Source organism: Chanos chanos, chromosome 1 (assembly GCF_902362185.1).
Source record: "Chanos chanos chromosome 1, fChaCha1.1, whole genome shotgun sequence".
In the NCBI taxonomy this organism is placed as follows: domain Eukaryota; kingdom Metazoa; phylum Chordata; class Actinopteri; order Gonorynchiformes; family Chanidae; genus Chanos; species Chanos chanos.
In genome coordinates this window covers 25647297-25719385 of record NC_044495.1, presented here as the reverse complement: position 1 = coordinate 25719385, position 72089 = coordinate 25647297, and the positions used below count along the sequence as shown (strand labels likewise).

The window sequence follows — 72089 nt, the reverse complement described above, 5'->3', positions numbered from 1 at the left end:
AGCATCATATGGAGTATACTGTAAAATAAATAATCTAAAACGTTTATTCACCTGTTACCATGGATATACCGACTATGAATCAGCATAATTTACAATAAAAGAAAAACACAGAGTGGACTGGGCTCACTGTACACAAGAAAAAGACAAAGAGGGCTAAACAAATGCCTTACTGAGAGCACCATCATCACACTTCACAACAGAGAGAGAGAGAGAGAGAGAGAGAGAGAGAGAGAAAGAGAGATATTAATCTCATCTCCAGTTCAAAAGAGGTTCATGAAAATCTACAATACTCTTTTTGCTGAATAGCTCACACTTCAGAAGCAGATAAAATAATATGCAGTCTGCTCGAACGGTTTTCTTCGATCATGCAGCTTTACGTTTTATGAGATATCTGAATCCTCCATGGTAAAGTTATGGTATGGACGAGAATGTTAAAAAGAATTAATCAAATTTGAACATGCAACAAGGCACTCTCTCTCCCTTTCTCTCTCTCTCTCTCTCACACACACACACACACACATACTCATATCCCATTGAGACTCACAAATGATTTGAAGGTAAGTGCTTTCCTCCCATTAGGACAGTATTGCTCCCCATGCTGTGACATCTCAATGAGTCAGGCTCTCGTTAACACGACAATATGAATCACCAACTGAGGCAGCTGACCCGCCGGACGACCCCACGACCAATCACATGCCCACCCATCCTGTCACAACCCACATTCACCCTTACCAAGCTCTTTACAGCTCCCTAGTAAAAAACCATCAAGACTTTGAATCCTGAATCAATAACTCACTATAAAATTTGTGATCTGTTGGCTGTGCATGTTTTTTTGAGCTCCAAGGGAAGCATAATAACTCAACTGAGCTTTAGTTGGTTAAGATCGATAAGATTATTTTTGGAGCTGAAGGACCGGAGCTATGCTCTAACTACACCTTGCACTGCAGGAACCTGACATGTTTTTATAAACCCGCAAATGTTCCGACACGCAGATACAGAAAAAGTCTTCAAATTGGTCTTTCGATAGCTAAGACACTTCCGTGATGCGGTAAAATAGTTTCGCCAGAGGCTACGTTCTGCAATAAACATCATTTTGTTGGTTTTACTGGAGTGGCACTGCACTCAGAGGTGGACGCCCAGTTGGTATCTGGCAGTATCAGGGTTATAAAAGTATTGGTGCATGCCACGACAGTTCTGAGGGACACCACCCATTACCACAGTACACAAACTCACTGACAAGCACTCTCTGACTGACTGTAGGCCTCTCTGCCTGTCTCAAAGGGCCTGTCATGTATTCAAACACTGGACACTGCTGGCCGGTCTCTCCGCTTAGGGTCATGTCACTAAAGTAGAGGTAGATCACACACAGACACAGAAACACGAACACATGTACACGCACACAGACACACAAACGCACAAACACACGTGCACACACACACACGCATCTGCATGCACATGCACGCGTGTGCACACACACGTGCACAAACACACACACACACACACACACACACACACACGCGCGCATGAACGCACACACACACATATGCACACGCACAAACGCACACATACACACACAGACATGCGCATGAATAGACACACTTACACAACTTGATTACCTCCACTAATGATGCCATTTTGATGACCTATCTAAAAATACATTTAAAAATTTCTTAATATTTGAAAAAAGGATTTCCAAGCTTGATGTGTATCCAGAGTTGTCCTAATGCAGTATTGCCGTTTTATGTATAAATAAAAAGGAGCGCCAGGGTAATGAGAACAGAAATAAGTTCAAATGCGACTTTCATGAGAGACTGGAGCTCACGCACAGAAGGACTGGCAGCTTTCTATTCATCACGCTAAACCCAAAGACAGGGATCATACTGCCACACAGTGGCCACAGCCAATACTGCATGTTAGGAAAAACATTCCCATCTCCTGCTGAAAGGACCGAATCGATGTGCTCAGTCTAGAGCAGGAGAAAATTTACCTTGGCTTTGAGCATAGTGTTACCCAGAACAGGATCAAGTGCAGTTATTAAACTTTGACCAGGGGAGGTGCCAGTCACACAAATGATCATGAAAAAGAAGTACTGAGAGTTGCTTGGGCAAAGGGACTGCTTCACAAAGGCGCTGTTGACATTTTTTTGCCAAGGCATTGGTGATCCTTGTTTATTGTCACAGTACCTCTCAGAACACCGAACTGTTCATTCTGTTCCTGCACACTTTTTTTTTACAACCATGTGCACTGCCAAAGAATGCGCTTTCTGGCATCTTCTTCACCACTTCCTTACAAAGGTTCCAGCTTTTTATCTCTCCATCACTCTCTCCATCCCTCTCCAGCTCTTTCTGTTTCACCCTCCTCTCCACATCCCTCTACAGCTGTCCTTCATTAAACTTTCTTTCACTGAAACATCTTTCATTTTTCATTCACATCCTGCAAACAAGGTTTTTTTTCTTTGAACTTTTTAAAAACTTTTAAGATCTAAAAACGTTTAAGATCTAAAAACGTTTTAGATCTAAAAAAAAAAAACTTTTCTGTATGCGAAGCGGTGACAAATCTAGAGCTTTCATGTGAGAGCCTGAGGTAAACTGGATATTCATTTGTGGCTTCTGCAATGAGAGGTTTCCTTAGCCAAAAGTGTCAACACAGTAACTTTGAAAATCACACTCATTTGTTTCACATGATCACAAAAGGGGCAGAAGCGCCAGAAATCCCCAGATAGCAGCCCTATCAACTGCAGACAACACATCATTTTCCTCAGAAAGGTGAAGTCCCGCAGGAGGTTTGGCATGAAGCCAGGAAGACATCATCCAACCACAAGCTAGCTCTGTTGGACTGACAAGTCATTCAGCCAATCACCGTCCAGTCATTTCTGAATAAGCCTATGGAAACGGAGTCATATCAGAAGTGCTCTCGTAACCAGGCGAGATCCCACCCTTCCTGTTCTGATTTGAATGTGCGTGTTCCCCTCACCACATACACTGGTGGAGCAGTTTTTCAGAATTGCAACTTTTCTAGAAAGTACTCACCGCAAACAAAGAATAAGCCTCACTTCCCATCACATAGAACAGGGTCCCTTCAGTCTGTAACAATCAATAAATAAGTGATGTCTCTTTTAACTCTGTCTAAGACACAGGAACTTTAGTCATCTTAATCAAAAGGAAAGATAAGCAAAACTACCTAATGTTGTTAATCCTTAATTCATCTTAAGCAAGACAAAACCAAACTGGTAAGCTATTACAAGACTAGAAGGAAAAGACAATTAACGTACACTGAATCCTAGCCATACACTCATTACCACAACACTACCAGAGAAACTCCTCAGAATAGCTATCTTCAACTGACATCCAATTGATACTACAGTTGTTTTCGTAACACAGAGCAGAATCTCCCTGAGGGAACATAAGAGCCTTGACCTCTGTGTGTGTGTGTGTGTGTGTGTGTGTGTGTGTGTGTGCGTGCTGAGGCTGTGGTGTGAAAAGCTCACAGAAAACACTGGAGTGAAGACAGTGTGTACTTACCTCTCTATCCTCTGTGTAATCACACCGGGGGAACAGGTGCACAAGCAAAAGAAGAGTTGAACAGACATGCGTGGCTCTTTCTACTTCTTATGAAATCTGTTTCATCTCTCTCTCTCTCTCTCTCTCTCTCTCTCTCTCTCTCTCTCCCCTTGTATCTGTTTCTGAATCTCCAATGAACAAAACTAAAGCATGACTCATGACTCATATTAACACATGCGTGCACACACACACACACACACACACACACACACACACACACACACACGCATGCACACGCACGCACAGTATCCATGGTAAAGATTTGTTCCTTTCCTAACTTCAAACTCCTATATTGTCTGCATTTGAAGGGCTACATTTTATCACCTGTGTGACCTGATGATTCATTCTGCTTGCACAATAGCCAGGCAAAGAAAATACACTGAAATGCGCGCATGCACGCTCTCTCTCACACACACACACACACACACACATACACACACACACACGCACACACACACACAGAACTGACACTGAGAAGGACAATGGGGCATCTTACTCCTACGCAGAGAGAGAGAGAAAAAGAAAGAGACAGAGACAGAGAGAGAGGACTGTGGAAGGAGGAGAGGAAAAAGGGGAGGGGGGAGGAGAAGGAGGAGCTGAATAAAAAGAGAGAAGTGTGAGAACATGAAAGATAGACAGGCCAGTAAAGAAATGGGGAGAGACAGAGACAGAAAGACAGAGATGATCTCTACAGCCAACTTTGTCTCTTTGAGTTTAGTGAATAAATCTGCCTGCTCATTACGGCTGTCAATCAACAAGAAATCACAAGCAGCCAACAGCAAACGAAACTCTGCATGCTATCCTTACAAACAGCTCCACACACGCAGACACATACACACACACACACGCATGCATGTATGCGTGCACACACACACGTACACACACATGTACACACACACACGCACACACAATTCAGTCACCCTGGAGAATGTACACGCTCTAATCAGCCAGGGGCCACACAGAGCACTGGCTTTCACCACACAGAAATCCAAGAATTTATATGTGCCCAGTTACGACAGCCTCCTCATCTCTGTCAAACTAACCCTCGCCACTTGGCATCATCATGATTATGACTGGTTAATCTGATCCTTTATGTTTATTAGCCAATAAGTTGCGCATGAAAGATGGTGCAACCTTAAATCTCATTTGGCAAAAACAACAACAACAGTAAGATGATCGACTCATAGGAAGGTCAAGCCTGAAACCACATATTAACAGAGTACCACAGTTACAAAGAGGCATAGCTGACCTTTCTAGAAATTTCTGCCCTTATACTTCTTCTCCCCATAGCAACACATCAGCATTGGTTTCTGATGTGTGTGTATACATGTATCATATATATAACATGTATGTGTACACTGTCTGTGTGTGTCTGTGTTTTGTGCACGCTTCTGATCTCTTTAACAATTATGAGAGGTTTACTGCACGTCAAATTCAACACATACCAAAAAGAGTCAATCCACCACAGTGTCTCATCTCTCACAATTCTCTCTCTCTCTCTCTCTCTCTCTCCCTCTTTCTTTCCACCTCCTCTGCTCCCTCTCCCACATCTTCTGTACATACATATGGTCCTCCTCCTACATTGCTCCTAAACTGTGGAACAATCTTCCAACCAGTGTCCTGGATTCTGACACACTCTCTCAGTTAAAGTCTACACTAAAGACCTACCTGTTCAGCCTGGCATATAGCTAATGATCTTAGCCAAAGGGGTTGGGGTGGTGGACCGTGGTCATGTTTTGGTGAACTGAGATGTCCATGCTGTCTCCTGTCTATTCACATATGATCAGATAAGTTTGTTGATGATGGAGTGGAGAGTCGTTGATGTCTCGAGGACCCCATATGTCCGTGCAGTCTGCTGCTTCCCGCCTCTTTTTTGGTTCTTTTTGGGTCAACGCTGCATTAATTAGGACACTAGAGCTGCACTTGAATCAGAATCAATGCCATTCCAAAACATTTCAAAACACTACAGCATGCCTCAGTTTGCATAAACTTTCTTTTTCCCTCTCTTAAATGCACTTCCCTGCCCCAACACTGGGATATCCATTCTGAGGTCTGCAAGTTTCCAGTCCCAAGCGTCTGCTCCCAGAATGAGGCCTATATACTTCCGCCCTTCCTGCCCGGACCTCCTGCAGGCCCCTGTTCTGAGCCAGCGGCCCACCTGTCATGCTACTCAACCTGACTATGAACCAAGAACAACCCATCCTTTATAGCCACGCCAAAATCTCAGTTTTAACTGTGGCAAAGCTAATCGCTCTCAGCCACTATACGGTTGGTCTTAAAGACAGACTTACTGATATGAACACTGCATGGTTATCAAACTAACCTATATCTGTTACCACCTAGAGCTCCTAGAGCCTTGTATATGAACTTTTTCATCCCATAAACAAATCACTGTACAAGCTTTATACTGTATACTGCAAATCATTTTATAGACCACTGAATCTGTCTACCATAGACTCATTCTACACTGTGAATCTATATTTTATGTGCTGGCCAGAGGAGGATAGGCTCCCCCTGTTGAGTCTTGGTGCTTCCCAAGGTTTCTTCCTCCTATTCGTTCTGTTAGGGAGTTTTTCCTTGCCACTGTTGCCTTGGGCTTGCTCACTGGGGATTTAGGCACTGATCGCTGTGGGTTTAGGCACTGATTGAACATGAACTTGAACATATCCTCAGAGCTCCTCCACCAAACAGTAAGCACACAGTCATCACATGCTTCAGTCACCACAAACTCAACAAATTCTACACTTCTGCACATTTATAGAACATCACACAGTAGCGCATGTAACACCTCAGCTTTAAAAACAAACAGGCTTGAGAGGCACTCTTCCACTGTATCCTATACCCTAATAATAACAGCAATAACGAGAAATAAGGGCTTAAGCTTTTGTGCCATTTGTTTTTAGCTCTGCTGGCCTGCTTGGTTTTGCACATAAACGTGTATTTCAAGAGAAGCTCAGGAGGAGCTCCGTATCATATAAAATCATAATCCTTTACTTTAAAAAAGGGTGTTTCCCACGAAGTTTTGGTTTTAGTCAAGATTATACATCTATAGACTTACACAACACATATAACCATCTGTAACACGTGAACACATTTGAAAACAGAATTCACAAATACATTAATATTAAAGAACTGAGGGTGTACAATTATAAGGTGAGAGAGAACTCTCTTTATTCATTAAATCGTTCATGCCATTAAAAACAGAAACAGCCTTTTTGCTCGCAGACTGCACACGGACCTCACATCTGTTTTAGCCTAACAAAAGTGACCAGAGGGAGAGAAGAAAATAAAAATAGGTAGAGGCCATTACAAAAAAAAAAAATCTTCACATTGTGTGTGTTATCTGACCGACTATGTGACATACTTCAGTGACCATTTAAGGGAAACAACCTCAGTTTCCTTCACGGAAAGAGCTGGTCAGCAGCCACACTTCACGTAACTGTGAGAGGGGAGTGTTTCTTCAGCCTAAAATAATAGAAAACTGTTGCACAGCCACATCCACTCTGTGTTTGATTATCATTCTGGTGTGTGATGACTACGCTGTTCGTGATCTAAGTTTCTGATTGAGTCGGCTGACTGGTTGCGGAGATGCTGTGAATGTAAATCGATGCTTCACTGCGGTGACCAGACATAACTGCAGCATTCACAAACTGTCACCATTACTTAACGTTCTTCTTAGCTTGTTTATAACAGCCTAACTATAAACCACAAACAGTCTGAAAGGATAGTATGTTAAATTTAAAAGAGCGATGGAGCAAATGTTGTCTCTGAATGACCTGAGATCGTTTAAAGTTAACACTTTTCGCCAAAAATGAAACAGAGTCATTCCGTACTTACAAAGACACGAGCTGTTTAACAGATACACAACAAAGAAATTGTTCAATTAAAAAAAATAATAATAAAAACATAAATTGATTTTTACGAATATATGGTCTATTAATTCCACAGGTTATTTCAGTTACTTTCAGCTTGAAAACTGTTCAAATGGTGAAGTGTCTTAGTCAAATCGCCTTTGATAAAACATAGCACTTTAGTACTTAGAATTAGTGAGACGCAATAAAAACAGTTTTCTTGACAAACTTGAATAATAAGTTCTAAATAATGTTTTAAGTCATTTGAATGACGTTTCCCCTTAAATTAAATTAATGGAAACCTACGTTTATACAAAGACACAGGAGGTCTTAACGAGATATAGCCTACAGTTGCAAGTACATTATTTGGCAAGCACTTTTTATTTGTCTAAAATGAAAATAAATAAATAAATAAAAAAGACAAAATGGCCGTGGGTGGGGTAGGGGAGCAGACAGGCAATAACTATATCTACTGTGAACATATAAATGTAATTCTACATCTATAAATTTAAACCCAAAATATATAAGTATAAAACTTATAACCTATAACCTATAGATATGGTTAACCTGTACTCAGGTGGCTGTGTTATAAAGGGGAAACTAATGAGTGTTCCTTGTGATAAATAGAAAATAAACTACATTTTGACTCAGGAAGATCTCTGAACCACATGACCAACTGTCAGACCAACTGACATTTTATTTGAGATCCTCCCATTTGAAAAGAAATGACCAAAATGGTAGATATGCCGAATTATTTTTTAAGAATTACATGATTTCCTTAGCAATTTTAGGCATAGGCAACATCTTCATGGCCTTTATTATAGCTGTGATTAGTCTTCCAAATGTAGGTCTAAATGTAATATCTCTGTTAGCACAGCTTTGTTCACCACTAAATGACCTTTTTAATTCTGTTGCTGATTGTCGACAACAATTAGGAAGGAAATGTACCACAACATTATCCTGGTTTAAGCAGGGTAGCCACACCATCCCAGTAGACCAAGATATGCAGTTAATTTATGTGAAAACTTTTCATTCAGAAAATTCCATTATGGTCAAGGAACACAACCAGCACTACAGTAGACAAGTACTGTTTAAAGTTAAACATGAGAGGCCAGTTAGAGAGTTTTCATTTTTTTTGTACATAGGCTGTACCTTTGTGTCAACAAGTTAACTGGTCAATTCATAAACCCTGGGATTCTGTTGGACCACTTTGTCAAACATTTTATGTGTTTATGTTAGAAGCATGTACTACAATAAAATGCAGTAAAGTCTTTGAGACTATGATGGATATAACTCCTCTGACTGACACTCAGCTTAAATGGCACATGGCAAATGCACTGTCCTCTATCCCTCATTCTGGAGAAACATATATACAAGCAAGTTTAAGAGGCCGTGGAGTTAGTGTTCAAACATGGAGGGTTCGTAAAGGAAAAGACTTGCACATATTCATGCAGTGCAGAGGGCCTCAAGAGAATGTGGAGCAATACAAAGAGGAGTTTACCACTTTAATGCACCTAATGAACTAAGCACTACAGAGCCATGTGGACATGTACTTCTGTCCTGTCACGCAGCTACTAGATCGCCTACGAAGTCGCTGTTGTTTGTCTACACACTGCTGACAGTTTCCCTAGCTCTATTAGCTATAATGATATTCAGCAGTTCTTTTTTTTAATATGTGTATTTTGTCCCTCATTAAAACAGTCTCTGGCCACAAAAGAAGGACTTCCAACAAATGTTGTATTCAGATGTGAGATATAACAGACCATATAATTTCATGTAGCTTCAATAAGATATTTGTAATGTAGTTAAAAACTTAAATGTTTTTTTTTAAGCATTGATCACTGTATACAATGTGGGCAGTGGTTGATACACTAACCGTGAACTAGTGCTGGGCGGTATGACCAAAAATTTGCATCACTGGAATTTTTAAGATTCTGGCAGTTTTATGGTATATCACTTTTTTTAATGCATAACTGCGCCTTTATATAGGTTTGTAGTGGCTTATTCTACTATCAGGGGTACATAGAATATAAAAACATTTTAATTTCTTCATGTATATAATGAAGGCCTTGATTACAATTGGGTTTGCTTGGCCACACAAAATAATACAATATATGAAGGAGTCAGTATCCATGAAACAGTTGTAGAATGTAAACAATTCTCATTGTGCAAACTGCAACGTAGTAAAAACAGAACTTAAAAATAAGTAGATATTTAGATTTTAAAACAATTTATTTTAAGTTGTGTAAACACTGTCATCTGACCTAAAATACTCAGTGTTTAAGTATTCAACGAGATATTTCTCAGACGTTCTACTGCACAAGAAACAAGCTTAATATTAATTCACAGTATGTTATCCTTCTAGCCAAGGCATTCGAGTATTAAAATGGCTGTTGATCAGTCACAATTCCCTTGTTTCTCCATGTAACATATAAAACATTCCAAATTTTAATGTGCATTAATATTATCCTTCAAGGTACAGTATTCAGGTATTCAAAAGGGCTATATTGCTCAGCCAATAGCATCACGCAGTGTGCCGTTTGGCAGTGTAATTTTGTAAACGTACGATTATTAGTGTTGCAAATTGTTTATGTGCCACAAATTGTTGTGTACCACGGTGTTTTGCCCTGTTAAAATGAGTAAGTTGTGGGCAATTAATTGGGGATGGGTCAGGATTTTCGAATAGTCATTAAATTATAAAAAATTGAATAGTTTGCATGGCTATCGTCTCATCTTAAAAAATGTATTTTCCCTTGTTTTTACCAATGCCTGGTAGTATGTGTTACTTACCAACAAACAAACGAAAACAAATATCCCCATCTGGCAAAATTAGCAAGGGCATACTTGTGTATGGCCACAGCGTCTGTGCCATTAGAGAGGGTGTTTTCCACAGCAGGACTTATATTGTTAACAGACTGCGCTCCTGTCTTCATCCCAACCATGTGGACATGCTCATTTTTCTAAGTAAAGATATGGAATAGGCTATAGGCCTGAACAGTTGCTCAGATTAGCCTTTATGAAGACAGACGTGTTAAAAATGAATGTGCATGTCAGCATTGCCATCACTCAGGTATATTCAGAATTTAGACATGTTCGAAATCATTATCAGTATCATTATAGCTTAAGGGAGGCCAGTGCACATTTTCCCCCGATGTATTAAACAGTCTGTTGTGATACTGACTGAAACGATAAACTCGCAAAAGCACCTTTTGAACTGTATTAACACTGACAGTCACTTTATGAGAAATACAGAAATAAGTCTATCATTTTCCTTTATTGCAGGCAATCTTCGAATAATGGTTGAATAGTTCCCAGTGAATATCGAATAGTATTTTTGATTGACATGCCCATCGCTGTAATTAATTGTTGTGTTCTATAGTTATAACCGTTAGTAAGAAGGGTACGCGCAGTTAATAGGGATCCCCTCTCAACACATTCGACATAGCACTCCATATCGCTTGTAGCAGCGAGTGAGATTATGTAACTTTTATTGTCTATTGAAACATGACAGCTGTTATTTCAGCTACGGCGCGGTATGGAGTTTTCTGAACAATTCGTACCGTACAAGAAATTAAAACCAATATGCCGGATGAACCGGTATACAGCCCAGCACCACCATGAAATGACTTCATCTAATGGAATCATTCATGTTACTGTGTATCACTGCTGTTACAGACCAGCAGATCAATGAGATTGATGGATAAATTCTAATACTTCAAATGTTTATCTGTTAAACATCTCCTGCTATATTACTAGTTATGATTAACATTCATTAGAATTCACATTTCATCCTGCTTTACATGTTAAAAAGCATCATATTTTATAATTTACATTATTAAGTTACATGAAGTATTATAAGAATAAAAACCTTTCTTGTGACTTCCTAAAACCTATGCCGCTCTTGAGACAGCTGTAAAAAAATATTAAATTGAAAAAATACATTTAGCTTTAATCAAGAACTTTAAAATGAATTAATCTTTTGCTAGTTTTGGTCCAGGAATCAACAAATATATCATCAGTGGTCTTTGCATGACTAATAACTGCCATAAATCAGAACTGACTTAGTCATGACTCCTATTATTTGCACAATTTTCCAAAACAAAACAAAACAAAACCAAAAACAAAACAGCCCTTACTTTTTTTCCCACTGAAAATCGTTTTCCAAACATACCACTTTCTGTAAACATTACAGGTCTGTTCTGAAAAGAGGAATCCAGATAAAGATATATTCAGTCAGATGCACTATTTTCTTTAAAGTATCTTATCTGTCTCTGCCATATCTTATAGTCTGACATATTTAGCTTGGGTTACTGCACTGGTAAGTTACAGCATAATAAGTGGATTTTGATTTGTTCTTTTAAAAAATATAATAGGCTAGTTGTAATTAGCTCTAAAATAAAATTCATTTTCTACTACATCTCATCACATTTTTATATCTGCTTTTTTGATAACATACTAATGTATGCCTAATCACAACTAATATGAACTTTTTGCACATTGTGAATGTATTTTCAGTTTGCTAAGTAACACTATTTTGGCAACCCTTAAAATATACCTAAAATGTATCATTATATGCTACCAAATCCATTTTAAAGTCATTTCACAGTTTGAGTTTATTTGTCCTGTTTATGTAACTTAACAGTATAAAATTAACCTACTCAGTCATGTACTTCAAGCATATTTGGAATATATTTGTAGTCTCTTATAAATTTACTTATTCACATCCACCCACTCAGTTTGTACAATCTTAGTGAAGTTTTCCTTTATCAGTAACAGAATTGCCTTCTCTGAGCCAAACGTATTTCTTTAATGGCTTTAAAATGTGGAATTTTACAGCTCTGAAGACCAGACCCACCTGATCTCTATAACTGGTGATAATTTAGCCTTCATCTGTGAGACCAATAGATGGCCCATAGATCTGTTCTGCTAAACCACACGGATGCAAGAGACATCAGTTCACAAAACATGGACACTGTTGTTACACCCGGTGGTGCACAGTAGTGAAGTAGAAATACTTTGCCACTTTACTTACTTTACATACTTAAATATGTTTTGGAATGCTGTTACTTTATTCAAGTATAAATGTTTCTGTCAACTTTCATTTTTACTTCACCACATTTTAAAATGCAAATGGATACTTTTACTTCCATATATTTCCCCGGAAATCTTTTCTGCAATATTAAATCAGCAGAAAACATTCTCAAATATGCAAATGCACATATGGACACATAGGCTAGATTAGTGTCCTCAAGGTTACCCTGGTTATGACCAGCGTACGCTGCACGGATGAGTGCAGTGTGTATGAGTGAGTTCCAGCCTCATTCTGACCCTGTCTATATTCTGTGCATACTTAGATAACTATATTAGCCATAATTTTATACAATTTTCCTGTAAAATCATCCAAGCATTAAAAAAAAGGAAATCGAACACTAGGATCTATTCTGTGTTCAACACAAAGAAGATGGCAGACTTTTAAAACTATAAGGAAAGGTCCACTTGCTGTTTCATTATTTATATCATTTACTTTCGATACTTCAGCACATGTAATATCAAATACTTTAAAACTTCTAATTCAGCAGTTTTCTCAGTTTTCTCATGGGTTACTTTAACTTTTACTTGAGTCATTTTCCAGAAAGGTATTTGTATTTTTACTCAAGTATGGCAGTCGGGTACTTCATACCACACTGGCCACACCCTAGGAACCTACATAGTCTTAGCAGTCATTGACCAATAAGAATACAGACAGGAATTTACTATGTTAAAGGAAGTATAGAGCATCAAGGTAAATAACCACAGTGCTGACAATAGTGAAGACAGCTAACAGTAGAGGTGGCTTGATAGCTAATCATTAACATTCATATATATGTGTAATGTTTGTGAGGTATGTATCCTCAATATACATTCAAGCACAGTTTAATGAGGTATAATTTTAATACAAAATATAAATTACTCAAGTTTTGTGAAAGCTTTACTTTGTGAAATTAAATCTGTATGTGTGTGTGTGTGTGTGTGTCTGAAATTTAAATTGAAACACAACTCATACAAATTCACAAAATGTCTCCTAGAATTTTACTCTAACCATGACCTCTTTGTTACCAACTGCATCATTTCCTGACCAAACAATAACAGGGCTTATGAAAACATCACTGGCCAAGGCAGTGGCAAAGAAATCTCATCTCACCAAACAAAAGGGCAAACCATGCCTGCATGTCAGGATGACACAACATACCTAATCCCTGCCTGATGAAAAAGTTTATAAAAAAGAAAAAAAGGGTTGTCTAGTATGCCCCTTTGCAGAATACAAATAGTATTCGCCACCCTGTCAGAAGAACTTTAATATACTCAATGCAATCTGGAGCAAAGTGCAACAAACTGCTAGATGCTGTTCTAATGAGTGTTTTTTTTCTCAGCAAAGCAAAGAAATTCAGAATGTAGCAGCAGCAGCTGGCATCGCAGAAAAGTATGATATCATCAGTTCACAACAAGGTAGAGCTCTCAAATTCATCAACAGCGATCACCAACAGAGACAAACAAATGGAGAGATGTGTTGATCACTGTGCAGAACAAACACTGTTGCCAATGATTTGATCAAATGCTTGGCAACAACAGACAAACCACCCACTGAGATGACTCTTGTGGAGCTCAGCAAAGCCATTGACTGTATGACTTTAGGAAAAGCAGCTGGCAGTGATGGGAATCCCCAAGAACTGATCAAATGTAGCATGAAAGCTCTCCTCCAACTCCTATATAGAAGGAATAAGTTGTTCCACATGTCATAAGGGATGCCAAAAGTGTCACACTGTACAAAAATAACAGGGGACAGGAGTCACTGGAACAACTCCCTCCACAGCGTCATTGGCAAACTCTGTGCATGCGTCATTCTGACCAGACTCTAGAAACTAATCAAATGTGTCCAGCGAGGGTCACGTTATGAAGTCTGGAAAAATTCTGGATTTACAGAAGGTTCATCATCCTGATCATACAGCCAGTCACAGGTTCATGTCATGGATAGTGCGAGTGTCTCATTTAATGGGAAGGAATACAGTACAGCACAATGACCTCTGTGAAAGACACTCTGCATTGTCAGCTGAAGGCTACAGAGCATTAGCCTTAATGAGCAATACAGAATTCAATTAATGGTTTCATCGAATCAGAGCAGCTAGAGTATGGTGTATCTGATTATAAAAACAAGTTATTTCATTAGAATCATCAGTATCTCAATAAGAGTAGCCTATTGCACACACGCACACACACGCACACAAACACACACATAGCTCTTGGTTAATCTAAAAGACATTCAATAAGCCCTTACACATTTGTAACATTGCCATGACAACTGGTGTTGGAGTGCAGACATAAGAAAAAAGAAAAAAAGAACAAGAAAATAAAGTCAAAGCTCATAGTCCACAAGTATGCTTATAAAATTTCATGGACAAATGACTTTATGTGTACAACGCCATTACACACATTTAATATTGACTAAAACAAAACAGCTGTCCTACCTTACAGATGCCTCTCTCAGAGGGCATGAATTATATTACATTTCAGAAGTTTAGTTAATGATTTCTGATAGATCTCTCCTGTAGGAAATCCCCAGCTAGGCAATTAAACATGTGACGCTTTTTTTTCCAGGAATGGAAGTATTGACTTTGGCTACCCATTGGTCAAACTGAAACATCTCAGATAGGAGCAAGGGGCTGTGATAAAAGGACAGGGAGGGGGAGAGAGAGAGAGAGAAAGAGAGAGAGAGAGATGAAAATGTCAGTGTGTCAAAGGTATTTGTTAATTGTAGATGTGTGAGATAATGTAGGGGGCCTTTAAAATTTTATGGCATTTTAAGTTAATAATAGGTACATCTCACACTGGGTTAAAAGGTTCCACAGTGCAGCAGGTCAACGACACAGCAAAGTAAGCTGGAGAGTCCTGGCTGTACGAAAGTGAAAACCTGACTACACAACGGCATTAAAAGAGTGTGTGAATACCTCCCAATTCAAAGGTTCACCTTTCATTGTCTCCGGAGGGTCCTGTCCTCTCTTCTGAATTCACATTAGTTTTGGACATGTTTAGAGTTGCCCTGTGAGAACGAGGAAAAAAAATACACTAAAGAAAGTTTATTACAAAGTGACTCATTTATGCTTTACCAGTAACTGGCCTCCTTTTCGTTACTATGGTGACAGTGTCTGAGCAGCGCCATCCCTCCCATTTAGCCTCGGTTGGACTGATTCATGATGACCCGGAGCCATCAGCCAATCAAGGGCTGCCATCAAACAAGTGTGGGCCCAAGGTTTCTGCAATTCAGGACAAGGCAGCCAATCACTACCCATTCACTATCTCTGAAACTTACACACAGCAAAATGTAGTGCACTTCGCCCACACAATTGATAAATGACTTTGCAAACAGCTTGAGTTCTCTGAGCAAATCGGCTCGAGGGTAAGTGCTTCTCTTCACCAGCAGCGTAGTTCTGGATGGGGAAAAGATGATAGTTTACTTAGGGGTACTCTCTCTCGCCAAGAACCTTTGTCAAAGTGCTACCACAGGATATGAAACAATGCTAAAGATCCTGAGTCAGCATGACTAAGGCTTCTTCTGTCCTTTCTTACTTCCTCCAACTACATGCAAACAGTCAGAGAGACTCATATAAGGAGACTAGTGTAACTAGCGCACATTGTTGGTCTAGCATGAGGAGAGCGCGGCTAAACAGGCTCATGTGCGCTATTAGGAAGTAGGAAGTGTGAAATGAATGTGAGAGAATGAGTGTGGAAAAGATGTGCAACACCAGTGTGTGCGCCCTGTTCATAGAGCAGAAGAGAGGAGGCGGGGTGGGGTGGGGGGGGGGGTGAGGGGGGGGTATGAGATCGCCAAGGGAGCAGTGTCGAATCATAAAGATAAGATGAGCACAGTCCCAATTTACAACGCTGAATATCTAAGTAAGGACCAGGAGAAGGAGGAGGGATTGGTAATAATGTGGAACAGTAACGCCAATAAAGCTTTTTGAATTCAAAAGAAAGAGAGAAGAAAGAGAAGCGAAGAGAAGAGAAAGGGAGAAAACCACAAAACAATAACTCAACAATATAATACCAGCTATCAGGCATTTGTGTTTCGTATACTCTGGGACAAAGAGTTGATTTGTAGGAGTACGCTCAGAGTACTGAACACTAGTTCACTTTGAGGAATGCAAACAGCACTCATGACACACTTGAGTACACATGAACATGCACACCTCGACATACGCAAACACTCTCTCTCTTTCTCCCTGTCTCACCGTCTCTCTCTCGTACTGAACTCACAACATCAAAAATTCTATCATTGTTCAAACATTACATCACTTTAAAGATCTTTTTGGTTTTCTTTTGTTTTTTCATCTCAAAGTCCTGGTTTTTTATTACAGAGTAGCAGCACTGGGTCTTTGGCAGTCCCTCATATAGACCCCCTCACACGGGAACCTGAAGTCTCAACAGGACCTGAGGATGGGAGAAACTGAAGCTTTTGCACTGAGAGCCTAGACATTAGCAGTCTCACGCACACACACACAGATATGCTCATATGTGTGTGGAAGGGTATGTGTTAAGGGCATGTGACCAAAAAGGCATTTATTGTTCCTTTAGTTTATTTATAAATTACATGTGACCAGACAGGATTAGATGGTTGTGGCCATGTAGAGAGGGGTGTGGGGGAGTTTATGAAAAACATAAACGTTTGTACTTGCGTGTTTGTGTCTATGTTGGATTTTGAGTGTGAGTTTATGATTTTGTCTCTGAGTATATGCACTTAAGGGTGTGCTACTTTATGTATACATAGGTGTGTGTGTGTGTGTGTCCCCACACTGGATTATATGACCACAGACATGCGCCCACAGCGTGACATAAGGCCATCAACATGAGGCCAAACCGCAAAGCAACAAGTAATGAGTTGCTAGTATGACCAATCATAGCTCGTTTCTGTTGTTGTTTCTCAGGCTGTTGCTTAGCCAACTGTGGCAATGCAACTAGATCCCTCTGAACATTACCAACAACAGACTCTTCATGAAAGCAAAACAACACTACCAAATGAAAAACAAACAAAACACTAGCACAACCTAGTGGTGGGAAAGAGTAATACAATTGCGATCTTTGAAAGCAAAAACAACGAAATGTGAAGAGATGATTTCAGCAGAGGTGTACCACTAATAAACAGCTCTGATTGAAATAATAGGTTAGTCTTGTGAAGTAATCTGCAAACTAATTATCTTGTGTTTAGTTCCCAGCTCTACACGCTGACTCCATCTTAAACTCATTCTACCAGAGTTAAAAAAAATAAACCTACATCACACATGACGATAAAACCATGAGACAGCTGGTTACATAACGCACACACAGCATATCTAGCAGTTCAAAACAGTCAGTGAGTGAGACAGAGAGACAGAGAGAGAGAGAGAGAGAGAGAGAGAGAGAGACAGACAGACAGAGAGAGGCAGAGAGAGAGACAGAGAGACAGAGAGAGACAGAGAGAGAGAGAGAGGGAGAGAGAAGGTAGGGCGCTGAGATTAAGAGTCAAAACTAATGTTCACTGTATTATTTGTCTCTCCATGGGGGTATTCCAAGTACGTGGTTTAGTGACTAACCCGGATAAGTTAACTCAGAATAAGTAGTAAACCTCTTAATAGAAGAGCCCTACGGCTTTGTTTTGCTAGGAAAATGAAGCCACCTTCTATTAAGAGGTTTACGGGTTAGTCACTAAACCACGTACTTGGAATACCCCCATGGAGAGACAAATAATACAGTGAACATTAGTTTTGACTCTTAATCTCAGTGCCCTACCTTCCCTATGTGTTACCCACTGTCTCTACCACCCCTGTCCCACCTCCATCCTATCTTTAAGTTGTAACCTCTGTTCTATTTGGTCCCCTGAAATTTCAATATTATTTCTCTGCCCCATATTCCCCACACTACACTCTCTTCCACCTACTTTCTCCACACCATCCTCTGTGTCTCTGCTCCTTCTCTGGCCTCAGGGTCCAGCAAAGGCAACTGAGGCGTGGCAACACCAGGAACAAAGTCACAAATAACTTCCTCCACCCACACAACATTAGCCCTGAGCACATCACATAATGTTCAGTACTGCCCAACCGAAACGAAAGATAGCACGAAAAAGCTGGAGGAAAATATTAACTCACAGATTCACGCCGAGATAGATATGAGGACAAAGTGGCTACAAACAGACATATCCACACAGATAGACCGACAGATAGCCAAAGAGACAGACAGACAGACTGAGACAGATAGATAGATAGATAGATAGATAGATAGATAGATAGATAGATAGATAGATAGATAGATAGATAGACAGACAGGTAGATAGAGAAAAGAAAATGAGAGGGCCCCTGTGACTGATTCTGAGCACAGACCTGGTCCTCTTAATCAGATGACATTAGAGGGTGTTTGTTCTTGATAGCTTAGTCTGTAGGCAAAGGTGTGTATGTATGTATGTATATGTGTGTGTGTGTGTGTTTGCGTGTGTGTGGGCAGGTGTCTGTGTGTTTTCTGTGGCTAGGTATATTTGTGCTTACATATGTGGCTGTGTTAAGGATGCGTACGTGAGCATACAACTGGTGTGGCAACTACTATGGCTTTATTAGAGTGTGTGTGTGTGTGTGTGTGTGTCTGTGTTTGTGCATCGCAGCAAGTCCCTAAGATGTATCAGCGCAATCAGTCCCAATTCCCACAGTGAGTGTGCCAGCCAGCTGCCTACGTGTCTGGCTCCGGGATCGACCGAGTCAAAGGCCTTTATGCCCGTGCTAAAGAAAGATCTGGAAGCCTGGCAGCAGTGTTCAGTCTCTACTTCAAAGAACAGGCCCAGGATCAGTACTCCTTAAGTCCTAGACAATCATACTCTTCATGAAGGAAACATCCACACAGACCAGAGATCAGTTCTTACTGTTTTTTTTCACTGTCGTGGCTAGCACCACAAGGTGAAGATAGGTACATCCACTCACCAAACTAATGAACGGTCATCATGACCGCGTTGCTAGGTCACTGCAGTCTCAGTAAGAAATGGATGTTGGGAGCTGATTTAAAACGTTGAAATAACACGTGAAGCCTTATGGGAAAATTTTTGTCTGAGTCATGCTTTTTACAGCTGTACAGTAAAAAGTCAATCTTCCTAGCTATTGTGCCGAGACAGTCTCTTATAAATTATCTGTAAAACTGTACCATGATTAGGGGGAAGAAAACAGTAACTTTATAACTTTACTGAAACATATATCCTATTGCTCAAAATAACCTCTTGATAAACAGCACACTGGATTAATCACAATGTTTACATTCTTACAATAATAATAATAATAATAATAATAATAATTATAATAATAATAATAATGTTATAAAATGGAGTACTGATATGTGTTATCACTTTGTAAAGGCACAGTGACGTATCATCAATGCCATTTATGCAAACCATATTTGAACAGCCCATAAGACAGGAGCAGCACAGTCTAAATCTGGCTGCCATACTGAGTCCATTTATATCAGATGTAGGCCAACCAGGCACACAGGAAGTGTGTGTGTGTGCGTGTGTGAGTGAATGTGTCTGTGTCTATGTGATGGAGAGAGAGAGACAGAGAGAGAGAGAGACAGAGAGAGAGAGACAGAGAGAGAGAGAAATGCAACATGTTTGCATTGACGCTTTCTTATCACATATTTATTTATCATAGTCTGAATTCACAATAAGTGTAGTCTAAAACTATTTTGCAACTCACCTAAAAATCAGAAAATTCTCTATAATCCAAAACGTGATTGGATAAGTGCCAGGCAACACCAGTACAATCGTAACTGAGGTGCATTTGCTAATTAGGAGCAAGAATGCTCATTAGTCATCCAACTAACTCCAAATAAGGGCAGGCTTGTTCACAATAAACTGACCTTTCAACTGGTAGAGCTATTTGTGACTGTATGGCAACCCGGCACTCTCTGTCCGATCACAGTCAGAGTGGCCAGATGAAAATCAACGCGACTGAGCCGTGCTTTTTACTGTGAACCCAACTGGTTTGCAGAAAGGTAACATGAGCACAGTTTTATAGTTGTAACTACAGTGAAAATGACCAAATGAAAATCTCTGATTTAAGAGAGGGACATATGAAGTAACAGTAGATTTGTTGACCATAACAAGGATAAATCTGTCAAAGTTAGGAGACAAAGCCATCTTGTCCAAGGCAAAGCCCTGAAAATGGTCTCCATTGATCTGTTAGTCTGTTTGTTTGCTTGCTGTCTCTGTAGTTGTTTATTCTCTCTTAGCAGCATCTATATCCACATTACTTGCTTTTCAAAGAGAGACAGAGAGAAAGAAAATGGAGGAGTTAAATTTGGGATGAGGCAAGGCTAGCTTTTTCCTGCAGAATGAAGTGACCCTGTGGAATTGACCTGATTTCCAGTGCCCCATAAGGCCTCATATTCCTACAAAACAACCGCCCAGGCCGCTGTTGCTTTGTCTGACAAAGTGAAAAAAAAAACAAGTGTATTCTAAGCTCACTAAAACTTTGTGTTCCAGAGATCTTAATCCAATTCTAAGTTCTGTTAAAGTAAAAAAGACACTAATTATAATTAGTCCCAGTCCTTTGGGAGGACACATTGAAGTTTGGCTAACCCACATGGGCACAACCATTACGTTTTTCTCCAGCAGAGAAAATGCTAAGGGAGAAGGCTGAACAGTGTTTATTTTCAGAAAACTTACCAAAGAGAGGTGACATAACTAGTCACACTGGCTAAACACCAGAACAAACCCTGTTTATTGCTCCCATTGCAAGAGCAGCACATTTGATGACTATGAAAAGATCAGGGGAATTTCTCTGACATGATCAGTTATTATAGTGTTAATGAGGAAGTTCCAACTCTGTTACTCTATTTGACTGTAGCACTTTGCACTTCCCTTCGAACTTTGCTTCACTGTATAGACTGAGCCACTCCCCCCCCCCCCCCCCCCCCCCCCCCCCCCCAGAGCGTCTGGAACGGACCGTGAATAGGGAACATCTTGTTCTCTCTGGGTGGAATCGAAGCATCCACACCAGAAACAGCCAAGTCAAGCTTGGGTCACTACTCTTTGAAAATACATCCTTCCAGCACCAAAAATTTTGGCTAATCTTTGGCTAATCTTAATCTCTCTCTCTCTCTCTCTCTCAAACACACACACACACACACACACATATCAATGTACATGATGGGGCTCTTTGTAAATGGGGGATTGAGTAGGTGGAAAACTCTGCCCTGGAGAGCTCCCCTTTGTCAGTGGCATCCTGAGATGGGATTTTACATTCAGTGCAGGAGTTCATGCCAACTCTGCTTGCCCAGGCACATTCCTCTCTCATTTGGCCTGTTGGGAACAAGGAGCCCAATGCAAGAGGGGTACACAAACATTGCCCCTGCTCAAACTGTACACGCACTTGTCCAGAGGCAAGAGCTGAACATATCCGGTCTCTTGTTTTGATAGACCAGGGCATTTTCATTTGCACCATTTCTGTTAATTCTAGAGGGGGGGGGGGCTATTGTTGGTGGGGCTACCAATTCCTGGGGAGATATTATTTTGGTCTGCAGTTGTTGGGGGGGGGGGGGGGGGGGGGCTTTTGAAAACCAAACCAGCAGAATTGTTCTAAGCAGCCAAGACAAGAGTAGAAAATAATGATTTGTCAACTATTGCCTAATGAAGGACTGCAAGATTGGGCTAATACGCTCAACAACTATCCTCCGACTCACATTTCAGAGTGTCTGCTCCTCTCTCTCTGTCTCTCTATCTCTCTGTTTCTTTTTGTCTTTCTCTGTTTCTCTCTTGTTCTCTCTCTCTCTCTCTCTGTTTCTCTCTCTGTCTCCCTCGCATTATTTAATCTATTCTTTGCTTATCTTTCTTTTTTTTTACTATTTTACATAACCTCTGTCGTACATTCGCTCACGATCTCCCTCTTTCCCTCTGTTTTCTACACCTCTGTTTCATGCCTGCCTCCTCCCCCACCCACTTCTGCAGCAGGGTAATGACAGCAGCTCTTGCTCCACTAAAGCTTCCTGCGTCATCGCTCACTTCCCCTCCCGTCCACAGTCAGATGTAAACACATGGGAGCAGCACATCATGACCACACGCACCCTACAGCGGAAACACAGGTTTCACAGCTGAGCTGAAGACCAGTTCTCTCTTACAGACACTTACAAGCTGACGTATCTATTAACACCATACTCAGACATGGACAAAGCCTCATTCACACATTCTCTTTCTCTCTCTCTCTCTCTCTCTCTGGCTCTCTCGTACACACACGCACACACCCACCCACCCACACAAACAGCTTACATATCATAAACATAATAAAAAAGGATGCGTATGTAAACCCGACCAAACACAACTTTGGTTACATATGCAAATGGCCGCTCTTATGCAGACAACAACTCTGAACATACTCAGCATTTCTAAGAAAAACACAAACTGACGTGACATGTAAATTATGATGTCCTCACCAGGAAATGACACGTATACACGAACTAAAAACACTGCTGTCTGTCAGGACTGCTTTCTTTAAGAGGCTGAATGCCCAATCTGAATTTTCTTGTCCCACATTTGCATTTGTTGCTCCACCGCAATCGACTCAGCTTGCAGCGGGAGATCAGGAAATGGAGAGCATTTTCAAGATCTGACATCTAAAACAAATCAGTCTTTGAGCAGACTGTCTAAATGTCCTTACAAACTGTAGCTGTACTATTTTCAAAGGGAAACACAGCTTACAGGACTGGGATGCAGCTGTTTATGCAGTTTCAGAAAATAACAAGTTTATTCAGTGAACTGAAATAAAGGAGACACAGTATGGTCTCTGGGGATTCTACTCTACAAATCTGTCATTGTTACTGATATAAGTAAGTAACAGTAATAAGGATGCGAGCACTCTAAAAAAGATTTAGTGGATCATTAGATGATACTTAAAATAAACATGTAATTTCAACCTGAAAAAAAAAGTCCCTAGCCTTACTAGTATTTAATGAGAAAGCCACTTTGTTCAACATGTTCATTCTGAAATCTGAGATACAATCTAAAAATAATGTTGTACGTAGTCTAATTTTTAGACAAAACGGAACTATTTTATAACAATGGGAAAAATTTGTTGGTGTAAGGTATCTTTTTACTTTGACATTCGTTGCTTATATCAGGAAAAGCCCTAGTTATTTTGATTTGAGTGATTGCTGAGATCTAATTGGGGAGGAACAGAATGTTAAATAATCTCAAAAAAGCCCCATTCAAACTGTTGCCATACAGACGTAATTTCAGCTCCTCATTTTAGTATTTTTATTTTGTACCTTCAAACACACACAGGCTCGTACACATACAAGCATGCACGCACACAGTTTCACAATAGTCATACTAACATACCACGAGCCATTTCTAATCCAACATTAAGCTCATTGTTCCCTAGAAGGCAAAGCAGTGGGCAAACATGATTGCTAATTCACTGAAGTGAGGAAATAAGGGAATAACTTCTAAGAGCATATTTATCTCCTTAATAAGAACCAAAACTATGGCAATTCTGTGGACTTGCTCCTATTCAAGATCTGAGCTGGCCAAACCAGCTAAAATTTTCCAGATTCCACAGGGTCTTGAATTACAGCTGCCCAGTGCGTGTTAACAAAGTGCAAATTAAATAGATACATGGGAGCCCTTTCGTGAGAAACTCAGTCAAAAAACAAAATGAAGTTTTGAAAAGGAAAATGAAGCGTATACTCTGCATTTTGGACTACACTGTCTGAGCATTTAATTCTAGAGAAAGCTGACACAGGCACGTTATTGGAATGTTTTTTGAGTAATTCAGATATCTGAAACAGCTAAGGCTTTCTCGTTGTGATCTCTGCTATAAGAGTCTGTGCTTCCCCGTCTGTTGTGGAATGCGACTGTAGTCATGTCCATCTGTACTCTCTGGGAACAGCCACACACTAGCACACAAATGATGCATTAACATAAACTCTTCCTTAACATGACTGAAATCCGCTACATCCCTTGACGATTAGGGGTCAGGTCCCCCGCTTTTTCTTAATCATAATTATGCCAAGACAAAGAAAATGCAGATTTTTGCTCTCCTCTAGTCTTTCAGTTCATATTTTATACTAAATGTGGAAATGTTATGATAAGGTTTATCATAAAATCAACCGCCCGTATCCACACTAGTTTGCTGTTAATTAACAGGGCATTCTTTCGCCGTAAATATGTTGGGATCCATTTTACCTGCAGCCTCGAAACACTAGTCCATAGATATTTATATACCTGACATTACGTTTGATTTTTGTTACTGTATTTTACGCGTTCATTTCCTTCAAACTTTTGCTTTCGCGGTGTCCTGGCGCACGCCGCATCGTCCATACTGCGCGTTCTCGCGAGGTTTTCGTGACTGAGCTGTCAGGTGCTCCGTTGTTTTCGTCCAACATTATCCAGCAACGACAACAAGGTAGTTGCGTCGCATATTGGGCCTGTTACCAAAGTACCCTACGGTAAATTGTGTCAGGAACAATAATACATTACACAACAATGAGAATAACTACAGTGCACCATTGATGGTCACGACTGCTTCTATTGCTATTGTATCATCTGTTTATTTTACAGGCTACGTCTAAGTAGTCTGTAGTCTAATTTATCTATTTTAAGATAGGCACAGACGTAGTTCAAACCCAAGTATTACAGCGACTGAAAACATTCAGACAGCAGACAGTATAACGTTATAGACTTTTAAAGATGCGTATAACTTTTCTTGTCATTGTTTTACAATAAACAAACTTTTATCAAGTAGCCTAGTCTGTGCAGACTACTAGCCTAAACATTTTGACTGAAAGTCCGTCTTTTATCCCACAGCGTAAGATACTGCATAGCTTTTCTTTAATACCATTTCCAAATTATAGAAAGGAGAAAATGGAAAATAAAATTTCTTACATCTCTTGGTGATCACATGGGCGTCAACACCACTCCATTTCATCTTCTGTAGACGCTCAAGGTAATGCTTACTCGAGCGGCGCTTCTGTTCCGCTTTATCTTGTGTAATGATGACGATGGTATTGAAATAACAGCGCAACTTATGAAAATGCGTCCCTCCTCTTTATGCTCGAAGTTGTCAACCCTTTTTAATCCGATAAAAAGATGGTTAATGTGCTCGATGGTTATGCAGCAGTACATCAATTTATGAGTAATCAAAGACAACTCTAGATTTATCTGGTTTTGTAGTTATTTGGTCATGGTCTACACTCATTCGTTGCGGTGACATTCTTAGGCAACAAACGCATTTAGGGGGCGTGATGTTCCGAAAGTAAAGTATACTGTATTAGCTCCCGGTTCAATTTAGCCATCCTCACAAACAACACAGGCTTCATCGAATGGGTTTGACGGAATAACGGCTAACTTGTCAGAGCCTACCGTGCAGTGTGCCTCAACTTTGAATTTTAATCTGCGCAACAGAGCTTGGAATGCGGACATTGGCAGGGGCAGAGTGCATGAGCCATGTGGCATATTATCAAATATCTTCTCATAGCAACAGGAGCACAGTGCATTTTCTCCTCACGCATATCAGTAGAGCTCGTTCAGAAAATTACACTCCGCATCAGATCAATTATATAGACTGCCCGTATCCTGAATGTTGCGTCTGAACACGGAAACATCAACGATAAACATCTTAAATGCCACTTGAGTTTGCTTATACGTCTCACTCTCCAGCCGCATACAAACCATACGAAACATTGTAAATAACTTAACTCACAATCACGACAAACACGCATCCGACTTCTGGACTGGAGATGAGTACAGGCGCAACTCAACGTAAACCAAGACTATTTAAAATGTCTTTTATAAGGGAGGCAGGTGCAGTTCCGTAAATCAGATGGCGTGCCCCTTGTTAAAGTGCGCGCTGATGTGGAGTTCACCCGCAGTTCCAGTCCTCGTCCGATCTGCGGTCCCGACCCTGATATGAAGAATGTTAGTAAAGCTATTGCGTAGTTCCACGATCTTACGTCGTAGCCTAGCTTCGGACACACTTCAGTTTTCTGTTCTTGCTGTTTCATTATATCATGTCCATCATGTGACACAGCACTGCCTTCCTCTGTGGAAACTTAAAGGGACCTTCCAGGTGACAGAATCCTTGCACAGTCACGGCTGGACCCCAAGGGCTGAACCCGGCACCTGGCATCTTATCGTTCACTTATTGGATCGGCTTTATTAACTAGACCACACAAACTACATAGGAACAACGGATATCTATCAAAACTGAAGGTTTCTAAATGTAAAGTTTTCGGCCAAAATAATTGTTGCTCTTGTGTCAGGAAAAAAAATAAAATAGACTGGTTTAAATAGACTGGTTATGTCAACAACAACAGAGAAATATTGCCCCGTTGAGCTGCACAGCTCTCATTGAAGGAGAAAATAAAAGTTTGTTTTATTCCTCAGAATGACGTCGATTAATACACCATGACTCAACATTTTGATCTTAGGTAAATTTCTTGTTGGGGCTGAGTCATAATTCGTAAAAACAACAACAACAACAACGACAAAAGCAACAAAAACAAGTTTATCATGTATACAGATCAGAATCCCAGTATAATTAGAAATCATTGTTTATTTTAATATTGTAACATGTAGTGGCTATGTTGCAATATTTATATAGCACTTATTTGTATATCCATCGTTTATGATACAACAAAATTAATTAACATAGCCTATATATGAACTCAATAAAGGGAATAATTTTTGGAAAAAAATACAAGTAAATGAACCGCAAAGTAAATATTTGGTGGAATAAACAAATCATAAGTACATGAATAAAACTGGGGTAAAACAAAAGCCGTTCGGCTCATAGAATTTAGCATATTTTGGGGACATGGCATCAAATGCGAAACTTTTCTGATGCGTAAAATGAAATTTGTAAGAAAGAATACGTTGTGTGATTCGTTCTTGGCTTGCGTAGTGAAATAACTCTCTCTATCAAACACTATAGTTTCCTCGCATAATGTAGAAGCAAATTAAATCTTATTGCCCAACGGGTGCTCTGTCATTTACGGTAAATTAAACGAGAGTAGTGCGAAGATGAGAACACGCACTTAGCAGAAATAGCAGTAACGTCCACCTCTTACATCAGCTTGATTCCGGAAAGAGACAACCTCATTGTACAGTGATTCACAGGCGGGAAAGTGTCCTACTGGATGGCTAGTGTGGCCTGATCGAAGAGGATGATAGTCATATCTCGGACATCTTGAATAATTTGTATTGGCGAGATACATCTTGTACACAGTCGTACACTTATTCCCTCTGTGTACATTAATACAAAGTAGTAGAGGCAGTTGTCGTTCATGTATACACGTTTTAACTACTGAAATTTAATAAGTTGACGTCAGTGTGTATTAAGTTTTCCATTAAGCTTTTCTAAACAGAGGCATCGTCTAAGCTGACACCTCTGCAACATTCCTTAAAGTTTGGAGGAGGGCCATGAGATGAGCTTTCCCTAAACGTCCCTTGACAAGAAACCCCGAGGTCGGCTTTAGAGAACAGCCACCTCCTCAGTTAAAATTACTGAGAGGAGGACGGTCATAGATATACAAAACATATAGATGTACAAAAGAGGAGGATAAATATATTAGGTACACAAAATGATTTCTCACTTTAGGGTCTGTGACTTAAAATCAACATCAACACATTGTAGGCTACTGATTCCAGGATTCAGCTGGCGACCACATTTGGCGAAATAAGGGACATAACCCTGAGTATGCGTGGGACAGAAAATAAAAGAATTAGCCCTCACTGAAACACGCAAACCTGATTAAATGGGTGAATTACATTTGTAGCATGTAAAATGTGTCTAACTGACATGTAGCAGGACAGATATCTAAATCAGCACCTGGCTGCATGGACAGCGTCACTGATCAAACCGCTATGGAGCTCCTAAATAAACTGCTGCAATGGTCCCATTTCATGGTCTCTTAAAATAGGATCTGTGTTTACCACATTTCGTCAGTTGGGGGTGACTCACTGTTTCTACGAGTTTACGGAGGAAGAATATTTGAGAGAATATTCATATAAGTGATATAGACAACATTTTGATTCCCAGTATATTGATCCTGCAAGGACAGACTGGTCACGATCGTGAGTTTACAGTATTATCAACACGATTGTTGTGCAGACAAAATAGCCTACATTTGATTCTGATGGGCATGCCTGACATTGTGGTTTGGTGGATTGTTTGGTAAAGTTTTTTTTTAATTAAGGACATGTATTGAGTGAGTATGCGTTTGGGCTCTGTAGGCTAACCAGCAGAAACTCTTGTCCTGGAGCACAAGGTTGTTAATAATCTTTTGAGAAACCATGCTTCAGTGCAGTGTCTCTTAACATACTATGCAGTGTCCGATGGAACAACCTTTTTATTAAAGAAACAAAAAAATCCTTGAACCCTGGATAAATCCTTTCCATGATTGTGACAATTTTACGTCCACTGGAATTACTCATATGGCCTGAATTAACGTGCAATTTTGGGAGTTTTACGTGGACGGTACACTGTAGCTTTAAGAGATTGTCGCTCCTAGATTGCATTTGAAGATCTGCTGCTTGCTTTTTTGTGCAACAAGATGGCGGTGGCTCCTGAAAGTAGAGTGCTTTCCTACAGTGTGTATAAATGGAGCTCATACTCCTCAACATATTTACCAGAGTGAGTAACCTCCCACACTGAATGTTACTTTCTTTGCTGTTGGAAAAGACGAGTGTCCTAAAGTCATGTATTTGATGCAAGGCCTGGTTTGCCAGCGGCCGCTGCACTCCGCCTCTTTGGGTTAGGAAGCCAGGTTAGCCCCGGTGGTACAGCGGTGGCTTAGCCAGCTAGCCGCTTGTTGTTATGCAGATGAAAGGAAGCCGAATTCTCATTTTGCAAATACGATTGTGTTTGAAAATAGCATTTCATTTCAAATATGCAATGTACATGACTTACTGGTGACTTAGCACGTAGATTACCCTGTGCGTCGTTGCTCAAGTCATAGACGTACATCATGCTAACGTTGTCGTGCTAAATTAGCTGCTTTGAGGCATTAGACTAAGTGCACAGAATATTGCATCTGCTGGGTAGCCTGCCTTGTTTGCTTACATTCTTTGTGGTTGACCAAGGGGATCACGTATGATAATAATCAGCGAGTTTGACATTATTGTGTTCTACGGGCACAGCCTATTGAGCATAAAATTATGGGGTCTCAACTAGTAGCTCGCTAGCGCACTATTACGAGACGTTTTCTCTTTTACATGACTATGTCTGATAGACACAGTGGTAGCTATTGGCTTGCTCGCATGTTGTTCAAGTAGAAATCTAAAAGTAAAGTATTAGTTCTTTTTTTTTTTTCAAGTTTTCTTAGGTTTTTGGCTTTCATTTTCACTCTGCACATAGGCTGTATCCCACTTGAGTAATTCGACACCGTAAGTAGCACAGCGCAGACTGGCCTGCTATTTCTGACCTCCTTTAGGTTTAACGTAACCTTGCCAGATGGGTAACAGACCTCTGTCAAATTATGTAATCCAGTCTCTAACAGTGGTGGTTATGCATTGGTTTGTTCTCGAAGAAACCGTTCTATTATCTATCTCACCCATCATTCGTGATTTCGTTTTCAATGTTTCCTGTCCCCATTCTTCAGGATTGGAGCAAGGCGGTAGAATACTGTGTGTCTCTTTGCTCTGAGAGACAAGAGAGCAAGATAACATTATAAGTAACATCCTCAGTCATTTCTGGTAAATCAGCTTGATAAAGAGAAACCACGATGTAAGGCTAGAGTTTAGTACAAGCGGAGTAACTTATCCATGGTTAGTGGGCATGGGTTAGTCCTGGCGATTTGGAATATGGGATACCATGATATGAGGCTAGAGTTTCATACGAACTCTAATTTATCCTTGTAAACATTGGTAAGTCCAGGCTATTTGAAACGTGGAGAAAGAGAAGTACCTTTAATTGCTCACAGCAGGACATAAGGGAAATTCTCTGACACCTTCTTATTCTCTCATTTGCTCACAGGAATATTTTGGTGGACAAACCCAATGACCAGTCTTCCAGATGGTCATCTGAGAGTAATTATCCCCCACAGGTAAATATCCAGCCTGTATGAAAGAGCATAGTTCAATTACATTTTGTTGTGAGTTAATGTCAGAGTAAGACATTTGCTGTTGTCCAGCACAACATCTTCAAGGATTGTGCTAATATGTTTGTTGTTTTGTGAAGGTGAATATTGAAAATAGTAACCAGTTATCAACCTATTTATCCTTACCTTTATGTGACACACCTGATTCAGCCTCTGACTCAAAATTAAACTATTGTTTAATGAGTAGGCCTAATGTGTGGAAATGCTGGGCCAAAATAATAATGTGAAGTAGAAGTGGATTTACAGACATGGATTTTGAAATACTGCCAAAATCAGGCACAGAAAGCCTGCTCCTGTTTCCAGAAAAGGATTGTGTTCTTACCTTAATCCATCACACCCAGCTCAGATACCCCTGAATGCTTTCATTAGTTCAGTCTGACACAGATGCCTACCTGTCTAAACTTCATACTTCAAATTTTTACCTATACTTGTTTCATTAGCTTGGGTGAGACACTCTAGTTGATGAATTCTGTGATGTCAGTAAGTTGCCTCTAGCTGTTTGCCTCATTAATGTAATGCACTTCCTCTTTAGTCATTTAAGAAATGGTTGATGAATTGTAACTGCGTTACAATGTTTCAGCCAGAATTTTAGCTTGAACAATAAATGGAGAATACTTTATACCTGTTGCTGGATCGCTCTGACATTCAGACCTGATTTTGTATGCGTTTAATATTCTGAGTAAGAGTATAGGTGAATAAGCCCCTGAGTATGTTATCCAGTGCCTTCATAAAAGGTGGTCATTTTGATTTTCCACTCCATGTACCTCAACTCAAATTCCAGAAAGTGGAATAGCATCCATCTTAAATTGTTAATGTCACAGTCTAAAAATCACAACCTTTTAAATCTTTTAAATCACATACAACATTTTAAGAGGTACATGAACACATGTTCTCTTGACTTTTAATTAAAATCATTGTTTCTTTTTTGAAGCTTGACTGGTTTTCGTGTCTTTGAGCTAAGGCTTTTATTTTAGTGTTTATAATGTTTTATTTGATAGCACATGGTATATTGATATATTGATTTCGTGTGCATGTTCTGTCTTATTTTGCACATTTTTTAACTTTTGTATTTTTTTTTCCTGTCAAATTTCTGTTGATGTATTTTATCCTGTGTCACTTGTGGTTATAATTATTACTTGAATGAACTGATGAATGAACATAAAATTGTAGAAGTGTCACAGTTCAGTTTAAGTGCCTACATGGCAAAAGGGGAAAAAAAAGAAAATATGTACCTGCCTGTGTCGCTGTAGGGCATATTATTACATAATCTCATTATCCATGAAAAGGCTTAGAGATGTGGTTTAGTACAACCTCACTTTTAATCTCAGTTTAAGTTCTCCTTCTCTGAGGGTTTCTGGCATACAGCTGGCTGCTTGAGTCTTGTGGTTTTTCAGAGGAAATTGAAACTATGTGTTGGCAGTACGGTAACACGCATATTCATCTCCTAATGTATGCCCCTTCGCAGACAGAGTTAGTGGAGTTAATCTGGCCTTGACCACTCTATGTCCTCATTGAGTAAGAGATGAGTGTCCTTTTGGACATATCTTTTTCCTGGACAGGGATTTGATGAAACACTTTTAAGCAGGCACACTGCATAAAACACTCAAACTGATAACAAGGTTTCAGGACATTAGCTCCTGCATTAAATAAATGGCAACAACATATTGATATTCAAGGTGATAAATTGTAGAGAGATGATCTTCATTGAAGATTTCATGAGAATGCTTACCTCAGTCTCAGTTTTATAGTGTCACAGTCTTACTGCATCATATTCTCATGTTACGGCTGTGTTTGACAGCACAGAATCAGCCTGTGCTGTCTCGGTTGAAGCTAATTTATGAAAAAAAACTAGACCTTAAGTCCTACATTAAAGTTGAGAGTGCACTGACAGTATTTTAGTCAATGAAAGATTTTATCAAAGAAAGCAGTGATGGTGTTTGCAGACAGTAGTTGGCATTTCATTCAGTGTGTTTCAAATCTGACATGTTTGCTTGGCACGTGTCAACATAAATCAGTCCATACACCCACCCTGCTAAAAAGCCACTGCCACGGCCACAAAAGCCCAGTGGATAATAAAGAATATTGGAAATGGAATCCTGATCCTGTGATGTTAGGATGAACGTGTTCTCATCGCATTGTGCCCATGCACTCTCATGATAGGTCAGCTTGTTGTGGATTAGTAGAGAATGACTCAAAAGGTGACTGAGTTGGTTTGTGTCTTGTTGCTTCAGTACTTGATCCTGAAGCTGGAAAGACCAGCGATCGTGCTGAGCATCACCTATGGGAAGTATGAGAAGACTCATGTGTGTAACCTGAAAAAGTTCAAAGTGTTTGGTGGCATGAGTGAAGAAAACATGACTGAACTCCTGTCCAGGTGAGAAGAGCTTGAAAGGTTGTAGGGAGCAGTGCTTTGCTATGTTCCACACCTTTTCTGAAATCTCTTGCATGCTGTAATAAGGACTATGAATTTTGTTAATTAAGGTTACTAGCTATACCCAAATTCAGTCTCTGGTTTTTAATAGTCAAAGTGTTTTAAGTGAAACAGCTTCTGTCGAAAGAAGAGTCCTTTCTGTCTCTCTGCAGGATATAGGAATCTAAAAGTTGTCTTTTCTTCTGCAGTATCATAATGATATCTTTTTGGATGCCTTTGTTCTAGTGGCCTTAAAAATGACTTCAACAAGGAGACTTTCACACTGAAGCACAAGATTGATGAGCAAATGTTTCCTTGCCGATTCATTAAAATAGGTGAGTAATCAGGAGAATGGAGGAATGACTTTGGAGAACTCTTTAAGGAGCATGAATGCGGACTTAGGGTGCATTTAACTAATGATTGAGGATCAAAAGTGTTTGCACCTGTCTATGCTGTTTTAAGCATATAAAAAGTCACTGCACAGGGACATGTTGTGAGGAGTATTTTAATGTCATGTCTGTCTTTTATGGGACATACTGACGTGCTCTGTAAGCTGTATTTGAGCTGTTTCACATCCAGTCATTCTTTAAATGTGTGTGGTCTTACTCTCTCTCTCTCCCTGTATCTGTGCAGTGCCTCTGATGTCCTGGGGCCCCAGCTTTAACTTCAGTATCTGGTACATTGAGTTGCATGGCATAGAAGACCCAGATGTCGTACAGCCCTGCCTTAACTGGTACAGCAAGGTGAGCAAATACCTGAGCCACACCACAGAGCTCTCACATAACATATCAGATGATAATTCTCACACGCCTTAGGAAAAAAAAAACAGGACAGCCTATAAGTATTGTTTAAATGCTGTGATCTAGACCACACAGAGAAATTTGGGTCGTGTTGGTCAGTGTTGGATTTGAAGTTGTGGTCAAGACATAAGTAATGTTGTCAGACAGAAACAGAGAAAGGATCTCCCTCCGTTGTTCCAAAAAAGGGTTATTTGTTTGGTTTTGACGTGGGTTAAAGTAAGCTTTATCAGGAATAGTATACGGTAAAGGAGGAATTTACACAGCAGACACACACACATGCATCGAGTTGAGTGTAACCCAGGTCGTGTTAGCTGCCTGTTTGGTGTCGAGGCTGAAGCAATACTACAGTGAGAATCTTGTGTTCCAGTAGTACCGTGAACAGGAGGCTATTCGCCTATGCCTGAAACACTTCCGACAGCACAACTACACTGAGGCCTTTGAGTCTCTGCAGAAGAAGACTCGTATCGCGCTGGAGCACCCCATGCTCACACACCTTCACGACCGGCTGGTGCTCAGGGGGGACTTTGACGCGTGTGAGGAGCTCATCGACAAAGCTGTGAGAGGTATGTTCTGTCTGCCACTTGCAGGAGACGTTTACCAGTATCATCCATGGGGACATGCCATTGGAAATCAGGCAGAAAAGGGCTCTCAAGACCCACTGTCTCAGACTCTTTTTCCTCGTCTGCTCAGACTTTTATGAGGGATATTTCGTCTTGTTCATAAAGTTCTCGATTGGTCGGGCAAGGCAGCATGTTTAACTGTGTCTTAAAGACTGGATGTTAAACTGTTATGGCATGGTCACCCTGAAAATCTTGTATGGATTTGCTTGCTGAAACATAAATGATAAAAAACATGGGTAAACACTGATTTACTGAAATAATGCCTCCGAAAAATCATCATGATGATTTAATGACAAAGTGGTTGTTTTCAGCCCACCGATCAACAAGGGAGAAGTTCACCTTTATACGTAGACTAATGTTTCATCACCAAGCTCATTAGAGAAATGAGTGTGTTTGTAACGGACCTGCCTTCTGAAACTTCTGATGGAAGGGTTGATAGTCAGATCTGCAGAGTGAGCTGAACCAGGTTTGAACCAGTGAGAGAGCTTTACTAATGTCAGAACCTTTGACTGGGTCTCCTTCACTACTCTCACCTCTCTGAACCTCACTGCAAATCTGGGTCATGGCGTCAGTGTAATGGATCCACCCTGAACCAGACTTGACCTGGTGACCTGAGGGTAGGAAGTGTCAGGATAACCCACAGGCTGCTGTCACGTGTCCTACTTCTGCTGTGGAGAGAGACCTTTTTACATGGAAGCAATTGACGCACCAGTCTACTCCATGACCTGGTTTTCACCTTAATCAAAAGTAAATAGTTTTTTTTTTTTTAATTATGCCACGTTGTATCCAAATAAGCGTAGGAGCGTATGGAGATTTCCCATGACTGGAGGGCAAGGCCCATAAGTTTTGCCAGGATTTCTGTTGTTCTAACCTTTAAGGATGTAATTAAGTCAGTTCATAGGATCAAGGGTACTGAAGTGTGAAAACTTTTCATCCTTGACCCCACCCCCCCCCAAAAAAAACTCCCAACAAAAAAACAAACAAAAACAAAAAGGCAAAAAAAACAAAACAAATTTGATGCTTTGTTCTCTGTGGCACAAAGACCTCTGTGGAATCCGTTTGGCAGTTGTGTAGCTGTTGGGTGGCTGAGATTACTTTTCTTTGGTGTGGTGCAGCTATAGCAGTTAATACTACCCGTAAACCTCGGCTCTGTGCATGTCTCACCATCATGCTGTGTTTGGGCTGAACAGGTCCAAACTGTCCCCTTTTTTGTTTAGATAATCCTGCATAATGTTTCAGTGCTGGCTGAATGCTCTCAATAGAAACTCGTATGCAGTGCTCAGACTGAGCGTCTCAACTTTATTCTGTGCCCACCTGTGGACTGTCCTAAAGCAATGACCTTTTTTAGGGGTTAGCTGTTTTTATGCATTACCACTTGTTTGGACTATTAATCAAGTAGTGAAACATAATCAGTGCAGCTAATTTTAATGGTTAACTTGCTGCCTGTCTAAATGCCTGCTACAGTATGATATCTCATTTCACGAAATTTCATGAGCAGGGAAATTTAAAAGCTGTAGTTTATTTGTCTAAGAAAGATGCACCTTTGCTCCCAGTCTCTCCCCCCCCCCCCCCTCATGGAGCATGAGTGGGAAATTCCTTCACATCATGTCCTACTGTCCTACTTTCATACAGGTTAAACATTAATGGGACTGTCTCCATTTGTGGCTGTGTATTCTGACTCCCTGTCTATCGTCTGTCCCTCTTGTCACATGCTTTTCTTTTTCTTCTAGATGGTTTGTTTAATCAATACATCAGCCAACAGGAGTACAAACCACGATGGAGTCAGATCATCCCTAAATGCAACAAAGGTAGATCCACCGCATGAACAAAAATCAGCTCCCCATGCAGCTGACTGATTTTAAACAAAAGTCTATATTGCTGGGCGTGCATGCCTGTTACATTGTTATGGCTTTTCTATTGTGCCTAACAAATAAGTGGGTTAGGCATGTTTGACATTCTCTCTCTCTCTCCTCTCTCTTTCTGTCTGGCTCTTGCCTTCCATCTCTCTTTTTAATGCCTTGTTTTTGTGACCATATTGGTTTCTTGGTACAGCTTCTTTTATGACATTTTCTCCTATTTTTCTCCCTTTTTGGGTTGCTCTTTTTCCACCCACCCGTAAGGTGATGGGGATGACAACAGACCAGGCATGCGAGGAGGGCATCAGATGGTCATAGATGTTCAGACAGGTAACAACTGGCATTTTTCTGATTGTACGTGAATCACATAGGTGTTATGTGAATGTCAAGGCTGCTGACCTTTAGTTTGTGTCAGAGGATGTGCAGTTACAGCAAAATTTACATGTATGGAATATGAATGAAGGATGTAAAGCACATTCAAAGCAGGTGCGTCCACACCTGAGCTAATTAAGCAGTAAACATTGCGTCATGTACAGGGTGACGGATTAGACTGCAGGACAGATCTAAGGCTCGAGGAAAACACCTCAGTGACAGAAGGAGCGATTGTCATCTGGCCCAAATAACAGGGCACAGGTTGCCACTAAATAGTTTGAGGAGTGTGAAAGTGACCAACTGTGTGCCATGGCAGTCTTAGTCCCCAAATATCAGTCCAGTTAAACACTAATGGGATATTAGGTTGTCAGTATTATTCAGCATAATCAATAGAAGAATGGTGGTTCATCCCTCTTATGGGGTTCCAGAGAGGTATAGAATATGTATGCATTGTGTCCGCTGTGTGTGTATTCTGTGTTCATGAAGATGTATACAAAAATGTGTTTCACCGTTTGTGTGTGAGACTGAAATCACAAAGCTCTGAATTTCGGTCACTGAGAGCAGTAATTTGTGACCTCAAATGGTCCCCACTTGCCAGAGTGATCTACAGTAACCATGCAGCTTAGTCATTCCTCTGTGCTTGTTGCCATGGCAGTGTCGTCATAGTGTTGTCACTCAGTTCAAAGCCAGCCTTGTTTTATTAGGTTATAACAGAGTATATGTCTTTCTGTCTCATAATCACATACATATGTGAAGTGTAAAAAAAAAAAAAAAACCTCATTGTTTACCTCACGCGTCCCGTCTCTCCCATTCAGAAACGGTCTATCTGTTTGGTGGCTGGGATGGGACACAGGACCTTGCTGATTTCTGGGCCTACAGTGTGCAGGAAAACCAGTGGATTTGCATCTCCAGAGACACAGAGAAAGAGGTGAGAGAGAGGAAAGAGAGGAGAAGATGAAAATGAGAGAGGAGGGAATGGAAGGGTTTTCCATGATGACTCAGCTTTTTGCCAGAGCAAATGCAGGTGTTTTTGACGGCTCACTACATCAGCTATTGCACTGGACCGTTGCTGACGGAACTAATTATTTGCTTATTTGATTTCATGTAGACTTCTAATCTTTCTGAAACCACTGATTGCAGCAGCTTTTCTAAGTTATTTTGAAGATGTGATGATGTTGATGATGATGATGATGTCTGTAGTGATGATGAATACTGAGTTGATTGTTTTGAAGGGTGCTATGGTGATGCACAATAATGAGTTTTGTGGCTCCCCTTGCTTTCACAGAATGGTCCAAGTGCTCGATCCTGCCATAAGATGTGTATTGACTCTCAGAGGAGGCAGATCTACACACTAGGCCGCTACCTTGACTCCTCAGTCAGAAACAGCAAGTCTCTGAAGAGTGATTTCTACCGCTATGACATCGATGCCAATACCTGGACCCTTCTCAGTGAAGATACTTCTGCAGATGGGGGTCCCAAACTTGTGTTTGATCACCAGGTTAACATTTCCCCCTACACACACACACGCACGCACACACACACGCACGCACGCTTACTTTTCCAAATGTATGACTGTAGATACAACTTAGACATATACCTGTGGAATCCACGAAGCATGAACAGTCCCTGGTGGTGAACTTGGAGCAGAGCTCTACTTTAAAAGGGAATAAATTGAATAGTTTGTGATTGGCTCTTAGACAGTGTGTCAGAAATGCAGCTTTTATTTTCTCTATGATCGTTTGAATCCAGTTATGGACATGTTTAATATAGTTGCCTAGGTCTTTTATTAAAACATTTGACAACTTGACAAGTAAAAGGTAGTACACTTGAAATTGGCAGTTGTGCTGTCCAAGCATAGAGGCATTTAGAAATTTAAATCACAGCCACGTTTTGGCCGTATAGCACCATTTTCGTGGTGTAAACAGACACTAAATCTCCCTAGGAATCAAAGATAAACTTAATCAGTAAAATGGCTCTGTATGAATAGGTTTGAGGTTTGATATGGTTAAAGTGTAAACCAGTGAATGACTGGCACAAAAAGTTGATGAGCTTTATTGAAGGAATGTCCAAGGAGTGGTGTGGAGCACTATGTAGCTAAAGTTGCCAAATTGGACCGGACGCTTTGCCATCAGGGTGGTTTCCATATAGTTTCGAGAGCAGCGTTTTTTTGGGGAGAGGCTTTGATGAGTCACCTCGTCGGGTGGTGCAGGCCACATTTTGTGCTGATTGGACAGTTGAACTAAGAAGGGGTGCGGAATAAACGTCAAAATGACGGCAAAAGACACAGAAGACTCTTGTTTTATTGTAATTAATCATGATGGCATTTTTTCAGTCTAAGGGGTTACAGCTAAATTTTTGTCTTTTTTGCAGTATAGTTCCACCTTTGAGACAATTTGAAATGTATTTGCCAAGTCTCATAGCTCTGCAGATTACAATTTAGATTACTGAGACGTTTTCAGGGAAAATAAAGCGGCAGAACTTTCAGAGTAAAATCACTTTTAGAAGCTTCCTGCTTACTCACAAAATAATCCATTTTAATTTCAGTGGACGTTGTCATCACTTAAGCTCAATGCCATTTCCCATTCCTCTGTCTTGTAGATGTGCATGGATTCCGAGAAGCACATGATCTACACGTTTGGCGGCCGCATCTTGACGTGTAACGGCAGCGTGGATGACAGCAGGTCATCAGAACCTCAGTTTAGTGGACTGTATGCGTTCCACTGCCAGGCAGGCACCTGGAGCCTTCTCCGAGAGGACTCGTGCAACGCTGGCCCCGAGGACGTCCAGTCCCGCATCGGGCACTGCATGCTCTTCCACACGGTCAGTCGGTCAGTCAGTCAGTCAGTCAGTCAGTCAGTCAGTCAGTGCAGTGCCATGCCCTCAGTGCTACCAGTGCCGTGTTGTTCATGTTGTCATATTTGTTTTGAAGACCTGTTTTCAGATATGGATGATTTTTGTTTCTGACATGTTGGTGAATCCCTAATTTACAACCGACCAAGGCTGCCATAGTTGTGTTTTGGTTGTTCAGTTCACTGTGTTCTGATGAAATATGCAACTCTCTTCTGCTATTTCTGCCAAATATTTCTTTACCAGCCATGTGCCAAAAATTCAAAAGAACATCAGCTGTTTTTTTTGTTGTTTTTTTTTTTAAACTCTTTAGGCATGTGGTGTGTGTGTGTGTGTGTGTGTGTGTGTGTGTAGTATTAGTAGTTTCACTCATCAGTAAAAATGTCACTGCATCACTGAATGGATGAGGTCTGCTGGTTAAGTCTTACGTCTCCCCCTGCTCTTGTTACTCTAGAGAAATCGCTGTCTCTATGTTTTCGGAGGTCAGAGGTCAAAGACGTATCTAAATGATTTCTTCAGTTATGACGTGGATGGAGATCATGTGGAGATCATCTCCGACGGGACCAAGAAGGACTCAGGCATGGGTATAACATGATTGCTTCACTTGTGTTAGTAAGCGGCATGTGGACAGCTCTTATGTGTCTAGGGGTGTGTTTATTCTGAAACAAAGGAAATGAGCATGGTATATTCTGATTCTGTGAGTATGACGACTCAAATGACTTCGTGAGGATGACATCTTTTCCACCTCTGCTCTCTTTTAGACAGTTTTTCCTCTTGGACAGAGATATGCTGTGCACTCTTGTGGTTTGTTTAATGCGCGCAGTGCAATTCAGTTTGCTTCTGACTTTGCTTTCACAACACAGAAGCGTGAATCCATGGGCTTATTTTTTGAAAGAAACAAAGATGATAACCTGAAAAGCAAGGCACTCCCAAAATAAATTTGTCTAAATTTGTCACGCCCTGCGATGGACTGGCAACCTGTCCAGAGTGTTTCCCCACCTTTCGCCCTATGAGTGCTGCGATAGGCTCCAGCCCCCCACGCGACCCTAATTAATGAGTGAGTTAGTCAGTAAATTTGTTACGCCGTCCAACATAGACGTCACTCTGATAATCTACAGTAAATGAAGTTGTATAGTTGTATAGTTGTGTTTACTGAAAGAGTGGTATCGTGAATGTACTGTGGTATGTGAAGCAGCATAGCTTTCTGTTCCTGCTTGTCAGATAAACCCCCCCCCCCCCCCCCCCCCCCCCCCCCCCCCCCCCCCCCCCCCAAAACTTTGCATTCTTTTTCATTTCTACCTTTTCAAAAATTGTCTTGATATCTTTGCAAATGGATTATTTGGACCAGGTGGTCCTGTGTTTACCATTTTTTGTGTAATAATAGCACGAAGAAATATTGCCACGTAACAGCTTTAATTTTCCACCTGGCCAAAACTGAGAGCTGTGAAGTGATCTGAATTCCAGGGAAAGACAGTATTTTGAATGGAATGTGACCTGAACTTTTGTTAGAGATTAAAATAGCCATTGAGGAGTTCTGGATCATCTTTGAAGGCATGATGTAAATACAAGGAGAATTAAGTCATTTTACAAAGTTCACTACAATCTTTTTAAATTGTAAAACTCTCTCCTCTCCACTGCTTTCCGTAGAGTGCTGTTACGGTGGTTTAGCGAAAGGGTTGAACATTGTCAACTCTGTTGTTATTTCCCTGTAGTCTGAAAGACAAAGGCATAGATGACTTCATCCTCGTTTTCTGTAAACCATGGATCACCAGAGGACATAAGTGGGTTATGCATATAAAGCAGAACAAAAGAATTCCAGGCACGAGGAGGGTGATACCATTTAACTGGAAATAGACTGGAATCATGCCTTTATGACATCATCCCTGTGTGCAGTAACTCAGCATATGACTGTGATAGTGGCATGATCTCATAGCCTTTCAGACAAGCGTTTCCTAATGCTGGTAGTCATAAGGATGACATCACTACTTTATGTAAATATTAACCTGACCTTGAATCAGCCGACTGCTGATGATTTACAGGCAGTGGATGATGAAAGCTGTTATGGCTGCCTTTGACTGCAAGGCAGCTTAATCCAATGTCATTATGAGTGCCCTCATGGGACTCCAAAGAGCCAATTCAGAAGAGAGCTGTTGTGAATCTGAGCTATTATCAGATTGTCGTTCCAGATGTGTAGACCTTTCATTCGTGTTGAAATGGTGCTTTGGCTATCCATAGGCTAAAAAAAACACCTCTGTTATTTGTCTGGGGTTTCGGTGATGAGCTTTTGAACCCAGCAGAGAGTGACATTTGAAACAGCAGATTTACCCTAATCCCTGTAATTATCAGCCTCCACCTTAGAAACATCACACTTTTGTGTTCTTTAGTGCTGATCACAGTCCTTATTCGTCTACATACCTTTATCAATCTCGTGCCATTCTGTTTGCGTGCGTGTGCTGTTTTGCTTCCACACATACAGATGTGAGGCTGAAAAACCAAATAGTGAAACTTAAGAAGGATAAGTTCAGTGAGAGACTTCTCTTGGCTTCACGGTTAGATACTTTTAGAGGAGAAATCTGATGAAACTGCTGCACTAATAAAAAATAATGGATAATGGATATCGCTGAATTTGGGAACAGAGCTCTGACTGCATTCAAAATTTGTAAGCTCATTTTTTGTATTGGACTACAGAGGGTAAACAGTGCACTCTGCCAAGTTCGGAGAATCAAACTCTTGTTCTAGAGAACTGTCTCTAGTTCTAAGAAACCCTCTACTCCCACGCACTTCGTGGTAATTGGCCAGCTGAACAGGCTCAGTAATTTGATTGCTCAGTTAAGCATACGCGTTTGAATAGTCTCTTGTCATGCTATTTTTGAAAGGGTTCGCCCAGTATGAGCAGGTTGAAACTTAGTGCAGAGAAATGGGAATGTCAGTCCTGTTTGTAGCACTGCAACAGTGGGTCTGCTGAATGGATCCCAGAACCCATGGGCATCTTTTCATTAGTATGGAGAATGTGTCGAAAATTGGAGGGTAAGAGATTGTACGGACATAAGGCAGTGACACTTCCTGTTCCCATAAACAGATTGTCTGAAGTCTCAGTGGGGCGACCTGACGCTATAAGAGAGTATAAAAGGACCTCTGCCTTCTCTTGTGATTCTGTTAGTGAGAGAGTGAGGAGGAGGGGGGTGGTAACGAAAGAGAGAGGGTGACAAAGATAGGAGGAGAAAGAACAGAATGTATTTTGGCAGGAAGGAAGCAGCAAGCCCAAACTCTGTTCTCATAATCATTCTCAGATGTTTAGTACTCTTCACCACTGGGCAATAAATATTTCTCCCCCCTTCTGCTGAATTAAATACCAGAAACAAAAACAAACAAAAAAACCCCCAAAGCTGTCTGTAATGGAGTTGTAGACTTGTCAACGCTCTGGCAACCGTTATGTGTGTGACCTCATCAATTTTAAGATGTCCGTTATCATTTGCCATTAGTGACGCATTAAAGTAATGGCTCCCTGTCTCCTCTAAAATTAGCCTTAGTAACCCTCATTTCAAGCTACAGTCAACTTTTTCTTGCATGGTTTTCCAATTGCAGTACCACAGCAGTGCCATGACAAAATAATAAGTAAACATATAGATCAAAATATGAACATTGTCTTTAAAGCTCAATATTAGCATATGGGAAAAAAATAATGACTTTAAATTTAAGGAACTGTTTGAATGTCCTGTTATAACTTATTTTTACGCATGAACTCAGAGTGGAAACAGTCGTCAAAGTTACAGATGTCATGTCAGACTGTTATTCTCCATAAATACCCACAGAAAAGGCTACAGTTATTTGTTGACAGTTGAATGTGGTGAAAAGATGACTCTGGAGGAGTGGAACATGTGTGTGATGAGTGTATTTTGAATGTGATGAAAGGATGACTGTAGAAGAGTGGAACATGTATGTGATGAGTGGATCTGATGTGTGATTTATTGTTGTCTCTATAGTGCCTATGACTGGGTTCACTCAACGTGCCACAATAGACCCAGAGCTGAATGAAATCCATGTGCTGTCAGGGCTCAGCAAGGACAAGGACAAGCGAGAAGAGAACGTCCGTAACTCCTTCTGGATCTACGACATCGCACGCAACAACTGGTGCGTCTGTGCCTCTAGCTCTGGTCTTCCCACTCAGCTTCTTCCCTGCATTCACACTTCAACAAACTGTCTTTTGCTTTTTTTGACTATGAGGTTGATGCTTCTTCTTCTTCCTTTGCCCACTTCTCTTGATAGATACTCAAGGTTTTGAGTCAGTTCTGAATTGAAGTGATGGTTAATTCCAGTGTACTTCTTTGAATTTGTTTTTTGGATGCAGAATTAGAATTTAACAACAATTCACAGACACCAGAGATGCCACATACAAGAGGGTTTTAGGTGGAATAACATAATAACAAAATGTATAAATTACCATAATATTATCTATATATATGAAAAGAATATTTGTTTATTTATGTATTAGGGGTGTAACGCTACACAGAGGTCACGGTTCGGTTCACACCACCGTTTGGACATCACGGTTCGGTACAGCGGGGGGGAAAAAGCAACAAAAACCCCCAGGTGTTAAAGGCTAGATTTCTTTCATTTGTTTTGAACTGACAGTGGTGCAAGTTAAAAGTTTGTTCTACCAAGTGTTGGATAGTGCCCCCTAAGGTAGTTTGTACAGTCTGTGGTGCATTAAAGGTGCCATAGAATGGAAATAACGATTTTCCTTGCCCGTTTGAATTCACTGAGATGAATGTGCTATGTACACATTGTCAGAGTATGAAAACATGCATTCTCCTCCTATAGCGGTATGGTTTATGTGAAGAAAACAAGCCTTTCTACTGCCCGTTCAGAATTCGTGTATTTGCGACGTCACAGATGCACATGGGAGCCTACAGCAGCATGTAGCCATCGTTAGCCATTGACAGCCAGCACTGCCATCTATTATTCATTAAGAAATGAGGTTTGCTTCTTTCCACAATGTACAGGTGAACAAGGACATAAGGTCCTTGAAAACGTATGTCGTAATATGTTTACACCACAGTTGGATCCCAAGACGAAACCAGTAGACGAAACCAACTATGAGAGAGTGAAGAAAGAGAGTCGCGCTTGTGAAATTTGGTTCTGCGTTAGATTCATCAATCTTTGCACAAAAGCTACTGCGTATTCTCTGTATTCGTCCCAAACTGCCATGGTATGGACGTTAAGGTTTGGGACGAATACATGTACCATTACACCCATAATATATACATTTTTACTTAAAATGCCATGTCCAAATTTATTCATACCCCTTGAAATTGTCGCAAATTTTTGAGAAAATGCAAGCTCCTATACCACTCCAAATGGTAATTTCTACCATGTTCTAGAGCATTCTAATCAACTATAAATTGAGAACAACTCATGCAGTAGTTCTCTAGTCAGTTACTAGTCAGTTGCAAGTCATGGCCATTACATCTCTGACACAATGTCTTGCCATCTTATGTCATTTCCTGCCAGATGAAACTTATTGGTCAAATAAAAATTCACTATAAATCAAAATTTGGCATGGGTATGAATAATGTTGGGCTTAGTGTGTGTGTGTGTGTGTGTGGAGAGAGAGAGAGAGAGAGAGAGAGAGAGAGACCCAGCAGAGAATCACTCTGATGCAGAGAACCACGTTAGCTGGTTTGCTAATTTGACTAAGTCTTTTTTTTTTTTTTTTTTTTTTTGCAATGGCCACCTCTTTCCAGACCCCTGAGTGTAGCATGTCATTAATGCAGCCCTGCGTTTGTGTTTGTGTGAGGGAGACAACTCCACTCTTTAAAAAGAAGGGAAAACCCCTTGTGTTTTCTTGTTCAGCTATTTAAAGCTCTTGATACCATGAGTTTAAAGAGAAAAAAAAAAACTCTCAGTTTTTCCTCATGGTTTGGTATACAGGTTTCAGTCAGCTGTGTGTGGCTTTCTCACACAGCAAGGTTGTTTATTTATTCTCTGGTTTCATTTTCATATTTGAGAGATTTAAATGTGTGTGTGTGTGTGTGTGTGTGTGTGCGTGCTGCAGGTCGTGTGTGTATAAAAATGACCAGGCTGTGAAGGAGAACCCCAGTAAGGCATTACAGGAGGAAGAGCCTTGTCCGCGCTTTGCCCATCAGCTGGTCTACGATGAGCTGCACAAGGTCAGTCACTGCCTCAGTTAGCCAGACAGGAACTATATCACTCAATACATCATAATATTAAATAATTATGTTTTTTTTATATTTTGTTTCCCTCATTCAGCACAACCGATTTACAGTTACTGCTTTATAATGTCAGCTTTTAATGTGATGCATTAAAATCAGTCCTGTGGTTTACGCCCCACAAACACTCATGCTAACTGAGCCTCGCAAGGCCACGGTTAATGACTGTGACAGTCAGAAATGGCATAGTGTAACTTTATTAAAAAACGATCTGGTAATGGTCCATGCTGCTATGAAGGCATCAGAGTGAAATATGTTGTTTTTAAAGCAGATTTCACGTCTACATGCTGTGAAAGAATAGATCATGTACTGATGAATAACCCTGCACCTGATGCACCACACACAGGTGCATTATCTGTTTGGTGGGAATCCTGGGAAATCCAGCTCCCCTAAGATGCGTCTGGATGACTTCTGGTCACTGAAACTGTGCCGCCCCACAAAGGAGTACTTGCTACGACACTGTAAATACCTGATCCGCAAATACAGGTGAGGACTTGTGAAGCTGTATCCATAGCAAAGCATGTGGACCTTATTTGCTTCTCAGAGTTAATGTTCATTATTGCAGCTGATGCATGGAGGGGAAAGAAATAACAGTTTGGCCTAAAGATGAAATTGTATTTCTCTTCACATTTGGTGTTGAAAGGAAGGGAGGAAGGAAAGAGAAGGGTTTATGAACAGTGATTTCTGTGGCCTCTAAAGCTCTCTTATTACTCACACTCATTTGAAAGAACTGATTCAGAATGGATATACATACATTTTCTGGTAAATTTATTGATGTAGTTTTAGCTCAGTTAAGTAAAATATCTTGACAAATTCAAGTGCAGAGCATCAAAAAGCTGTTAAATGGAAAAACATCATCTCAGTCTGTTTGAGTGATATTGCTAGGTTCGTATTTAATTTAAAGGAACCTCCAGTGTATTATACAGTTTGAATACATAATGAACGCTGTGCTATTAGACAGTACTATGGCGGGTGATGGAGTGGAGGCAGTATTTTCCATAAGTGTAGATCACAGGTGGTGTCTTGTGTTGCATCAGCGCCATCTGGAGGCTTGGCTTGAGCAGTGCATGTACTCTTTCTCTTTTAGTAAACAAACAGTACCTCATATTCACATTGGGAGGAAAACAGTGATGAAAACTTAAAAAAAAAAAAATTAAAGAGTCATACTTTATTTGGCCTGCAGATTTTATGAAAAGGAAATATTCATTGCTCAATATTAACAGGGATATCTAAATTATCTGAAGTTGTGTTTCCTCTATTGATTGTATATATTTAGGTTTGAGGAGAAAGCTCAGACTGAACCACTGAATGCACTAAAGTACCTGCAGAACGATCTCTCACTGACTGTGGACCACTCCGATCCTGACGAGACTAAAGAGGTCAGTATGTATCCACAGCATAGACACGCTCATTAGTTATTTACGTCTGTGTAGCATGCTGTACCTCATATCTTCACAGTACACATGTCTCTCTGTCAGTTTTTGAAAATTCTCCAATTAACAGTGGTATCCAAGAACAGTAGACCTACTACTGTACCCAGTGATGGTAATTGGCTTATTGTGAGGTTGTGAGATTGGGACTGTGAACATGAGTGATGTTATAACTAACCATCTTTAATCCTGCAGTTCCAGCTCCTGCCCTCTGCACTGTTCAAATCCAGCTCAGACTTCATTCCGCTGGGTAAGGGACCATCTTCTGATGTTTATCTGATAATCAGACATTAAAGAGGGTGCAGATATATCAGGTGAAATAGAAGCATTGTGTTCACCTATTCAGATCTAATATTTCTTTTTCTCGTGTTTACTTTGTGGCTTTTTTGTTTTGCTTGCTCTTGTTGTAGTCCGTGGTGTGGTACCTTAATTCTTTTGATTTCGTCTTCGTCTTTCCCTGTGTCAGGTTTCTCAGATGTGGATCAGACGTACGCTCAGCGCACGCAGCTGTTTGACACACTGGTAAACTTCTTCCCAGACAACATGACCCCGCCCAAGGGGAACTTAGTTGACCTCATCACTCTGTAGCCCTGTCATTCTTCAAACGCCACACCTGTCTAGGCCTCACAAACTCTTTCCTGTCAAAGCAGAAGCTATTTTTCTACAGCCTCCAAACCAGGGCCTGGCTCTGCTCCCCTTGACTCTGCTCTCACTTCCCCTGCTTATAGTACTCATTACTTATGTAACTGATTTCAAAACCCACACGAAACCAATTCGACATCTGCATTTGGGACGACGGACATCACTGTGTTTGGGTCAAATTAAAACCAGGCTTAAAAAAATCGTAAGTCGGAGTGCTTTGGAGTTTTGCACATCAACCCCCCCCCCCCCCCCCCCCCCCCCATCCCCCCTCTGTGTCAGTGGAGTGCAGATGAATAGTGAAGCCAATTTGCCAAATCAGCCCCCCCCGCCCCACTCCCATTTTTAATTACCCGTTATGATTTTCCATGAAGGTTTATATGAAGACTCACTTATTTGGTCAGTGTTTTCTTGACTTTTTTTATGGTGTGGTAGGACATATGTAACAGATGTATGTACATTGCTTTTCTGATGTTCAACACACACACACACACACTCCCCTGTTTGTGCAAATAACATTTAGACAGCGGGACTAATACATTCACACTACCTTGCGTACTTGGTAATCATGTCAGGTGTACCACATTCATGCACGGAACAGTTTTGCACTCGTCTACATTTCTCCACAATTGTTTGTCTTTGAACTTGCAGAAGTTTATTGAAGATAAAATTGTGGTGATAATGCTGCTCAATGCTCTGGGATTAATCAAATCACAGGAAATGGCTCCATTTAAAATATTGCATCCATTTATAAAAGTGTCTTATCACTGACACTCAAGTCACATCAAGAAGGATTTAAATGGATTAATGAACTCGCGGATACATATATGCTCTGTGATAAGTCTTAAAGCACCAAACCAACCGCAATCCAGATTCATGATTCAGATTCAAAAACGCACAGGAACAAACAAGTGGTTGTACTAGCTTATCAGTGACATTGCTCCTTAGCTACAGTGAAAACCGTAGATGCGAAAGGACCATGTTTTTTCTCCCCCTTTTTTCTGGTTTTTAAAATTGAACATATATGATCAAAATTGCATGCTTTGAATAACATTGTCCAGGCTACAGATAGGGCTTTGGCAACCGAGAGAAGCACACGGTGTCCGGTGTTGTTAGTGTACCTAAATATGTGTGCAGGATGCATTAGAAGAAAGGACCAGCTGCTGAATGAAGGCTTTGCTTTATCAGACACCTCGACGTTTCTCTCTAACTCCAAATATCTATCTGCACGTATTCTCCTACTCATGTACACACAGGGTTATGTTTTTATGCAAATGAAGACACATCATCTACATAGGGCTCTGTCTTTTTGACTTTTTTTTAAAAATAGTTATTGTTATCACTGTCAGGGTTGGAGATTTGGATTCAAACTCTTAACATGTTAGAATGAGCTGCCAATGTCTCTTCACAGGCACAGGTTTTTATTGTTTTTCTGAATGACAGTGTAACTGACTTTTCCAACTTTTCAGAGTGCTTTTTTCCCTGCATTATTGGGCTGAGAGTAATGCAATGCAGTCCACACCTGAAAACAGATTAATCTTGGAGAAATAAATAATTGAATAAACATTTAGCTAATTTGGGTAAGAAATAATGAATGTAGATCAGTGATTAAGGTGTGTGTGTCTGTTTTCAATGTTTGTGTGTGTGTCAGTGATGGGCCATAAATCTCTCACATAACTAACTAAATACCGCTTTATAGAAATTAGGAAGCACATTGCTGTCCCAATAATGTATACCAGCCCTGCTTTAGATTTGACTAGCATGTATGTCAGTGATTGACTGATCTTGTGTTTTGCACTCAGCCAGTATATCCTGGTGTATCGGTGCACGGGGTCCTTTGTGAGCTTTGAGTATTTGACATTAGCCCTGTTGTCGTAGCAACCCCTGTTTGTCCCCATTGTCCTCATAATGCTTTTGGAATGTTTCTGGGTTGTACTGGACAGAACAGGATTTTTGACAGTGACTTGACTTGTATGTGGAATGTTATTTGTAAATATATAAAGTGTGTGTGTGTGTATATATAAACAGGTATTCACAGATTTTAAGATTATATTTACATATGTGTGTGTATATGTGTATGTATGTGTGCGTGTGTGTATATACACACACACACACATATAAATATAAAAAAAAATCTGTGAATACCTTCTTAATATTGCTAATCCTTTGAATTCTGAGGCATAGAATACTTAATATAAGGGGATTTGCTCTACCTGAAATCCCACAAACACTGAATTAAAAATGTTAGAGGGAGAAAGTCAAATCATAGAAAGTACCAATCAGACTGCAAATCCACACGGAGAAAAGATTTGTCTTGGGCAAAGCATACCAAAAATATGTTTGTGTGTTTATGTGTTTGTCATTTAAGCTTAAATTTTACAGTAACTTAAGGTCCCAATTTTAGTACAGGTAGTTCTAAATACCCAACAAACATCTGACAGTAAGTGACAGCTCATCTTTGTCCTTTGTTTGTGTAAGTTCAATTCTGAGGATTTGCAACCAAAATGGGCTTTTTTTTTTTTTTTTTTACTGAGGTTAGAATGGATTTTTCAATTATTATGGTGTAGTTTAGTGTTTGCCACATACCCCCAGCTATAGATTTGTTTAACTGGAATCTGATGGAGTGTGATTTCTTTATGTAAGCCCATTTCCCACTTTCCATGCCCATCACTTTGGCTGCACTCTGATCTCACGTTCAGGGATCTTACAGAACGTAAACCATTGCTGTGAATCGTCTCATGGTCCATGTCAGCCTGCTTCACCAGTGTTGCCATGCATTCTCATTTTTTAACTCCATGTCTGTCTGTGTGTGTGTGTGTGTGTGTGTAAGTGTGCTTGCAAAAAAAAAGTGTGTGTGTGTGCTTACTGTATGTGGATTTGCTGCACTTATTCTAAATATGATTAGCCCAGTTGTGGTCAAAGCTGCTTCTTAGTTCACGCCTGGGCATAATGAGAAAAATGTATTTATTTTGATTGCATTCAGGGCTGTTTCGCTGCAGTGATTTAGATTTTCTCCAGGAAACAAAGTATGAGAATAAGAGGAAAGAAACACTAAAAATGGGAGGGTTTTTTTTGTTTTGTTTTTTTAAAGAAGACAATGCCAAATACATTGACTTTCTCATTTTGGTGTGGTTTACAATTTAAGATAGAATGATCCCCGCCCCCCTTTCACTCTCCCCTCTTTTAAACAATGACAGGTACTCTGGGTTGTGAACACTACACTGTGGCTGACGTGAATGTGTAGATTGCATAAAAAAAAAAAAAACAACAAAAGTTGTATTGTATGTAATGTACATATTGAATAAAGATTGTATTTTGTTCAGGTTTTCTTAAGAAAATCAGCGTGTGAGCATTTTCTTTCTGCAAACAGAAAATATTGCATATATGGTGTATGTGTTCTGTTGGACGAGACAGAGATATGTGGTGCATTAGTGTTTGTACTTGATTAGCCTGAAAAGATGACTTTACTGAATTATTTCTTCAATTTGATTTTATTGGTATAAGAAAATATGGTTGCCCTTCTCAGAAATATTCATAATTGAGAAGAACAACTTCCAGTGTTTCAGACCCCCTGTTGTTTGTCTTGTCAGCAAACAAACTATAAATACAGGAATATAAAATACTTAGTCAACACTTTGGTGAAAGTCAAACCTCTAAACTGTATCTACATTAGACATCAGTGACATAGATTGGAAATCAAGTGAGTATACAGTAATATTTAACATTTGACATTTTGGCAAGATATCCTCAGTCATAATTAAACTCATTTGTCTAGTTTTTAAGCGTAAAATCACTTTTGCTAACATTGGAACATCTAGACGTACGTCTTCACATCCAACAAACATTATTGTCTTGTTGAAATGCAGGTGCTGAAACTACACATGTAATAATAGCGTAGCCCTCAGGCCTGGATGCTCTGTGGCTGACATGTAATTCAGCCTTCCAACATTGGAAATATTTTTACATAAGCACACTTCCAATAATACAATCAATCACAGTCTGTACTACATATATACAAAGCACTCCCAAATGTCTTCTGGTCAGGGTAAAAGGCAATTATGAGGCCTGACTGACATGCTTTGCCTTACAGAAATGTTTGTATGGAATGGTTTATAACACCGATTACGATGTTCTGCCCTACAAATCTGATAAGATTTGTCTTATGGGTTCATTTGAAAAATTATTTAGATCTGTGAAGGTGTGTTCTACAATATATAGTCAACTCAAGGAAACATTGAAACAGACCTAAAGAAAAGTCAGACAGGAATTTTTTTTTTTTTTTTTTACAGAAATGTCTTCCCATTTGCTCACATTAAAAACTACAATCCCAGAACTCCTTTTCAAAGGATAGTCTGGTCCATTCAACTCATTCTCACTTTGTTCGTTCTACAGGTTCAATGATGTTTAATTCGCCAGGACAAGAGTATCCTTGTATCCTGAGGTCTGTGTCTAAATTATCATTATCATTTAACATATAACAGTCACGCAGTAGGTTCTGGTTATCAAGTCTCTCTTCAATTAAAAAAAAAACAACAATAAATCAGTTGCAGTGTTATGTTTTTTTTAAATGTAACTCTAGCACGAAGAGTTTGAGGATCACTTAAAATTGTTTTATGTGAATGTGCAATACATAAAAAGGAGTGGAAATAAAAGAGTATTGGGACCAGGGGTAACTGGTCAGCCGTGGCTGAGATAAGTCACGTGGAAACGTCGAGTGACATTTTCATCAGATTCTTCATCACATTTTCATTTGAGTAAGCGCACTGGCAAGGGTCTGTGCTTTTTCTTTGTGTGCATTTTAATTTTGCTTCCAAATCTGTTGAAGTTTTGAATTACAACACAATCAATGGCCTGTCTTCATGCTTTGTTACTTTACTGGCACCCACTGGACTTCATACCTGGTGTGGTTATTAGGAACTCTGTTATGATTGTCAGTTATCCATGAAAATGGTAGGTGTCTATTGCCATGGCCACCACATTTCTGACAAGTTTCTCATTAGAGATGAGTGTCCTCTTCGTCAGGCATGTCATCTTTGACCAAGTTGTCGATGGGAACGATCCAGCTGTCATTAAATTCTCCATTCAGTGCCAACTTCTTCTCCTGCATCTCAGACTGCACCTCCATCACCTCCAGTGTGGGGTTGTCGTGGTAACCATTCTCCACTGTCTGCAACTCCTCTGTCAGGTGTTGCTGCAGATATGCAGTCAGTGGGTGGGTGAATATTTTCTTTTTCTTTTTTTTTTTTTTTTTAAATGTTGACTTGAGAAAATGCTCAGTTTGTACTTTTGACTTGTATGGTTGTATATTTTTTCTGCTGATGTTATGTCCTGTGCTGGGCTGTGTTTTCCCTGTGATTTGTTAACATTTGTTAATGACCTACCTGATTTTTCCTGTGTGATCTTCGGTGGCAGTAAACAGCAACAGCAATACCTATAATAATTGCTATTAGGGCACCACCGGAGGCCAACACAGCAATAACCACTTTGGGTAGCTACACAGGAGAAAACAGTAAGGTCATTCATTTGTTTTCTTCCATTTATACATGAATTTACAGTTTTTCTCTTTCAGGTTTCTTACCCCTCCCCTGTCATTCTCTTCATGGTGTTTACTCATATTCTTGATTTCTTGATAGTATTTGTTTGCTCTGTCTGTGTCAACTGTAGAAAAGAAAAAAATACTTTGCAATTACTGCTTATTTTTAGTTGGTCCCACAGATAAAAAAGAGAAATATCACAGCGACACGCTCTATAATACATATATGCCTCAACATATAGGGAGATAAAAAGACAAATTTCACTTGAGGACTCTAATGGTAATGCCATCTGTTAGGGTTGATGGAATTTATTCAACTCACTAATTTAACACCTGTCACATTACCTGTCTCAGAAGTACCAAATAATAAGTATATATCTGGCGAACCTTTAAATGTAAGCAAATGTACAACCAGTGGCAGCTATTCATACATACAAATCTGTGTTCGCCTACATAGAAATGGATTGTTCCACACATTGCTCTCTTGTGCACATATGCTGACATGTGAAGACTTTATTATAACCAGTATGTTTTTATATTCAAATAGTCTATGTTTGACAAAACCACAGAGCATAAATGGCTGTACCTTCATAGGTGAATTTCATGGACGTCACATTGTCATCTGGGGAAAAACTCAGAAGACACCTTGCACCCTTTGTTATGTTCATCTCTTCCTTTAACTTTTTGCACAGCATTGCCTGTTCAGAGGGGTAAAACAGACTTATGATTTTTCAGAATGGTGTCCTCAGTTAAGATTATAAAATCCGATTATATTATATTATAAATCTCAAAAAAGAAAATATTTTGGGTTTTTAAACTGAGTGTCGAAGAGCCAGAATATTTCCAGTGTGTACTCTTTTCATTCATTCATTCATTTTCTAAGCCACTTATCCTAATTAGGGTTGCGGGGTGCTGGAGCCTATCCTAGCGCTCATTGGGTGAAAAGGCGGGGGAAACACCCTGGACAGGTCGTCAAGCCTTGGCAGTGCAGACACACAGACAAACACATTCATGCACACATTCACGCCTAGGGGCAATTTAGTATCTCCAGTTCACCTGACTTACATGTCTTTGTACTGTGGGAGGAAACTGGAGCTCCTGGCGGAAACCCACACAGACATGGGGAGAAAATGCAAACTCCTGTGCATTCTTTCATTTTTTTAAAAATAAACTGTCTGATTCTCTTGGCCTCGTGTTACTTTAGCAGGTGTGTCATTTCTGCCCTGTTATTAATATGGAAAGGTCTAGTCTTGACCTGATAATCCATATGTGAACCAAGTTAAGACTCCAAGTTCTGCATCTCTTATTTCACTCTTGGAGCCAGAATGAGTAGTTATAGTTAAACATGTTTGAGTTTTAAAGCATAAGAGTGAAAAAAGTTGCTTACAATAACTTCTAAATGTAACCAAAAAACTATTGGTTAACTAGACTGAAAACTAAACATAATGAGATTATTCTCTACAAAATCTGTATTTCTGCAAATGATTGACCTCGCATAAGTAGTTGAATATATAATGAGTGGCCACTAAATCATTAAGGCAGATGCAGGGTTCAAACTCAGGCCAGCTTTTCTGTTTAGAGAACTGTTTTTGTCCTAAAACTAAGACGGGTCAGCCTGGAATTGTCTTTAACTGTAGTTTTGGGCTACCATACTCCACAGAACACCACAAAATAATATATGTGTAATTATATTATGATACCCATAACTGTTATTTCAACATGAACAGAATTAGGGGGAGCTTGGTTTAGAGCTTTAAAAGTTTTTCAGTATGCAAAATTTTGGGGCAGTTAGTTCCTGAACAAGCTGGTCCAGAACAAGGTGAGAGCAGCCAATTAGGGAGGAGAGGTCCAGCATAGCGGTGGGGATGAGCCAGCAAGATGCCTGGACAAAAGGGGAGCATGTAGCAGATAGGAGGATCACATTAACTGACCTATGACGGGCAGAACAACTCTGCATCAAGTTCTAAGTACAGGAAGTCTACGATGTCTTCCCAAGCCTGTCCAACTTGCACGGCTGGGACCAAACTGAAACACCAGCATGTCCAATATGCCAGAAAAGTGGGACACTCAAGCGTGTCTTGAGCTGCCTGAGGGAAGGTCAGTTCAACTGGCGACATGACCAAGTGCTCAAGACCATCGTGGGGACAATGTGCAGTTCTACCAACAGCAACCAGAAGCCTGCTGTAGATGGCACTTTGTTCTGGAGGCCAAAACCCATCAAGTAAATCATCACATTCATCAGAGTTGGAGAAGAGCCAAGGTCCACACCTAATGTAGCCATGGGGCTTCTCAACACTGAGAAGGACTGGCACCTGATGGCAGGCTTGGGCAGGCAACTCAAGTTTCCCCAGGTACTGCCAAGACCACCCTCTGGCCAGACATTTTTACTGGTGTGAGAGTCACTGAAGGTTATCATTGTGCCGAAGCCAACAGTGCCGTGGAGAGCACACATGGAGGAGGCCTTCAAACAGAAGAAGGAGAATTATGAAGGATTGGTTAGGGACTGCCACAGACAAGGCTGAAGGCCCAGGTGCATGCCAGTGGAGGAAGGATAAAGAGGCTTTGAAAGGGCACTCCCTCTGCAAGGCTTATAAAACACTTGGCATTGCTGGAGAGGGGAGGAAGAGAGCCACCAACACAGGCTGCAGAGAAAGCCTCCAGATCGCCGCTCTGGATCAAGAGAGGGTATACGTCAATTGCAGCTAGGAAACAAGCTGAGGCTTAATCAACCTCCATTCGGTTACCTCGACGGGAGTGTCTGATGTTGAAAGACCTGAAACGCCCAAGGGCTCCATGTTACATTACTGATAATGTTCCCTAATGTAACATCAGAGTATGTTTCATAGCTATAATTGAGATTATCATGAAAATTACTGATAATATTAATGAAAATTATGAACGTTTATCCTAATCTTCAGATACTTCCCTCTTTTCCCTTTGCTAAATGCCTTTATTAGATGATTTTCTCATTTCCCATGCTGGTGGAAATGGACATGCAGTGCTGTTTGGAACTTTGTCAGAGGGAGGAGTGGGAAAGAGGGAAATGAGTGAAAGGCAGGAAGCTTTTCCACTGAGGCATATTTCCACCTTGTGACAACCAGACCTTTTCTTAAAAGGATGGTGTGCTGTTTCCTGTCCTATCATTGGAAACCAAAGCGGCACTGCTTAATGGATGATAGATAATGGAACATGTAGCTATAGTTATACACACAAAACATGCTGGAATTCTTCGGTATAGGAATGATATCCTCTTAACATGGCCTTTATTAGTTTTTCATAATTCCATTGACTGCATGGCTATGTATGTATATCTATCTATGAATGTATGACTTTGCTGCACAAATAAGGAAAAAATGTTTGTTTTACTGGTTCTTTGTTTAGAGAGGCAAAGCTGGCATTGTAGGAACCTGCCAAAATGCTCATATGTCACTCGTCTTTGTCTCTCTCCACTGGCTGGCTGTTGCTGCCTGCATCAAGTTCAAGGACTTGATTCTGACCTTCAGAGCAGCCAATGGAAACATACTTGTCTACATCCAATCTGTGATCAAACCATACATCCCAGGCTGCTAGCTCAGGTCTACTTCAGCTAGACCTCTAGTGGTACTGGGTATAGGTTAAGGTTCCCGGGTATTTTTACATCTAAATCCAAAATTGTGGAACAAGTTCACTCTCTCCATCAGATGCTCAGACAAACTGAACACATTCAAAAGAATGCCTCAAGATTGACATCTTTCACATCTGTCTGACCCCTTCTCCACTAACTTAATTTGTCTGCATTTTAGTTGCAAGGAGAAACAAAGAAATTGACTCCATAAAACACTAAAACCATGCACAGCCTTTCCTGTTGTGTGTTGAGATGTGCTGATTTAAATCTATTCTCAATGCTCTTTTGTAAGCTGCCTTTGTCACGTAAGGGATAATGTATAGCGAGCCGGTAATTAAGCGAAATAAACCCTAACAGGGTGATGCAGGACCCCGATGCAAAATGGAGGGGTCTTGAATCACCCTGAAGGGTTTTATTTTGCGATAATGATTGGCTCGCTGCACATTATCCCTCTTATTACACGGCTGCCTATTAAAGGAATCAATAATTTGACAATAATATTGATTTAAAAATTATTATACTGATTTATAAGTGATTGTATTACTTCCGCTAAAAAAAAAGTCTCATAGCAACGGTCTGATATTTGTAGCAGCGGTCTGCTATTCAGAAATAAGACTGTAGAATGCTGTAATCGACCAATCAGAATCTAGTATTCAACAAAGCCGTGTAAGAAATTGTTTTTAAAGTGTTTAGTGTTTGCCAAATGATTAATGTAAATGACTCCATTGTAAATGTTGTCATGGCCCACTGCAGGATTCTAAACTTCATAGTTTAAGAGAAGTTCAATAAAAAAGACGTTATAACTAAACACAGGTAGAGGGGCAAGGCCCTCTTGCTCAGTGGAGTAGAGCTTAAACTGGGGTGTCGCTGCAATGTTATCCATGGTAAATCTCCCATACTGTTATGGAGTGGTATAAAAAAATTATTATATTTACCTCTAGACTACTGTCATGGGTGTTCATGTTGACCTGCAAAAGAATGTCAAGCCCATGAATTTGGAGACAAGTACAAACTGGTGACACACACAAACACAAAGCCACACACAAAGTCTTACTTCGACTGTTCTGGGCGGTCTTGTCGTGGTGATGGGGTATCTTGTCGTGATGATGGTTCTTGCACTATGTTCTGAAGGCTTGAATACAGTTGATGTTTCTAAATGATTCAGTCAATAAAAAAGAATTCAGTTAATTATATGTGATGACTGATCTTTTTATTACTTTTCTCAAATCTGACAATAACAAAAAACTAATCTGTAAATATTTTGAGAGGTAATGACATACGACAATTAGGCTTACAACACATCCCATAGACTTTTTAGGGATGGGAATTAGCAAATTTTGGACAGTTATCTTATAACTTACTAATTAACAAGGTATGTGCCTCAGATTTGCTCTCTGATACCAGCTAAAAATGTCTAATTTTATCCCTTCCAAAATATACCGGGGTAGAGCTGCAGCATTTCACTGCAGAGCCTTGTGAGGTTAAAAGAGAATAATTTTGTAGATGTTAGACTAATGCATGTGAGTACATATAAGAAGACTTGTTGTCAAGATCTCAGGTTAGTGTTTACCTTTTGCTGTACTGAGAACCTGGGATGTGGTCTCTGAAGGGCTTTGGGAGGTGTGGTCTTTTTGTGTTGAGGTTCTACCAACAGTACTTGCTGATGGAGAGAGTGATGATGTGTCAGGAGTTCCTCTGGAGGCAGGTGAAGTTGCTTGAGTATTGTTGTTAGGAATGGCGGGAGTAGTAGCAGAGGGACTGGTGAGGTTGATAACAGGAGAAGTGGAGGTGTTGAAAGCAGAAGTAGCGTCGTGGTTCGTAATAGAAGGAGAGGTGATGGTGGCATTATCAGTGGAGGTCTGAGACACTGGAGAAGCAGTGGTGTCAGAAGGCGGAGTGGCAGTGTGAGTGGTTGAAGGAGTGGAGAGGATGTTAGTCGCAGGAGAAGCGGTGGTGTGAATTGCAGTAGTGGTGATGTCATTGGCAGGAGAAATGGAGGTGTAATTGGTGGAGGGAGCGATGGTACTAAGGGCAGAATGAGCAGTGGAAATGCTGACAGTGGAAGTAGCCTTGGCGGTGGCGGAAACGATGCTGGAGTTTACAGGTACGGCAGCAGTGGCAAACGTGCCATTTGATGTGGGAATCTCAGCGTGAATGCTGTAGAAAAGAAAGCCTAAAAGAAATGCAGACAAAGACCAGTCAACAAAGTGAATGCTGGTTTCAATGTTTAACTCATTATCTATAAAGCCTCTACTGTACTTCATAAACAATCACAACAGCTGCTGTTCACTACATTCACCATATGTGTCCATCTCTACATTAAATCAATTAAAACCACAAAAGAATATTATAGCACATTATATATGCATCAGACATTTACCTATACTACTTGCTTATCTTCATCAGAAATATCTATCTATCTATCTATCTATCTATCTATCTATCTATCTATCTATCTATCTATCTATCTATCTATCTATCTATCTATCTATCTATCTATCTATCTATCTATCTATCAAAACAAAGAAAGAAAGAGAAAAGGAGAGGGGGTGGTTTAATGAACACAAAGATAAACTCAAATGTTTTCTTAAACCTACCCAATCACTAAATCAGCACATAGCTGAACTCTTATGAGAGGCTCAGGAGCAGAGAGTAGATTGTCAACTCACATACAACACAAATCAATATTATTATGACAAAAATCATCCTTGAAAAAGAGGTAAACTTGCAATAGAGACCGCTTCATACACAGTGAGGAAGACAGCTCAAGAGCCCCAAAAAATCAAGGGCTAGTACAACTGAAGAATATGGTTATCAAGTCTCCAAACCTACAGTTAGATGCATTTTCCATGCCAAGAAGCTAATAGGAAGGATTTCCCATAAGAAAAGCCTTTATTGTGAACAGCCATCTGTGTTTGTGCCCTGCATTTGCTATAGAATTGGAATTGAGTGCTTTTAGCTGAATATACAGCTCCTTGGTCATTTACACCAAACGTTGGCGTTAGACCTTTGATATTATGGTTTTTCTGTTGAAACAACAGCACAAGAAGCTCAAAGTGGCAGTAGATTTTGTCTATGAATTTGGTTTGCACTGACAGGAGACTGAAACTCTGCTGCAAGAGAATCTTCCTGCAAGACAATTACTTCAAGCTTACATCAAAATTCCGATTTTTCTGAATTCTGGATGCCAACCGATAGTTTATACAAAGAGAGAGATGGGTGGATGGATGGATGGATGGACAGATGGATGGACAGAGAGATAGATACATAAGCTTGAGTAAATTAAGCTAATTTAAGTACAATGCAGCTGTACAGTGACAGGGAGGGTTTGCACACACAAACTCTATTTATAGTAAACAGGACAAAGCTCACAATAACTCTAGGAAATAACACACCTACTCTCATGGGCTGAACCTCATTCGCCCAAACAATAGTGGCCAGTCCTTAAACGAGACCCTTTTAATATGTTCAGCGACAACGATTTACATGTAAACATACAGACATATGTACCTTCATAAACATTTATAACGCAAATCATGGAAATATACATACAATATTTTTACCTTCATTACATGAAAGTTCTAATGAATTGGAACAGAGTGACATCTCTGAGATAATATGGCACATGCTTGAGCTGAATTATCAAACTGAGACATAGATTCTAAACTTAACAACTGGTGACAATGACCAGTGGCTCATGTCATAAAGGAAAACAGTTCTCTGTGTGTGTGGGTGCATATGTTAGACAGGAAACTTTTACCACCCAAAGAGGACCTCACTGCTTACAGTAACAGCCCATTGTTAGTTGTGAGCTACACCCTATGCTATACATTTAGAATTTATGAGGCTGTGCAAAATTCAGTACTTTTTTTTTTCTTTTGCCTGTTTCAATTAAACAAAAGCATTTCAGTCACCTCTTTAAAACAACCATTGTCTAAAAATGAAACCTCACCATTGGTCATCCAGAATGAAGATGTAAGTTGTGACCCTGTGGGTTGTCAGCAGGATAAGAAGTGGTTGTCATGGTAATGTAACGTCACATTGTTTGCAGGCAGTTTAGGGAAAGAGGGTGTTCGGTGGAGATGAAACCCTTGACCCTCTCTAATCTTGCCTGCTGTCTACACATTTTATCATGCAGTTCTGTGGTCTCCTCTTTTCTCATAGACCAGCAGACGCTACCCCATTATAAACACAGAAACAAATACTGTCAGTGATGTCAAGCAATGCATGGAGAAAACAGTCTGAGGGGTAGGTGGAGCCTACATATCTGACCTTTACACACTGTGTGACGTGGCACTGAAAAACAGTCCGCTGCAATATGGTTTCATATTGTTTTTGTACTATTGTTGTTTAACAGTACAGCACAGTACAGCTAGTACAGTATAATTTTGCAAGGCTACGATGACATTATTTATCTCAGTCAAGTTTCACACTGAAGAAAGGGGAACAACAGTTGGTTGATTTTTTTTTCCTCCTTTCTTTGGACCTCACTCATCTCCTGCTGGTTGCTATGGTTCCATCTTCAGGACTGACCCTCGTTGACCCTGCTGTCAGTGGCAGTCTGTTTATCACCCACCAACACTATCACTGATCCCAACACTATCAGTGTGGATCCTGGAGGAGGCATTGGACCCTCCAGTCTCATAGTGTTTTCTGTGTCTTCCTGCTTATTGTTGACTCATTCATGGAATAAAATATGTTGTTAATCATTGAATAGACAAACATGTCTTTTCCTGAGGAAAATGGGTTATGTTATATTTCTGCTATATCCAGTTTAATAGGATATGTTAACTGTGACTTGGATTGTTGTGGTTGGATTCAATGCCATTCATCTAAAACATGTCAAACATATAGTTATCATGTTGAGAAGTATGTCTTATGTCTGCTTTTGCAGTTCCTCACTACAAAAATTCCTTAGTTATACATGGTTCCTGTTTGTCTTCATCACATTACTTATACTTGAACCTCATGTCTGTGTATTAATTTAACACTGTGTTCCACTACCTGCTCTCACCTCTTCTGTTTCACTTTTATACAGAGTAAATAAAATTAGAATGAGACAGTGGCTATTGCAACAAACTCCAAAGATGTCTGTTTTCAGCAGGTTACAAAGTGGATCTTGTTCAGTGTGAGGTCAGTTTATGCAGTCAAAAAAAGAATGATTGTGGCACAGGAGGGTGGAGACATGTTGAACTGTTTGTCTTCCTGCTGGTGGTAATAATAAAATAACAATCAAGGCTCAGAGAAACACACAAAGAGAAAGAAAGATCACAGAGGCCTTGTGTGTACACTTACCCATAGAGAGAACCCTGTTTGTACACTACATAGACATGTGCTCCCACTCAACCTAAAAATCAATAATTAATATCCTACTCTTTCATTTTAACCCGGTGAAAATACGTTCAAATGTCTTTGTAGTGTGGGTGAATTTTTTTTTACTGATGAGTTATCAAGATTTATGTATATAAAATGTGAAGTTCTCTGTTATGAGAAAATGTGACATGGACCAGCCTTGGCCTTCTGAAATTTTAGGCAGAATATCTGTTTGGTGTTGTAATGAAGCAGAAGTACATGAAGCAGTGGCAGAAGGCAGTCCTGTCTTTAGCTAGATGGCACTGAGGTCACAGAGACACCTCTTGCACCACACGTGAGTGTGCTGGGGGAAAGGTACTCTGTCACTCTGGCCCCCCTACTGTGTCCCAGGCCTTTCAGGGCCCACAACCCCATCTCCTCTCCCTGTTATGGTGTTCTATTCAGAGGGGTAATTCAACAGGCCTACTCCCTCTGCAAAAGGGGTGGGGTGGCTTCTTTATAAAGCAGAGTCACATCTAACCCCTCTTTTGAGAGGAGGAGAAGGACTGGGAATGTAAAAATGCTTTGTATGAATAAAGGAAAGACAGGAGAAAAGGAAAGGGGCTGGATAGGGCTGGAAGGAGGTAGGTAGGACAAGATAACCTGTCTTTGCATGTCATAGAAAAATCTATACTGTGTCACACAGACATACAACAACACAAACAGACACACTGAGGCACCATGGTACTGTGCTTAACTGCAGTGAGGTAGTGCTTTGAAAAAGGAACAAGGAAAAAGGAAAAGAGGTAACAACAGTGTGACATCCCTGATAATAAACCTTGACAAAGCAGCTAAGAGCAGGGCTTCAGAGAAGACAGTGAGAAAAATGAGTAGTGGCCCAGACACCTCGTCAGTGAGGGACAGATTGATCACCTGAAATTAGCAAAGTTTAAAGCGCTCGTGTTGCCTGAGATATATCATTTCCACAAAAATTGGAATGATTTTGTTTGTGTGTGTGTGTGTGTGTGTGTGTGTGTGTGTGTGTGTGTAAAAGAAGTGCATAAAAGAAGGCATTGGAGAAAATAACTACAGAGCAAGAGAAATTTAATTCCCTTGCATAAAATGATCCATCTACATGTATTGAAACATATATTCAATAACATATATTAAACCTGCATAAAGAGAAGACCATGGCCAAGGACCCTCCCATTCACCAGCCTCATCTGCTCCCTGTAACCATCTCTGTCACCTAACTGTCTAGGAGAGCTTGTCTGTTCCTGATACTGTTTTAATCATCTTCACCATTTTCTTATTGTGGTATTGTTTTGTCCTTTCATTTCCTTTGCTGTTATCAGTGTGTTAATGATATTTTAAGTGAGAGTCATGATAAAGCACCTTGACTTGCACTGAGAGAGTGAGAGAGAGGGGAAGAGATGGGAGGGAAGGAGGGAAGGACCAAAGGAATGCGGTGGTGCCAGCCACAAGAGTGATTAATATAGAGGAGGAGAGGATGACTGTGAATCTATCATGGAGCTCTTGCACTCTTGATACACGTTGCTTTCCAAAACACTCACACACAAACACACATCTTTCCACTAGTGGCAGTATGTTAGTTGACAGGTATTACAAACATAGTTTCCTGCATAAAGGGGAAAAAAATAACTCTATCAAGGAAGCCAAATATTCATAGCAGTATACATATGCCTGTGGCCTTGTGAGCAGAGCCTACTGGCAAGCTAAGACAGGGGTGGAACTGAGCTTTGGGAAATTAGAGCCACACCTACCATGGGAACCAGGATGTTGATAAAAGCGTTTTCCTAGCTATTGTTCTACAGTTGCTTGCACTTCATTTAGGCCAGCTGCTGCTCAAAGCATCCTGACCAAACTTCAGTCTCTGAGATTATGACATCAGATTTAAAAATGTGCACAGAACTTCACTTCAGAGAGGGATGTCAAAGTGATTCACTGTGCTTGTCATTATGGGACACATCTTATGTAAATGTACTGTCAAAAGAATCTCCACATCCTAACCAAAGAGAATTTCTATCCAATGTCACATGATTAATTCTGATTAATGTTTAGGCCCAGAAAACGATCTGTATAGAAATCATAATTGAATACGAATACAATTAGATAATAAAGCTTGTAACAACTACCATAGTGTTTGAAGACTTCATACAAATGCACTTAACGGTCCAGGAAACATCATTAATTGACTACCTGTCGCAGTGATGGCCTCAAGAGTAATTATATGGAAGGTGTGTATAGTGGTTATTCCTGTGTATGTTTCATGTGGAGTATGTTTTTGTTTGTGTTGGACTGCAATCTGACCTGTTTGATTAGGCTTGGGCATTTACTCTTAATACATTTGGCCTTAACATCGATATTAAAATATTCACGTATGCTTTCATAAATTACAAAAACAATGGCTTAAATGGCTTTGAAATTAATTCACACAGTCTCATTGATGAGCCAGTTTAGATTTGGTAATCTGAACAACAACACAAATTTCTTTGACCTGTGCCCTAAAATTACACTTGGCAGCTTTGTGGGTGTTTATTAGATCGCTAGTTCAAAAGGCAGTTTAATAGGGCAACATTGGCAATATTAACCCTAACTTGTATTAGGAGTGCTTTCACTGCTGAAGACGTTTGTTCCGAGGCAAAACTGCTACGAGGTAATGTGCTTCGCATAAGTGACCCTTGCAGGAGACAGATTATAAACGGAAGAATGCTGAGTTATCAATTAGATAATTTAGGGTGGTGTGGGCTACATCGTGAACGGACCAAAATGCTTGGTCTATCCAAAATCCCTAAACGTCCATGTCCGACCGTGGGCTGAACTGAAAACACTACAGCTGCCCCCACAATAAATTTCACCAAAGTAACCGACAAGTGCAACAGTTGCTTAATTAAAAAATAACAATCCTCCTTCACAGCATCTCGTGTCCATCATCACCGCGCTTAATGTAGAGCCATCGCTGTTGTCAGTTAAGGAGAATAATTTATTTGTGAATGTTTTCTGCTGCGGGGTACCACTGAAAATGGAGCCCGTGGAGCAGATGTTGCATTTCTCACAGCTCATGCGTGGAATGTAGTGGCACACTAGCCTCCTAATTATTTAAAAGTTTAACAGTGTCCCAGTTATTAGCGTCTTGATATTCGTAGTCTCCATTCACCTCACATTTCTTGAGACAATTCAGAAAACACGTTATTGTTTGTTTCTATCTCGAAGACGCGTTATTATTTGTTTCTGTGGCCCTATTTTAAGTCACACTGCAAAATGAGATCAGTGCTGATGAAACGAGGTGCCGATTCAATTTGTCCACATTATAAGCATTTCAAAACTGTACCAATTAAATTATAGCTGATGTGCCAAAAGGGAAGACTATAAGTCAAATTAAACATTAACAGCTATGGACGCACCAAAGTTGACATGTAAACTGGATGACAATGGGTGCAATTGACAGAAGCAGCCTATATGAATGCATACCACATCCAAACTTTTCTGCTGTAGTAAGGGTGACTTAATTATTTTACAGCAGTTGTTACTGCTCTTTAAATCACTGCTAATTAAACATAGGCCTACTTTCTCAATTTCCCAAAACTTCAGATTTCATAAATTAATTAAAACAACGGAAACAACATTTGCGACTCAAAGTCATGAAAAGAAAAAGAAAGAAACTCACCGAGTACGAAAAGTGTACACGTGATTTGCATTTTCGCCTTTCTGTTTGTGCCGCTGATTTGTTTTGCTGGGGATTTTCTATCCCAGAGATTTTGGTCACCTCGAAGATGTTACTTAAATGTGAAGAGATCCCTTTGCCTACTGATGTGATAAGGCGAGACTCTGTGCGGTTCCGCCTATCTTCCTGAATTTGTATTTGAAGTAAATGATTTTGCTGAAGTTATTGTTTTTGCTGAAAGCTCAAGAATGCTTTTGTATGCGAGTCCCCTCGGTCTCTCTACCCCTCTCTGAGTTGGGGGATTTGGGGAAAGTTTTTGGAGGGTTTCCTTGGCTGCACTAATTGTAAGTCGCTGTGGCTGGCTCCCGCACTCTCGCTATTCAAACGGAGACCGCTGGAGTGAGCTGAAGGCGCATTATACTTTCTGGGCGCGAGTCTGAAGCCGGACTGGTCCCTAGGTTCCGTTTTACGTGAACTGAAGATCTGTGATGGCACTGCCCCTTTCACTAGTGCACTGTATCATACAAGTTCTAGCGGAGAATTCAATGGAGTCCGACTGATTGACGATTTAAAGCATATCGAATGCACTGGCTATCATGAAATATTCGTAAAGTGGGTGTTTTTCCTCTCCTTGCACAAAGGAGTTGCCCTGAATGCTTTTTTTTAATTCTTTTATTTTATTAGTTTGTGTATCAGTTTATGTCTTACGCAACGTCATAATAAATACTTTCTTGGAAGTGCTTCTATACTGAATGTGTGGGATACATCCCAACTGTTTATAATGGGGAAACGCTTTTGGATCATTTACTTGAGAAAACTGCATGTGTGAGCAGCTGTTGATGTGTTTGTCTTTTGGATTTAGGATTTAGAAAGCCAGGATTTGACCCTGTTGGTGCACACTGAATTCACAGAACAGGAGGTCAGGCATTCAACATGTTCTCTTCATTAATGACATTTCATTTCTATTTTCACAAAATCATTATTTACCTTTTATTTATTTATTTTTATTTTTTATTTACTTAATGACACTAATCTAGTAGACATACAGTATCCTTTTAAATTGCAACAACTGCTACTGTAAAAATAATACACCTACAGGATTTGAATCTCATTAAGCATCGGCTGTTATTTGTCATTTTAGTTTGTCATGAATGCTTACGGGGAAATGTTTGGAGACTGAGCTGAGAGAGATAAATACATGGGTGTAGACACCTCCTCCTGGTTGGCTGTGTCCAGACTCAAACAGTTACTAGCACAACCGCATGCATGGACTCTCTGGTCGTCAGTGGAAAAAGATCAGTTTGATGTTTTATTTTAATCGCTGTTCAAAAGTTTTGTTCTTCCTCTTTTGTTGCTTTTTTTATTTGTTCATCACCAGAAAGAGAGAGAAAGGGAGAGTGTGTGTGTGTGTGTGTGTGTGTGTATGCGTTCAGAGCACACAGTGGCTGTTACTCTCCCTCTCTTTCTGTCTGTCTCTCTCTCTCCCTCCCTCCAGCTCCGTGATATGAGAGACCCCTTTGATGTCGCCCGAAGATAAATAACAGTTTTGTGTGCCTTTCTTCTGTAGTTTACCTGTAACGACACTGGTGTCATAACTGACAAACCTAATGACAAGTCATCGTGGGCCAGACGTAGCTGACAGGCCTCTGTCTGGACAACCCTGTCTTAATCAGTTCTAATCTATGGCCTCTTTTGGCAAGTGATCTAGCTGAGAAAGAAATAAAGAAATTCTTGAAAGTAGTTGGATTTGATAGACATTAAGGGACATTCATTTAGCAGGGGGTATGAAGTAAGTTATGTTAATTTATTTTGGTTCTTTATGTAGATGCAGATACAGGGCACCTCATTTGTTAGAGTTCAGATTGTTGAGGTTCAATGTTTACACTGTTTCCAGCAAGACGGATAATGGAGTGCATTCTAAAGAGACGCAGGGCCCAGGGGTCAGCCCGCCGGTGCCGAGCCACACTCTCGCACCTCAGGCTTTGAGAATTTCTCTCCCGTTAGCTCAATCACTCTTAGGCTGCATTGCTAAAGTTTTGTCTTGGGGCAGCTGCTTGCCTGCCTTGCCTCATTAGAGACTGACAATGGTGTGGGCATTCCAGGAATGTGAGCGCATATTCTCTCTCTGCGCTCTCTCTCCTCCTCAGATGCATATTGTGCCAAACACGGACAGGGCAGGGTCAAGTTCTCTCCGTGATAAATAGCATCTGTGAGCTACCCCTTTAATCAGTTTTTAGTCCATGCAGCTGGGTCTCATTCACATTATGTATGGGGAGAATACCTTTTAGTTTTCTGTCATACTGACATTGATGATGACGGTTTTGTGAAACATTGCTTTTCTGATTCCCTCGCTTAGAGTTTTAAATAATGTAGAAAACCAAATATTCTTTCTGTAAAGTTCTTTGAACAAATTTTAAGTAAGTTTTAGGGGCAGATATTCTTTTATCAGTGAATTCTTTAGCCATGAGGTAGTTAGGAGTGTGTGGTGTTCAGTGTAAGACTCCCACATTGGCAGATTCCCTTAGGAGGAGTTTCTCTGAAGTTTGACTTGATAGGGCAAAAGGGGCACTTTGGATGATGAACCGGGGTAAATCTGAGGTAACATGCTGAGTGAAGTGTAGACATGCTTTCACTGAGCGGGTCGTGGGTGTGTTTGAGCTCATTTTACTGTCTCAGTGCAGGAGAGGCCAAAGGAGTACAGGCAGTCTGACACACACAAGAATGTAACAGTTTTTCAGTACAAATCAGAGCACTGAAAAAGCACCCCAGGCTTATTCAGTCTCACATATAGGCCTGTCGTATGATGTGGCAAAACTGCTTAAGAATGTAGCTTACTAACTGATAGGCTTGTTTTTGCTTAGGATGTTTTCCTGTGGCCCGGATGGCATGTTTTGTGTTCAGATATGTGTTTAAGAAGTTCTAAGCTGAAAATGATTTGTTAGTAGTGTGTGTGTGTGTGTGTGTGTGTGTGTGTTGTACACCTATGAGACAGTACAGAAGAGCACTATGAGGGGATGAGTTGTAGGAGTTGACAGAACACAGAACACTATGCACCTCCTTATCAAAGGTCTGCCTGGTACCAAGCACTGCGTATCACTCAGGGATGGAACTCTCCCTGTATGTGTGTGTGTGTGTTTGTGTGTGTGTGTACACATGCATAGTTCTTCGATCATGGAATTTTTTTTCTTGTTCTATTCAACCTTTTCCCTAATTTTATACGCCTTCTTTATGCACCTCCTTCTTTATAGAATTGAAATCTTTATTTAGATGGTCATAGGTAGGGACTTACTCAAAACCTTTGAAAATATATTATAGTTTCTGTGACCAAATTCAGTGTTTTACACAGGCCTGACTACATGGATAGTTTAACTGGACATTAAAAACCAGGGGCTAGTCCTGGTACAGACCTCAGGGTTGATGACAGCAGTCCCTGTGAATTTAGAGTAAGTGAAAAACATTTTACTTGGCTGGCTTGAAAAACGGGTTTACTTGGCTGGTCTTTATTTCATTGGTTAGACAATATTACAAATTATACTACAGTGCTTATTATCTTTCCCCTTTCTCCCATTGCATTGCCCAGTTAGATGGACACTACACAGACATGTGCTCACACTCATAACCTTAAAATCAATTATTAATATCCTACTCTCTCATTTTAACCTGATGAAAATGTGTTCAAATGCCTTTGTAGTGTGGGTGAAATTTTCTACTGATGAGTTATCAAGATTTTTGTATGTAAAATGTGAAGTTTTCTGTTATGGTAAAATTTGGTATGGACCACACCATATTCAGTCTTCTGACTACAGTTTATTATTAGAAAAAGTTCCAGTAACATTGTCTGTCTAAAACTCACACCCTCTCCCTGGGGCCCTCTGTGATTCTGACATCACAACAGGAAAAGTCCTTCTACAAAACTGTGCTTTATGTGTACTGTTTCAGAGTGTCTCAGTGCAAGGGCACCTCAGTATTCTTTCCATGGGCTTAAATGGAATCGTATTGTATGGAGAAGGGGGAACAATATGTGGCCTTTTCACAATGATAAAATAACATTCTCTTGTTTCTCTCTATGAGGATGTGAACAGTGTGGAGATGCTTAGCTGTGACCTTTAACCTTAAAGCTGGAGTGGATAAGTTTCTATCTCTGCCTGTCCAGATACCCCACAGCACTGACGATTATCAGAAGGAGCCACTGTAAGCCTCCTGCTGAGACTGATACAGCCAGACTACAGGATCTATGCTGGTCCTTTACTCTCCTCAAGCAACTCACACCACTGTCCCAGACAAACTCCATTACCAGGTAACGATCACTCCCACTGGCTCCAACCCTGGCACAGAACTGGTTGTGTGTGTGGGTTCAATATTGGCCTGTATCTGTCAATTAGGACAGGCTTCTGCTGTGAGTGTGTGTTATTTTTGACGTGTCTGAGTGCTGAGTGAGGAGGGTCGTGTGTAGGATATAGCTGATGTAACAGAATGGGATGGGAGGGAAAGGATGACTGAAGAGAACGACAAAAAGGGAGGGCTGGGGAGGAAAAGGCAGGGTGTTTTTGCAGGACTGGATGGAGGGACTCACTGTATAGTGGTCAGACGTGGAAATATTATGTTTATTCACTAAGTAGGAGCAGCACAGGAAGCAGTCTCAAGGAAGGGAGCTTCCCCAAGAAAGGCGTAGGTAGGTCGTGTGCTTCTATAGGAGGAAATGGGCTGAGTGGGCGGGTGCCTGCTGGAGGCTACTTCCAGTCTGCAGCCCTTAAGTAAAGAATATAGTCAGTAGTGCTATGTTAAGCAACTGCAAGAAGAAGCATCAATCTTAGTAATGGAGTCATCACTCCAGACCGAAATTACTTACATGTGAGTCATGTTTGAGGTCTAATAATTGCTGGTGTTGGATATGTTACAGATATAATGTATATAATGTGCCATCCAAGCAGTTTGTGTCAAAAACCCTGACCTCTTCACTGAAAACCTCATTGACAATGCCTGAGCAAAGAGTCTCAGAGCATCTATGTCCAATCAGCACACACTCTATGATAGGTAACTTTACTGAACTCACTTTTTACATGAACATGGACTTGAAGAGAGATAAAGACAAGATATTTGCACTAGAAGATGTCCAGTTTGATGGGGAGTTGAAGGTTTTTTTCGCTAAAGATGAAGAGTGAGAGAAATTCAAAAGTCTTTGGCTGAAACTAGTTCAGTGAGCACTGCAGAGATGGTTTCTTTAGGTCTTCTTCTGTGAATTAGTATAAAATATGCATACATGTCGCTTACTATTTGTCTAGTTCTAATTAAACCCTGTTATCATAGGAAAAATGACTCTCTGCAGAGAAGTGGGGCATTAAGTGCTGCACGTTGCAGTCACTCGACTTTTCTCGTGACATTAAGCCACGTCACTCATTTGAAATGACAAGAATTCATCTCAACTTCTATTAATTGTTAGAGAGAGACAGAGAAGAGAGAGAAAGACAGAGAGAGGTAGAGATGGGGAAGTAAGGTCTCTCAGTGGAATGTGTAAAATAAACAGTGAAATACTGCATACCTTGGCAGGACAGGGTGACACATAGCTAAGAGCTAAGAAAACACCTGTCAGCTGGCTAGAAAATGTATGTTAAGCACCCATTTGTGTGTGTGTGTGTGCATGTGTGAGTATATGTTGATTCTGTCTCTTGGTAGGCATGAATTGAACCATATCCCCCCACATCTCGACACACACTAAACCATAACTAATTTAACAATAAAAAAAACGGTTGCTACCTATTCAAAACTAACCCTTCATGTCTCTGTTTCATTTCTCATGTACAGAACTACCTGGCTTAACAAAGGTGGAATAATTTAAAATTGTGCTCCAACTTGTAGCGTGCTGGTAATTTCTTGTAAAATATGCAAATCAATATCTACATTCTGTCAAGCAGATATCCTGTCAAGCAGATGAAAGGAATAGGATTGGCTAAAGTCAGTCGCCCTGGCAAACACAGGAGTATCTGAATGTATGCCACCTCCACTCTGGTGGTACAGTTGTTTGTGTACAGGAAATTTAGTTAGTCAGTGTCACATGTTTCCAAACAATTTGTCGAGTTTGTTGGCTCAACTTACTTCAGGTTGAGTGTTTTAACATTTTACAAAACTTGAATTGTTCTCTTGGTTCATCAGCTTACCCCTTAGGCTGAGAAAAGAGGGAGGTGTGCACAAGGTCTCACTAAGAAAATTGTACCTGAAAAGTATCTGAAATA

The 72089-nt window shown here is 40.3% G+C and overlaps 2 protein-coding genes across 3 annotated transcripts; one reads left to right on the top strand and one right to left on the bottom strand.

Annotated features, from left to right (window-relative positions):
- The first annotated feature begins 28996 nt into the window (after positions 1–28996).
- Positions 28997–47984, top strand: mkln1 (muskelin 1, intracellular mediator containing kelch motifs). Its single transcript, XM_030776847.1, has 18 exons — positions 28997–29076; positions 30418–30487; positions 32773–32915; positions 33198–33286; positions 33585–33694; positions 34122–34314; positions 36102–36179; positions 36492–36557; positions 37415–37527; positions 37885–38097; positions 39198–39419; positions 39901–40030; positions 43430–43577; positions 45502–45616; positions 46023–46162; positions 46953–47055; positions 47302–47356; positions 47573–47984. The coding sequence occupies exons 1-18, from the start codon at positions 28997–28999 to the stop codon at positions 47692–47694; spliced, it is 2190 nt and encodes a 729-aa protein (XP_030632707.1). The 3' UTR covers positions 47695–47984.
- A 3242-nt stretch (positions 47985–51226) lies between these two features.
- Positions 51227–66249, bottom strand: podxl (podocalyxin-like). Of its 2 annotated transcripts, XM_030785609.1 has the most exons (8): positions 65863–66249; positions 58453–59055; positions 57937–58034; positions 57818–57850; positions 53865–53976; positions 53324–53403; positions 53127–53237; positions 51227–52936 (listed from the first exon to the last, which is right to left on the bottom strand). In XM_030785609.1, exons 1-8 carry the CDS (start codon positions 65891–65893, stop codon positions 52742–52744), a joined length of 1263 nt encoding a protein of 420 aa, XP_030641469.1. In that variant the 5' UTR covers positions 65894–66249; the 3' UTR covers positions 51227–52741. The 2 variants fall into 2 exon arrangements, with proteins under 2 accessions (XP_030641469.1, XP_030641477.1); XM_030785617.1 differs by lacking the exon at positions 57818–57850.
- Between the last annotated feature and the right edge of the window lie 5840 nt (positions 66250–72089).

What these genes read in the sequence shown, in the direction of transcription:
- mkln1 (XM_030776847.1), top strand. Translation starts at nt 28,997, where the DNA reads ATGGCGGTGGCTCCTGAAAGTAGAGTGCTTTCCTACAGTGTGTATAAA. An exon ending in TCCTCAACATATTTACCAGA is followed by an intron (nt 29,077 to 30,417) that starts GTGAGTAACCTC and finishes ATTTGCTCACAG; the next exon opens with GAATATTTTGGTGGACAAAC. An exon ending in AGAGTAATTATCCCCCACAG is followed by an intron (nt 30,488 to 32,772) that starts GTAAATATCCAG and finishes TTGTTGCTTCAG; the next exon opens with TACTTGATCCTGAAGCTGGA.
- podxl (XM_030785609.1), bottom strand. Translation starts at nt 65,893, where the DNA reads ATGCAAATCACGTGTACACTTTTCGTACTCG. An exon ending in GGTTCTCAGTACAGCAAAAG is followed by an intron (nt 58,035 to 58,452) that starts GTAAACACTAAC and finishes TGAATCATTTAG; the next exon opens with AAACATCAACTGTATTCAAG. An exon ending in CCCATGACAGTAGTCTAGAG is followed by an intron (nt 53,977 to 57,817) that starts GTAAATATAATA and finishes CCCTCTGAACAG; the next exon opens with GCAATGCTGTGCAAAAAGTT.